Source organism: Phocoena phocoena, chromosome 1 (genome assembly GCF_963924675.1).
Source record: "Phocoena phocoena chromosome 1, mPhoPho1.1, whole genome shotgun sequence".
Classification (NCBI taxonomy): domain Eukaryota; kingdom Metazoa; phylum Chordata; class Mammalia; order Artiodactyla; family Phocoenidae; genus Phocoena; species Phocoena phocoena.
The window spans coordinates 99,756,202-99,828,290 of NC_089219.1; the positions used below are offsets into that span (position 1 = coordinate 99,756,202).

General features: G+C 40.6%; 1 protein-coding gene across 1 annotated transcript; it reads right to left on the reverse strand.

Moving 5' to 3' along the window:
• Positions 1–13,323: 13,323 nt before the first annotated feature.
• LOC136119230 (monocarboxylate transporter 1) lies at positions 13,324–48,386 on the reverse strand. Its single transcript, XM_065872658.1, has 5 exons — positions 48,229–48,386; positions 28,778–29,038; positions 23,886–24,029; positions 17,491–18,357; positions 13,324–15,214 (listed from the first exon to the last, which is right to left on the reverse strand). Exons 2-5 carry the CDS (start codon positions 28,992–28,994, stop codon positions 14,937–14,939), a joined length of 1,506 nt encoding a protein of 501 aa, XP_065728730.1. The 5' UTR covers positions 28,995–29,038; positions 48,229–48,386; the 3' UTR covers positions 13,324–14,936.
• Between the last annotated feature and the right edge of the window lie 23,703 nt (positions 48,387–72,089).

Sequence of the window (72,089 nt, forward strand, 5' to 3'; positions counted from 1 at the left end):
TAGCAGGACCTGGTGGGGAGCGGGGGTCCAAGGAGCAAGGCTTAATGACCATGTAGTCTTTAAGAAGAAGGCATCAGCACCAGTCCTGAGTTGGTTAAATTTCCAGTTCCGCCACCTGGTAGCCATGTGAACTTAAATGAGCAAATTACTTAACTGAACTTCAGTTTCATCATCTGCAAAATATGGGAACGATAATTACCTTGCAAAATTATGAAGATTTAGAAATTAGGAATGTAGAATGCTCAATCGTAAATGCTGTTACTATTGAAACCGACCTCACCTAAAACCTCTGCTGAGTTTATGATTAACCTCTCTATGCAACATTTTATTGCCTTTCTTGTTGTATATCTGTTCCCCACAGGATTGAGGATTATCAAAGAAAAAGGGGGATTGAAACCTAGCAGGACCCTGCAGAGATCTCCCAGGTACAAAAAGCCTTTCCATTTCCCCGTTTTTCGTTTGTAGGAAAAGGCTTTAGTCTCCTAGGCCTGAGTTCCAAAGAGCAGATTCAAGCAGTTACTAATTAGGGAAGTGAGGAAATGCAGAAATAAAGGGAAAGCAGCCAAGAAACAATAGTTCAGTGATAAAACAGAGTCCTAAGGATATACATAACAATCTGACAGGTATCTTTTTTTTTGACAGGTATCTTTGAATTGTTGTGCAGGAAGTAAGACCCTTATCCAGGTGGAGGGCAAGCTGAGCACAAGCAGGTACATCCCAGACTGGTTGGAACCAGAAGGTTGGTGATTAAGATTCCTGAAATATCACCCTGTTACCTCACCACCAACCAATCAGAAGAAAGTCATGCCCCCTGCAGCCCTCACCCCAAATGTTGCCTTTAAAAACCCTTCCCTGGGGGCTTCCCTGGTGGTGCAGTGGTTGAGAGTCCGCCTGCCGATGAAGGGGACATGGGTTCATGCCCCGGTCCGGGAGGATCCCACATGTCGCGGAGCGGCTGGGCCCGTGAGCCATGGCCGCTGAGCCTGCGCGTCCGGAGCCTGTGCTCCGCAACGGGAGAGGCCACAACAGGGAGAGGCCCGCGTACCGCAAAACCCCCCCCCCAAAAAAAACCCTAAAACCCTTCCCTGGGGACTTCCCTTGTGGCACAGTGGTTAAGAATCCACGTGCCAATGCAAGGGACACGGGTTCGAGCCTGGTCCCAGAAGATCCCACATGCCATAGAGCGACTAAAGCTGTTCACTGCAACTACTGAGCCTGTGCTCTAGAGCCCATGAGCCACAGCTACTGAGCCCATACACTGCAACTGCTGAAGCCCATGTGCTTAGAGCCCGTGCTCCAAAAAAGAGAAGCCACTGCAATGAGAAGCCTGCGCACCACAATGAATAGCCGCAGCTAGAGAAAGCCCGCGTGCAGCAACAAAGACCCAATGCGGCCAAAAATAAATACATTTATTAAAAAAACAAAAACCCTTCCTTGAAAGCCATCTGGGAGTTTGGGTCCTTTGAGCACAAGCCACCTGTACTCCTTGCTGGGCCCTGCAGCAGATGCTGTACGTGCCTTCACCACAACCTGGTGTCAGTAAGTTGGCTTTGCTGTGCCATGAGCAAGCAGACCCAAGTTTGGTTTGGTAACTCTATTGTTATTTTGCAGTGCCCAGACCCATGTAAGATGGCTCCAGGCCTCTCTTCCAGGCTCTGACAAAGCAATCGTATAATTTGCCTATACTACTGTACTGTGATAGTGAATCACTAAGAAGTTATGTTACCCAGACAGGAATGGGTTACTGTCTCTCTGTTGACGGGAGCCTCTGGGAAAATGCCTTGATTCCAAAGACTTTGTTGGTTGGTGGGCCTCTCCTTTCATCAGGGATCTCACAGCAGAAGTCATACAGAACTTTCAGAGCAGAAAGAGACCAGGGGTGGTGCCTGTCTCTATTGCCTACCCTGATAGAAGCTGGGGCCCAGGAGCTCAGTGTAAGGCTGTGCTGATGTCCCTTGTAACTTTCGTATCATGGGGGTGAGAGCTCAGGGGTCAAGTTCCTCCAGCATTGGGGGAAGAGAAAGGGCCTGAACTTAAACTATGTGTGTACAGCTTTTCCCTTCTCCTTGCTCTGGAGCCTCTCAGGCAACTAGTTAAAACTCCCTTAGGTGAGGCAGGGAGAAGCCTCCCTGGTTCATGGCACATAATAGCTGCTTAATAAATGTTGCTGGAATTGAATTACATGCAGACAAGAAGGTTTTTGGGAGCGAAGGGACTTTATGTGAATTCAGTCCAGAGGCAGGAGCCTGTAGGTGGGCACCACCCAGGATCAAGTGCCAGGAGTTGATAGGGGCCGCACCCTTTTGGGTGTGCCTGATGTTGAAACCTGGCAGCCACCCTAGGTTTCTCCCTGCTCCCACTCCCACCCTGCTCAGTTCACTCTGCCTCTTCCTAAACTCACTTGAATCTGCTCTGCTGTTTCCCTTGTCCTCCTCTCAGCAACCATATTTCCAGCCCAGACCACTGCCGTATCATACCTGGAATCCTCGCTTCCAACCTATTGTACAAACCGCATCAAAGTGATATTACTGAGACCAGAATGGTGATCCCTCTCCCTGTTTAAACACTGCTATGAGTCCCCATCGCCTACAGGATAAAGCTCAAATTCTTCAAAAAATGACATGTAAAGCCCCATGCGCCTGCTTTCCTCTCCAGTTTCCCTTCTTACCCACTATCCCCACTGCCACTCTGGGCACGGGTCAGACTGAACTGTCCACTCGTGGAGAATGCCAAGCACCCTTTATCTTCCAGGGTTTTGTGTATGTACATGCTTCCTCGAGGTGGAGATTAGCATTGTCTCACACACACACACCCCCCTCGTTTCCTCCCGCTTAGTCTGATTAATTTCTAGTTCTCCTTCAAGCCCCATATTAGACTCTGCTACGACTGGGAAGCTGTCACCCCCTTCCCTCCGCACCCTGTCAGTGCTGGCCTGGGTGCCCCTCTCTGCTCTCCCAGCTCCCGGTGCCCCCCACGCCTTTACTTTTGCATTTACCTTTGTGATCCCAGTTTTTGCTCCCCCTGAGGAGGAGTGAGTCTCCTGCCTTCTTCAGGGTGTGCCCCTGCCTGGTTCACTGCTTTATCTCCAGGGCCCGGCCCAGTGCTGACACTTGGCAGGCGTGTAGCCGTGGCCACTGTAACTTCGCCAGAGCCCACCTTCATTCAGCACACCGCTGCGTGCCAGGCCCCGGGAGGGTGCCTTCAGGCATAAATGTGGTTAATCCTCACATGGCTGAATAGCACACAGGGTGCATTCCCACCCGTTTCCTGTCCTTTAGAGGTGGAAAGCTAAAGCCTCATCATCTCCCAGACCTACTCCTTTGGGAGTGGTGGGTGCACATTGTGATCCAATGCTGAGATCCCTCATGTGGGATTTGGAAGGTGGAAGGGAACCGAAGGCCGCCTTCCTACTGCTTTGGCTGCTCCCTTCTGGCAAACAGGATCATACAGATGTGCGTCTTTTCCTGCAGTGGTGTCCAGTGTGTGGTCCCCACCCCCGGCAGCAGCAGTGGAGGCCCTGCCTGCTCCCTGGGTCACAGCCACGACAGTGTATCTTGAACTCAGGTTGCCAGTGATAAAGTCCAGATGCTCACCTTCTCCTCCTGCCGAGGACGAGGGAGCAGATCCTCTGGAGACTCAGCCTTACCTCCTCCCTTCCCCCGTCCAGCCATCCAACCATCCCACCATCCCATCAGCACCTAACCCCCCCGTATCAAGTCACTCTCTGCTCAAAATACCTTGAGTGGTTCCTGTTTCCTGTGCTAAACTCTGGCTGATACGACTGTTGTTATCCTTATTTTACAGATGGGGAAACCGAGGCGCAGAGAAGCAAAGTGATCTTCCCAGAGCCACACAGCCAGTGGGTGGTAGGGCCAGGCTCCAAACCCAGGTCTTTCTGATCCCCGAGCCCACTGCACTATCTTGCCTGGTGAATATGTGTTGGTGTTGCCAGATGTGGGAGGAGGCCCGGTGAGCTTTTAGGCGGTGGGCTGGGCTGACACCCATGGCAGGTCCTGAGCAGGTCCCCAAGGTGTCTGTTCCTTCCTGAGAAGCACAAGCAGCTCAGGTTCCTGGGAACTGACCGCAAGGCTGGGGCTGTGGGATGTGTGGGGCAGGGAGGCTGCTGAGAGCCACGCCGTCTGGGCACCACGTCAGTCAGTTCCCAGGGTTGGAGCCCATCAGCAGTGTCTGGAGAAACACTTAAGCGACCAGTGCAAAATCAGATTAGGGGGATGGCGAGGTGGAGGCGTCACCGGGCCCGGAGGCCGTCTTGGGCGGCACCACCTTGGTGAACTTGTAGTGGTTTGTTCTTGTCATTCCTCCAGGGTTGAATGGAGCCTGAGAGTCTGACAGACATTTGAGGCTCATGTATGTACCAGAATTCAGAGGGAGAACATGGTGGGCACTCAGACTGAATGTTCCTGCCAGCATGCTCTCTCCTATTAGACAGCTAAAAGTATAGGGGAGGCCAAAAGGTTGTCCAGTGAGGAGAAAAGTAAATCAAAGGAGCTGGTTGATGCTTCAGGTATTTAGAGGACACCAGTCTTTGGCTGACTACATCTGAAGGCAGGGAGCAAGGCAGCCAGTGGGCCAGACCCTCTCCCTGGACAGATCTTCCTCTGGTGTCTTCACTCATGTATACGTTCTTTCTTTCTTAAACAGACTCAGTGAGTGCTATCACGTAACAAGCATCAACAGATCCTCCTGGCCTCACAGAGACGTTCCAAGGGAAAACATGTCTTCTGAGTTTCCTTGTTGATTAGTGCCTTTCAACATCCTGCCTTTGCACAGGTGCAAACCATTTTCTTGTCAATGACTCTAAATGCGCTAGTTGCCTGTGAGACGTGCAGGGTTGCCCGGCCCTGTAATGAGGACTTAACATTCCTAGACATCTGAGGTACCCGGGACATTAATTCTCCACCACCACACGTCTGCGGGCAGAAGTTCAGCCAAAAGGTAGGAAGGGAGGGGAGGGAGTCTGACAAAGGGTATAGAACGCAGACACATTTTCATTCATTTCTCCGAGGCTGCCCATAGGTTCACAGGGATCTCCTGTGTTTGTTCCTTTATCAGACCTGGGCTTGGGAAACACTGCTGCTAATTCACTCGAGTTCCTGAAGTTCACCTTCTGGATTTTAGTGTCCTTATCACAGTGTATGGTAAGCACTGATTTTCTTATGTTGCCCCCACCGGACAGAGCTTCTTGCAAACAGAGACTGGCCCTCATTCACTTTGCTATCTTCCCAGCCTAAGCCAGGGCCTGGCACATGGTCTGTGTTTAACACATGCTTGCTGGTCAGCTCTACCATGCCTCCACACAGCTCTCTCCGGATGCTCTTCTCTGGGAGAAATGTAGCCTTCCCTTTCTCTACCCAGCTCAGATGTCACCTCCTGCAGAAGCTTCCCCAAGTCTCTCAAATCAAAAGGGCTCAACAACTTTGCATGTGGTTCCCTCTCCTCTCAAGAAGCTCAGTCTGATAGGGGTTTAGAAAAGCAAGCTAATGTGTACAGTGTACTGTGATGCTTGACAGACTTTAAATGGGCAAAGGATCACTGGGTGTTCATTCAGTGGAGTGCTCTGAGTTGTCTAGGATTCCCAGCTGTCTGATTCTCTAGGGAACTAACTGCACATTTGATTATCTTTCGCTGGGCTGTTTTATAACTTTGCTGTGATGGACGTTAACTTGCACAGGGCTGATGATGGCGCAGATGTTTCCTGCCATCATGATGTGTGATGCAAACTGTTCCTGTTCGTGGCAATGCAAATGAGTTTTGTCCAGTAGAGAATAAGTCTCCATAAGTCCAATTCTCATTTGAAAGTTGTAAAATCTTACTGGTTCTTTCCTTTTTTTTTTTCCAATTCAATTACTTATTTTAGTTAAGAGTAAGAAATAGAAAATTCTAAATATAGATATTTGTGTCTTTTTACATTTTATTTTATTTTATTTTAATTTTTATTGGAGTATAGTTGCTTTCCAATGTTGTCTTAGTTTCTACTGTACAGCAAAATGAATCAGCCACACACATACATCCATCCCCTCCTTTTTGGATTTCCCTCCCATTTAGGTCACCACAGTGCATTGAGTTCCCTGTGCTATACAGTATGTTCTCATTAGTTGTCTATACTGGTTCTTTCCTTAATTAATGAGTTATATAAACATGTTAATTTTATTTCTGTATGAGTCATGATTTTACCATTTTGCAAATTATGTTTCAGTGGTAAAAACTATGACAGAGGTAGTGATAATATGTACTGAGCATTTATTCTGTGTCAGGAAGTGTGCTAAAGATTTTACAGTTGTCATATTTAACCCTCACAGCAACCCTATAAGGTAAGTTCTATTTATTCGTCCCATTTTACAGATATAGGAACTGAGGCCTAGAGGTTAAGTAACTTGCTTAAGGACCCAGAGTTAATAAGTGGTCTGTCTGGACTTTGTACCCAGAGACCTGGGATTTGACACTAAGATTCATATTCTAACTGCACTGTCGCCATAAAGGCACTCAGAAATAAATTGGGGCAGCCACTGTGGAAAACAGTATGGAGATTTCTCAAAAAACTAAAAATACAACTACCATATGACCCAGCAATTCCACTCCTGGGTAAATATCCAAAAAACAAAACAAAACAAAACACAACACGAATTTGAAAAGATACATGCACCTCAGTGTTCATAGCAGCATTATTTACAATTGTCATGATATGGGGACTTCCCTGGCAGTCCAGTGGTTGAGACTCTGTGCTTCCACTGCAGGGGACTTGGGTTTGATCCCTGGTCAGGGAACTAAGATCCCCCATGCTGTGTGGTGTGGCCAATAAATACATAAAATATGGAAGCAACCGAAGTGTCCATCAACAGATGAATGAGTAAAGAAGTGGGTGTATATATATGCGATGGAATACTACCCAGCCATTAAAAAGAATGAAATTTTGCTATTTGCAGCAACATGGATGGAATTGGAGGGCATTATACTAAGTGAAATGTCAGACAAAGACATACTATATGTTATCACTTGTATGTGGAATGTAAAAATTACAACAAACTGGTGAATAAAACAAAAAGAAGCAGACTCACAATATAGAGAACCTAGTGGCTACCAGTGGGGAGAGGGGCAATATAGGTGTAGGAGGAAGAAAAAGGGTTGCTATGGGATTATATGAGATCATGTGTGTGAAACTTTTGAAAATTGTAAAGCACTATAGAATTTAAAGAATCATTCATTCAATTAAAAGAACAAAACAGATCAGTGGAAAAAAAAACAAATTGGGGAATCAGAGAAGTCCTCCTGGTAAAAGGAGACATGAAGCAAGTTTCAAACGGTGGATAGGAGTTGGTACAGAGGAGAAAGGAGGGAGGGGTTTCCCGGCAGAAGTCAGCATGTAGGAAGGCAGGGAAGTCTGAAATAAGGTCCTGCACTTAAGGAACTAAGAAATTCACCTGGGGCTTCCCTGGTGGTGCAGTGGTTGAGAATCCGCCCGCCAATTTGGGGGGCACGGGTTCGAGCCCTGGTCCGGGAGGATCCCACGTGCTGCGGAGCAACTAAGCCCGTGCGCCACAACTACTGAGCCTGCATGCTACAACTACTGAAGCCTGCGTACCTAGAGCCCGTGCTCCGCAACAAGAAGCCACTGCAATGAGAAGCCCGTGCACCACAACAAAGAGTAGCTCCTGCTTGCCGCAACCAGAGAAAGCCCACGCGCAGCAACAAAGACCGAACACAGCCAAAAATAAATAAATAAAATAAATTAATTAAGAAGAAAAAGAAACTCACCTGGGCTGGAGAGCGGGGTGTGGGCTGAGTATTGGCAGAAGAAGACTGCAGAGTTATGTGGGAGCTCATCAAGAAGGGCCCTATGGGTCAGGCTAAGGAGTTTGGACTTTATCCTCAAACTACAGGATTTAAAGCAGAGTGAGTGATTAGATGAGTTTTATTATTTTTATCTTTATTGCCTTTATTTGAAGTTATAAAAGCAGCTGAAAATCTGGCCTTTTTAGAAAAATCATTTTATTTATTTATTTTTTTGCGGTACGTGGGCCTCTCACTGTTGTGGCCTCTCCCGTTGCGGAGCACAGGCTCCGGACGCGCAGGCTCAGCGGCCATGGCTCACAGGCCCAGCCGCTCCGCGGCATGTGGGATCCTCCCGGACCGGGGCACGAACCCGTACTGCGCCACCAGGGAAGCCCCTAGGAAAATCATTTTAGAAGCAGTGTTGAGGCTGCATTGGAGGTGGTGAGAAGAGACAGGGAGGATGTTAAAAACCAAGTCTATGGCAGGGAAAAAGGAAAAGCATTTGCAAGGAGAAACAGTATGTACAGCAGTTCAATCTATACATTCGGGCAACCGATGAGGTACGTGGAGGTGGGAATGGGGAGAGGCTGGGACGCAGGTAGTTTAGAGCCCTCCAAAGCTCAGAACTCCATCTACTGCAGGCCTGTTTATGCTCATTCTTAGCATTTGAGAAACAAGATAGTACTTGGGATTTAAAAGGAAAAGGGTTCTTCGCATTCTGAAAAGCATATGGAAATAGGGCCTGACACAAAAGTACCCAGGCACTTTTCTTTTAGGCTCAAGGGGAAAAAAATGAGTTAGGAAAATAAAGATAAAACACAATGACAAGAATTATTATAAACCTTCTCTTAATAATTACAGACATACAGATTGTCAGCACACCAGGTGATTTTTAATCCCAGCCCAGTTCCCCTCCTGGCTTCTTAATGGCTGCTGGCCACTTCCTCTTGGGACCTGGCCAGAGTAAGCTCAGGAAATGCAAACTTTTAATTCTGGAATCAGTAAAGCATATTAGGAAAGGAAATCCCACAACTGAAGAAATCACATTATGAATTCCAAAGCCAAGGAAAAGGATTGTAAATCAGATTGTGAATTCATTGGAGACAGGACCATTTTACTTATTTTGGTGCAGGATCCAAGTGATTGGTTTGGTCTCTATTCACCCTTCAAGATTATCCAGGATTCAACCTCGTTCATTCTCGTGTTTCCAAACTTCCACCCAGTACAACATTTAGCTCTAGCAGCTGAGCTGTCTGCAGTCTTGCTTTGCACCCTTCTGACAGCAGGGGTGGGGGAGGGGTGGTGCCAGCTGAAGGGTCAGTGTTTTTCATTTATACCCTCGTCCCTAGGATTGTGCGTGAATGAGAACGTACTTGAAAGGCCTTTGTACACTCTGATGAGCTATACAAATATCACCGCATGTTCTTTATTGTTCTGGTTGATGACAACTGACACTATTTAATTTTTAAAACTACTATGAGCTCAGTCCTACTATGCACTCAGCTGTATGCAGTGTACATTCGCAATCCGCACAATAATTCCGTTATGTTTCACTTACCAAAGAGGCTCAGAGAAATTAACTTGCTCGAGTATATACTCTTTGTCCTTTTTAGGCCCTCCTGAGATTGGGTTAGAGACTTCTCCATGTGCTGTCCCATCACAGCACTTACTACGCAGTCTCCCCCACTAGACTAGGAGCTGGGGGTGCCAGGAACTGCATTCTGATCACTGTTATCCCTTCTATCTAGGAAATAGGCACATAGATGATGCTCAAAAAAATACTACTTAGGTGAATTAATGAAGGCTGATCTTATGTCCACTGCTCTTTTCTGAATATTGCTGTTTTCCTTATAACTTACTGTTCACTGTCTGCTTTCCCCTACTAGAAGGTAAGATGCATAGAAAGACATTTTGTTCATGACTGGATTCTCAAAGCCTAGAGCAATGCTTGGGGAACTAGTAAGGGTCCAGTAAATACCTGTTAGTAAAGAAACTAAAATAGCTGCTCGGGCAAGCAAATTCTACTTTTTGTGACATCATAGTATTGTTTTCTGATGCTGATCTCAGTAAGATAATGTTCGACAACCGTTAACACTGTAACGTGGGTTAAGTGCGGAATGCTCTGGCTTCCTGAGTTAAACATTCACTTGCAGCTGAATGATGACTGCAAGGGGAACTGCAGGAATGCTGTCCCCAAGAGCACTGTCTCAGGAAGGAGACACTGGTGGTGGTTGACACAGGCAGCCCATGGACTCTACACTCTACAGCTTTGGTCCAGCACCAGCGAAATCACGGCTAGAGACCACTGTGCTCTTGACTTCCATCTCATTCACCTTCCTTTCACCAGATGCAATTCTTGAAGCAGAAAAATAAAACCTGTTTGTAATAATTATCAGCTTCATTTTCTTAGGAGTCATGTGTCTCTTGCCAGAACTCTTCTAGATCAAAGGTACTGTTTTTTCCTCTCTGTAAACCAGTATTATGTGCTCCATTAAATATTTTCTTTTAGTATAAAAGGAACCATGACATCAAGAAACTTTAGAATGTGGAAAAAATATAGAAAAACGTTACCTCTAAATTTACCAGGCTCACAAAATTAGTATATTTGTGTATGTCCTTTATCCCCTGTGCATATGTGCATATGTATATATTATGCTCACACACACACTCACCATGGTAGTTTGTGTTCTGCTTTTTTCATTTAACATTGTGCTGTGAATATATCATAAGGACTTCATAACCATAGTTATGTATCAATAGATCAATAGTATCAATAGTTATTGATACAAGAAATTGATGATTTCAAAGGAACAATTTTCTTATATAAATTCCAAGTCTGGAATTCTTAGGGAAAAGATTCTTAGGGAAAATTCTTAGGGAAAAAAATTCACGGTATTTGACACATATTATGAAATTGCCTTGCCAATATTGTTGTACCAATTTACTGAGCCACCAACTGATGATAATTTATAATTTAAGTCATGTTATTGATAGAGAAAAATAAAAATCTCATCCATCTTTCAGTTTACCTTTAAGAACATTGCTAGGGACAAAGGACTCATGATTGGTTCCTAGTTACATTTCTGCTCTTTAAGAATCATCACAAATATTGAGGGGAAAAGATTATCAGTTACTAATCAGGTGTCTTCCTTGTGGAGGCAGTGTACAAAGAGCAAGGCCTTTGGGATTCAAATCCACCTTACTTAAAGAGCCGGGACATACATGCAACAACCTCATGAGGTGTTAGTTTCCATTCATTTCCAAACAAAGACCACTACATTTGTAAGACTAAACGGAGGATCTGATCCAACAGGACAGTTTTTGATCATTTAGCTAATAGTCTTATCTTTAAGAGTCACTCCCTTAGAGCTATCCTCTGCAGGTAAGGCTCCACCCACCTTGGAAATTAGAAGAGCTCAATTTTTTCCCAGGTACCACTTTTCTTTGATTTTTTTTTTAATAGTCAGGTGCCTACCCTTATTAAGCCCTTACTTAACACAAGCTGTCACATATCAACTAACCTTCATGACAACCCTAGTGGGGGATGGTACTAATTATTAATACCTTACAAAAGAAAACATCTGATGCTTAACCCTAGCAGTCTATATTGTTAAGCAACCGGTAGGCTGTGATTCCTTTGCTAGCTATTCCAGTCTCCTCTAGCAAGTCAAGGTAAAAGCCAGCAAAAAGTAAGTAAATCAGTGCTGTTCAGCTGAGGAGAAAGATACTCTGCCACTCACTCTCAATTGAATGATTGTCACTATGGCCCCGACTAAATGGGGGAAAGGATACAAAGCTAGAACACGTTTCAGGAACGATGTACTGGAAACCTCCTTAGATGCTTCGGATTAGAAGCATCTAAGGAGGTTTGGCTTAATTTCTCACATTTGGGCAAGCCAGGCAAGTTTAGGCCATCACTTCCTTATCAAGTTTTCACAGTGACAGAAGTCTATCACTAACCTCTTTCTTCAAGTGCCTGAGCTGATTAAAACAAGCCATGTTGTTGCAAAGGTGGAAATTTACTGTTAACCTTTCCTCATCTTTCCAACCATAAGGAGGGGGCAGGGGGCACACGCCTGATAATTAAGTTTATTACACTGTGAACCATTTGCTAGGGAAGGTGTAAAACCCAGACACTGAGGTTTTTCATATAAACCAATACCCAATTTATCAATCTGAAATTCAATATAATAAAACATTGCCTCATATATTAAATGGCTTTTAACAACTTTTTTCCTTTTTAAAATACAGGATTAATATTGACATATATAATCTATGGCACAAACTACTAAATTCACACAACCCAAGAATAAGAGGATTATTCATCAATGTGATTAAATCGGGGATAAAAATACCTCCCTGAATTTTCCATAATTTGTTTTAGCATCATCCTTTCCTGAATATTTTTGTAGAAATTATTTATTTTGAATAGTTTAAGATAATTTCAGTTCTCAATAGAGGACTATAATGTGATAATATGGCCTTGTTATCATGATCATCTACAACTGTCCAACCTATCAGTTTCTTAAATAATTTTCCAGATATGAATTGGGAGGCTATTTCAGAGTATACTCTTGAACAGTCCCAAGCCTCTTTGGGCACAACTACTTAGAGAGCTGTATGTTTTCCGTGACTTACAGAGTATGGAACAACGCAAAGACAGGCAGGTACTCTATTCTCCCAAAGCAGCCACTGAAGCTGTGTCAACTGAAATAAAATTAAGAAGTCTAGTCAGTCCTCATATGGAGCAAGGGACAACAGACTGTCCAGTCAGAGAGCCCAGATGCATCCAGTGTTGAACACAACACTGCAACACAGAGAGGATTAGTTGATTGTTAACAAGGAATAGATGGCAGAGTAGGCCTATATCGGGTTTTAGTGTTGGCTCTGTTACCAAACTTGATCTTGAATAAATCCCTTAAGCTTGTATCTTCGGTGGGAAAAAGTCAGAGTTGGACTGGGTAATAAAAGGTTTGTTTAGTCCAGCTTTGAGCCAGTTTTTAAACTTTGCTTCAGAATACAGCAACTTCAGAACACTTCCTTCTAATAAATGGTCAGTCTGCACCAAAACCCCTCACTTCACTAACAAGATTCAACTAATGGAAAAAGACTAAGTAGGGTCTTATGTGTGGATGTAGCTTAACAACTGGGATGGGGAAAAATCATCTCGTACACCAGGTTTACTCCCCCCACCTCACATTTTTTACTTGTATTACTTTACTCAAGGGTGATCCTCATTTTTATAGAAGGGGAAACAGGTACACAGAGGTTAAGTCCATGGAAAATGGCAGAGTCCAAACTGGAGCCAAGCCTGCCAACAATCACAGTAGGCTTCTCCACTAAAATTCCTCCTCCATCTGTCATGATACTTGGGCACAGAAGGGGAGCTTTCATTGTATCCTTAAGATTAACTGCTCTGGTTTCAAAATGCTTTCAGAGAGGTCGTTTCAAAAAATTCCCCTCCTGGTTGCCTTAAAGAAGAGGTAAGGAGAAAAATCAAAATAAGCCATATACACAAATCCCAACACACAGAAGCTGAATAATTTACATTAGGAAGGGCCAAATTGAATCTTGATAATAAAAATGAAGACACAAAATATTTTCCTCAAGAAAATAAGCACATGGAAGAAGAAACGTTTCTTAAAAAAAAAAAAAGTTTATTTTAAAAAGCCAGCCTCTGAAGGTTTTATATCTATACTTTCACACTGTCAATTACAATGATATTTTAAAATGCACTGAATATAATTTATTGACTGTCTATCATTATCCTCCTGCCACCATTTAAAAGATATTAGGTGAAAAAATATTTACAGTTTTCATTCTGGTCCATCCTCCTTCCTATCCTTACACTAAACCCATTTCTCTACTTTTCAGATAAGTGAAAAGGGTCACAAAATCTTTAGGTTTATGTAAAGAATAAGAATGTGTCTAATAATTCTAAGCAAAACATTAATTTTCTTTAAGGCCTTATAAGAAAAAGAAAACAAGTTACTTATTAAAGCAAACATAGCAACTTCTCTCCCAATCTTATCCTTATTGGTTTGTGTGGGCCAAATCTCTATGGGTCTCTTTAATTAGCAAATATTTTTTTAAAAAACCCAAAAAACTGAACACACAAAGACTATCTCACACACAGTGCTAAGCTAGATGTGGATATAAATGGAACCACTATGAATCAAAGGGGGAAAATTCCAGGAAAAACAACAACAAAAGATCCCAAGTCTCACAGTTTAACTGAAGTTTTGGAAAAACCTAAGCTGAATTCAGCTGCTGTTTGAAATGCCTGTCTATGTTTAATTTACTGAGGAGGCACAAATACACAGTTTTGTGTATTTTAATACTAATTTTTCCAGTGGGGGGGGAATACTATGTGATCTCAAAAGGGGCGGTGATCTATGACCACTCAAAATTTATCTTTGGAAAAGGGAGCAAAAATAGTAATTTAATGAAGTCAACTCTCAAGCACGTGGCTTCTAATAAGCAAACCAAGAAAAGATACTGGAGGAGGTGTACTGATGAGCACACTGCATCTAGAACAGCCAAGATGTTTGCAAAGTCTTATGCCTTAAATTTCCTAAATATATATCTAGCAGGCACATATGCCAAGCAACTATTGATGCTAGGAAAATATTTTAGTCAGGATTTTATAAAAACCCCAACTTTCAAATCTTCTAGTGACAATGTCTGACACTATTATTACAAATAACAATGAAGCAAGATTAATTTTAAATTTTAGATTTGCCTCAAACTAGTTATTTTTCCTTGTAACAGAACACTTAAAATGGATGAATTAAGCAGAATGGTTTTAAAAGTTAAGGCTCCCTAAAGACTAAAACTTAAGGCACATATTATTATCACATTATCACAGCACATTATCATGACACTGTTAAAAGCAAAGATTTAATCAAACAAAAACACAAACCGACTTCCTTCTCTCATTCTTTTCCAACCACTTCCTTCCCAAAGGCTATGACATTTTTAGCCCAGGCTACTGGTAAGGAGTGAAACAAAAATTCCATCAATGAACCCCTGGTATGATTCCCACAGAAATGTCCAGTATTTGCATTGAGCACCACTGGTAGATCACAGGCCAATAGAACATTTGGGGTCATGAGCTGCTCCATTTACCCATCAGCCCCACAGGTTCAAACTGGACTCTCCTCCTCCTTGGGGCCTCCTTCTATGCCTTTAGGCTCCAGAGATTCTGCTGCATCGGTAACTTCTTTTGGCTTCTCAGCAACATCTATACTGGTCTCCTCCTCTTTACTTTCCTTTTTCTGCTGCTGCTCAGCTTTCTGTTCTTTTGCAAGAAATCGGTAATTGATGCCCATGCCGATGAAAAGATAGATGCCTGCGACAATAAGGATTATACCACATGCCCAGTATGTGTATTTGTAGTCTCCATATATGTCATTGAGACGACCTAAAGATGTCAAAAAGAAAAAAAGAAAAAATTATGTGGGTAGACAGTTACGCCCTTTCCCAAATAAAGCTTAAGAATACATTCAATGAGCCCATAAATGACTAATTAGTCTAAAAAGAAACTGCTCATAATTATCTGATCTTTTACTTAAAATGTCACACTGATTTTGGATGGCCCTGCGCAGTCTGTTAACTTTAGGAACTTGAAAGTAATTACATCTTGGCAAATTTGAATTGGGAAAATCCTAGAGACCACCTAGAGTCAATCCTCTCAATATTCAATGGAAAAATCTGTTGCTCAAAAGAGGTTTAGTAGTCTTGCCCAAGGCCATAGAGCTAATTCCAGTCTCCCAGGCCAATGCACTTTCTCTGACATCAGCATTTCCCAAAGGGCGTTCCCGTGAACACTCATCCTCTGCTAACATTAACTAACGGCAACACCTTTCCACCATTCTAAGTGCTTAATCCTCACAACAGGAAGGTTCTATCATCATCCCCACTGTATAACAGAAAAACCGGGAAGTACAGAAGCCTTAAGTAGCTCATCCAAGGTCACAAAGCTTGTAAATGAAACAGGTTGGCTGATTCAACCCAGCAAGTCTGACTCTGAGGCCTGCACCATAACTTCTGTGCTACAGGGTTACTCCCTAGTGTTTGCAAAGTCAAGTAAATTTGGAAATGACACAGTCTTTTCTATTAAAGGCTTTATTAGACCCGATAGTAAAGAAACTTATTTACTTTGGCGTTTCCAAACTTTTCTCGGCCATGAATTCCTTGTTATAGTAAAATTTATCAGCATCTCAAAATAGTATTTATTAAACTATGGAAAACCCTACACATATAAAGGACATAATAACCAATTCAAATATAATTCCATACGGTTTTCCAACATAGGGCATCATGCACTCAGCAATACTTATTGATTCTCTAAATATACACACGGCCCTGGGTCTGCTAGGCCCTGAGTTAAGGGTGAGCAAAGGAGGTAACATCCACAGCTCAGTGGAGAAGAGAAGTGTTAATCCAATAACTACACAGACTGTGACAAGTGCTACAAGGAGGGTCTGAAGGCAGAAAATAGGGGTTTTAGACCAGCAATTAGGGTCAGGAAGCCTTTTCTTAAAGTGTAACCTTAGCCAAGACTTATAGGATAGGAGTTATCAAGGAGAAGGGAGATGGGAAAAGGCTCAGGGCAGAGAACAGCGAGTGCAAAGGCAGGTGATAGCAGGAAGCACAGGGTGTGAGAGGAGAAGCAGAGAGCAAACTGAGTGGTGGGAAATGAGGCTGGAGACACAGGTGGGCCAGGCCACGCAGGACCTAGTAGGCCACAGCAGGGAATCTGATCTTCACCCTAAGAACGTGGGAAGCAACTGGAGTGTTCTAAGAGACGAAGAACACCTAGAGTGGATATGGGTAAAGTCAGAAGGCTACTGATAGAAGATAGGAGATTTGGATAAGAGTGGTAGTTGTGATGGAGAGAAAACGGGCAGATTAGAAAGAGATTTAGGAAGCAAAAACCGACAGGATTTGGAATCTCCTTGGGTATATATAGGGAAGAGAAAGGGTGGACAGGTCAGTAGTGGATCTTCTGTTATGTATCCTTCCTTACTTTATAGTGCATAATCTCAAAAGCATGACTCACATCCAGAAGTCCAAATTATGGTTGCATTCTGTATTAATAATAATTTTAAAATGTAAACCATTAGCATTCTTAAGAGAATAATACATCAGGTTTTATTGTCACTTACTAGCTGTGTGATCTTGGACAAGTTATTTCACTTTTAGAAGCCTCTATTTCTTTATTTATAAAGCAGGAACAATAATAGTCTGACATCACACACTTGTAATATATGACAAAATACAGAAAAAGATTAGGAGAGTCCCTGGTATACTGTGAGCCCTCACCTGGTACCTATTGTTATTATTTTAAATATTACTGCTGAATAAATTCCACAATTAAAAAGAAATCACCAACAGTATTTTAAAGGTGGTTATACATACATTTTTCTACAATAAACAGGTTAGTTTTTTTATCAGGAAAAATTATTATACATACTTAAGTGTGTAATAGTTTTTTATCCCTCTTTCAGCTTGATGATTCACTTTAATTCAGTTCTATTATTTGAGCAATTACGCTGTACCAAGCATTGTGCCAGCACTGGGGGTACAGAAGCGAAGATCGACTGTCAAGCAGCTCACTGATTCCTGCTTTCTGTCACCTTCCTAATCGTCTGTTTTATGTTATTAGAACCATAGAAATAGGGAGACATACTATACCTAAAAGTGGTGGCCCCAGCAGGACAGGACAGCATTCCACAATGGTCACCAATCCCACAGCACTGGAGAACCTCTGGGGTCCAACAAGGTCCATCAGCGTTTCAAACAATACTGAGCTGAGCCACCCAAATGCAAATCCGAAGAATCCCGCATAGACACAGAATCCTATATAGCTAGAGGACAAAGGTGCTGCCAGATGACAAACTCCATTTGCAATAATAGAAGCAGCAAAAAAATACTGAACTCGAGGTCTTATCCACTTTGTGTTGGCTACAAGTCCCATAGAAGGTCTGGCTACCATGTCAACAAAAGCCAGAATGGAAAGAAGGAAGGCAGACTTCTCACTAGAGTAATGCTGACTCTTGCCATAATTACTAAGAAAGACCAAAGGTGTAAATAGTCCAAAAAACATGAGCACATTTCCAGACAGGTAGAGCAAAAAGCCTCTGTGCTTGAACAGGGATAAGTCCAGGAATTTATTAAGTGTTTGGAAGACTGATCTTTTCTCTTTTTTCGGATTTCCTCCAATGAGATCTGTATTTGCATCACTTGCCCCCTTTTTTGCGTCGGATTTTCCAGCTTCCTGAAGGGATTCTTTAGACTTATATCTCCCTACAGTGGTTGGCTTAGGCCCGATTGGTCTCATCAGAGCTCCAGCCACACAGCAGTTTAATAGCAAGCCCCCAAGAATTAGGAAGCTTCCTCTCCAGCCATAGATACCAAAGAAAGCCTGATTAAGGGGGGCCAGGGTAGAGAGGAACACAGGACTGCCTGCCATGGCCAGTCCATTTGCCAACGGTCGCCTCTTGTAGAAATACTTGCCAATCATGGTTAAAGCTGGATTCAAGTTGAAGGCAAGCCCAAGACCTGGGGAGAGGGGGTGAAAAAAGAATCACATACTCCAATAAATGTCAGAAACATATTTGGCATTACTTAACCAGACAAAGAAATTAAGAGGTATATAATTCAAAAAGATATAAATAAATGGAAAGATATTCTGTGCTCATGGATTTGAAGAATTAACATTGTCAAAATGTCCTTATTACCTAAAGCAACCTACATGTTCAGTGCAATCCCTATCAAAATCCCAAGGACATTTTTCACAGAAATAGAACAAAAAATTCTAAAATTTACATGGAACTACAAAAGACCCAATGTTCATGACAGCATTATTTACAGTTGCCAAGATATGGAAGCAACCTAAGTATCCACCAACAGAAGAATGAATAAAGAAGATGTGGAGATATATATTATATATATATATATAAAAAATTCCCCCCAATGGAATACTACTCAGCCATAAAAAAGGAATAAAATATGCCATTTGGAACAACATGGATGGACTTGGAGGGTATTATGCTAAGTGAAATAAGATAAGTTAGAGAGAGAGTAATGCAAATACTGTATGTTACCAATTATATGTGGAATCTAAAAAATAAAACAAACTAGCAAATATAATAGAAAACAGACTCAGAGAGAACAAATTGGTGGTTAACAGTGGAGAGGGGGAAGGGGGTGAGGGGTAAGATTGTGGTAGGGAATTAGGAGGTACAAAGTATTATATATAAAATAAGCTACAAGGATCTACTGTACCACACAGAGAATATAGCCAATATTTTATAATAACTATAAATGGAATATAACCTTTAAAAATTGTGAATCACTGTGCTACACACCTGAAACTTAATACTGTAAACCAACTATACCTCAATAAACAATAAAATGAAAAATAAACTTAAAAAAAAAGATATAAGTAATGGAAAGTACAACACAATATTGTATAGCGGTTTAAAGTGTGAGCTCTAAAGCCAGGCTATGTGGACTAGCCAGAGTAATTCGGCAAGAAAAAGAAAGAAAAGGCATCCAAATTGGAAAGGAAGTAAAACTGTCACTGTTTGTAGACTGTCATGATTTTATGTATAGAAAACCCTGAAGACTCCACCAAGAAATTATTAGAAATAATAAACAAATACAATAAAATTGCAGCATACAAAAGCAGTATAAGTCAAAATCTGTTGCATTTCTATATGCTAACAATGAGCTATCAGAAATTAACAATCCCATTTATCCTAAGAAAAAGAATAAGATATCTAGGAATAAATTTAACCACGGAGGTTAAAGACTTGCACCCTGAAAACCATAAAACACTGTTCAAAGAAATTGAAGACACAAATCAATGGAAAGATATCTTGTGCTCATAGATTGGAAGGATCAACATTGTCAAAATGTCCTTATTACCTAAAGCAATCTACAAGTTCAACATAATCCCTATCAAAATCCCAAGGACATTATTCACAGAAATAGAACAAAAAATTCTAAAATTTATATGGAACCACAAAAGACCCCGAATAGCCAAAGCAATCCTGAGAAAAACGAACAAAGCTGGAGGTAGCACACTCCCTGCTTTCAAACTATACTACAAAGCCATAATAATCAAAACAGCATTGTAGTGGCAGAGAAATAGATACATAGATCTATGGAACAGAATTGAGAGCCCAGAAATAAACCCATGCATACATGCACAATTAATTTACAGCAGAGGAACAAAGAACATATAGTAAGAAAGGATAGTCTCCTCAGTAAATGGTGTTGGGAAAACCAGAGAGCCAATGCCAAAAAAAAACAAAAAACAAAAAACCTAGACCACTATCTCACACCAAACACAAAAATTTATTCAAAATGGATTAAAGACTTGAATATAAGATCTGAAACCATAAAATTCCTAGAAGAAAATGCAGGCGGTATGGTCTTAGCAATATATTTCTAGATATGTCTCCTCCTCAGGCAAAGAAAACCAAAGCAAAAATAAACAAATGGGATTACATCAAATTGCTTCTGCATAGCAAAGGAAGTGGATCAATAAAATGAAAAGAGAACCTACTGAATGGGAGAAGTCATTTGCAAATGCTGTATCTGATAAGGAGTAATGTCCAAAATATATAAAGAACTCATACAGGGGCTTCCCTGGTGGCGCAGTGGTTGAGAGTCCGCCTGCCGATGCAGAGGACACGGGTTCGTGCCCCAGTCTGGGAAGACCCCACATGCCACGGAGCTGCTGGGCCCGTGAGCCATGGCTGCTGGGCCTGCACGTCCGGAGCCTGTGCTCCGTGACGGGAGAGGCCGCGGCAGTGAGAGGCCTGCGTACCGCAAAAAAAGAACTCATACAATTCAACAACAACAACAAAAAAACCAATTATAAAATGGGCAGAGTTGGGACTTCCCTGTCAGTCCAGTGGTTAAGACTCAAAGCTTCCACTGCAGGAGGCATGGGTTCGATCCCTGGTTAGGGATCTAAGATCCCGCATGCTGTGAGGAGTAGCCAAAACAACAAAAAAAAGGCAGAGCAGTTGAACAGACATTTTTCCAAAGAAGACATACATATGGCCAACAGGCACATGCAAAGATATTCAACATCACTAATTATTAGGGAAATGCAAATCAAAACCACAATGAGATCACCTCATACCTGTCAGAATGGCTATTACCAAAAAGAAGAAATGACAACTGTTGGCGAGGATGTGGAGAAAAGGGAACACTCATACGCTGTTGGTGGGAATAAACTGGTACAGCCACTGTGGAACACAGTATGGAGATTCCTAAAAAAATTAAGACTTGTACAACCGTATGATCCAGGTATCCCGCTTCTGTGTATTTACCCAAAGAATACAAAAGAACACTTAATTTGAAAAGATAACGGCACCCACCCATGTTCATCACAGCATTATCTACAATAGCCAAGATATGGAAACAACTTAAGTGCCCATCAACGATCGAATGGATAAAGATCATTGATGTGTATATATATATATATATATATATGTATATATATATATACACACACACATACCCCCCTCACACACACACACACATAATGAAATACTACTCAGTCATAAAAGATGAAATGTTGCTATTTCTGACAACGTGGATGGAGCTTGAGGGCATTATGCCAAGTAAAATAAGTCAGATGAAGAAAGACAAATACCATAATGATTTCATTCATATGTGGAATACAAAACCAACAAACAAAAACAAAATAAATGAACAAACCAAACCAAACAATTACGTAGATATAGAGAACAGAGAAGTGGTCACTAGAGAAAAAGGGGCAGAGGACAAAATGAGTAAGGGGATCAACTGTGTGGTGAAAAAATAAATAAATAAATAAAACCAGACTATGTAGGTTCAAATCTCATCGTCATCACTTATTGGCTGTGTAATGTCAGACACGTTGCCCTCCTGTGACTGTTTCATGGTATGTAAAACAGGCGCACAGCACTGCTGTGACTAAAGAACTTAGTGTCTGGCATGTAGTAAGCACTCAATAAATGTTAGTAGTTATTTTTATAATTGTTATTTATATTATTTGAAGGTGATTAACTGTCAAATCTGGCAAGTCACGTGAAGGATCATTATAAGCAAAGAATGTAATTAAGGAGACTGTTATCAAATAGAGTTTTAAAAACAGTTTTTAAAATAGAATATGCAAGACAAAATTATTCCTTTTACAACAGCACCAAAAACTTTAGTGTGCAATTTATAATGGCTAAATTGTATAACTTTCCTGAAGGGCCAGAGAATTAAAACCAACACACAAAGTTTTTGTATAATTAAACACAACATTGCCAAGATGTCAATACTCCCCAAATGTAAGTGCTAACTTGACGTGATTCCAATGACAATATCAGTGCATTTCATTTTGGAGATGAGGTAAAATGATTCTAAAACATACTAGAGAACACATGGGAGTCAACCAGAAAATTTTGGGTGATGCAGGATGGGACTAAACAGAACAGATATTTAAAATGGACTTTTAAAAAGCTACAATCAATAGAATAGTGTGACTCTGACTCAGGAATAGGTAAACACTGAACGAAGAAAGTGGACAGAAAGTCCAGCAATATACCTAAAATATATATAAACATTTAATGTACGATAAAAGTAATATTTTAAATTACTGCAACAAGAATTACTCAATAAATGGTGCTAGTATAAGTAAATATTCAAATAACTTGGAGATGCTCTTCCCTGGCCCCTGCTTGCTCCCTACCATTTATGTCTAAGCTATTCACAGAGACTTAAACCAGTAAACCAGACTAGGTCACTCCCCTATTGCAAACCTGCTGTTGGCTTTCTGTCCATAACCTTTACCCTGACCTTACCTCCCAGATCTCATACCAGACCATTCTCACCTGTGCTAACAAGCATGCTGCTGATTTAGGGCCTATGTTCCCCTAGATTTTCACAAAGCTAGTTCCCTGCTGTTACTCTATTAAGGTCATCTCTTCAGCAAGGTCTTTGTATAGAATTTATCACTCCCTGATTTTTCTTATTTATTTCTGAGTAGCAGTGTCTGCCTCTTCCCATGAAACAGCACGACTTTGCTGGACTTGTTGCCCTATGCCCACAGCATGTAGACAGTGCCCGACATACATATGGTTGTTGTTCATGATATGCTCTTAAGTGACAAAAACTGGTTACAAAATACTTTATGTAACCGTATCCCTTTTTGTTCTGAAAAAAGTTATGTTTGTGTATAGAAAAAAGTTGGGAAGGATATATATACATAAAAATGTTAGTAGTCAAAGTCTCTGGACTGTGAAGTCATACATAATCTTTATCATACTCATCAGCAGTTCATTATCTTAATTTGGCTATTAAAATAAGGGGGAAAGGACTTCCCTGGTGGCACAGGGGTTAAGAATCTGCCTGCCAACAGAGGGAACGTGGGTTCGAGCCCTTCCTGGTCTGGGAAGATCCCACATGCCACTGAGCAACTAAGCCCGTGCACCACAACTACTGAGCCTGCGCTCTTAGAGCCCGCGAGCCACAACTACTGAAGCCCGTGCACCTAGAGCCCGTGCTCTGCAACAAGAGAAGCCACCGCAACGAGAAACCCGCGCTCCGCAATGAAGAGTAGCCCGCGCTCTGCAACAAGAGAAGCCACCACAATGAGAAGCCCGCGCACCGCAACAAAGAATAGCTGCCGCTCGCCACAACTACAGAAAGGCTATGTGCAGCAATAAAGACCTAACACAGCCATAAACAAACAAATAAATAAATTTTTTTTTTTTTTTTTAAAAAGAGAGTGAGACAGAGATAGTAACCAATGACCGCCCTTGCAATGACTGCCAGACACATTTTATCTACAAATCACTGACTATTCTTAGGACAAGGGATACAATCATTTCTTTCAATTCATTTATTCAACAATGTACACCTACTGTATGACAGCAATTTCTTTTTAAAACTTGATTTTCTATTGCTCTTAAGTTAACAGGTTGTCAAAATGATAATTTCTATAAGGAGGGACTTTCACTCAAAAGATCTGAAAGACCAATGCAGGTGAATACCAAATAGCCAGCAATATATTAATGCTTGAAAATGAATCAACTCACCTCCAATGACTCCGACACACAAGTAAAGTTCCTGCACAGTGTTACAGAAGGAAGCTGCGATCAAGCCACAGCCTGACAAGCAGCCGCCAACAATCATGATTGGACGACTGCCATATTTATTCACCAGGATACTGCTGATAGGACCTAAGAGATAATCAAAAATTTAGTGGTACACAAGGCATTGATGGCACTAAACGACAAGTCCTTCCAAATAAGCAGATACAACAAAAGGCAATGGTAAGAATATTGTTATCTATAATTATTTCATAATCATAGGTATGTGTGCTGGAAAATAAAGATGCTAGAAGAATCATTAATTGTGTATCTTCTCTATCTTGAAATCTTGGATGGAATTTTACTAAAATATAAAAGACTCTAGTCTTTCCTTAATCTTTCTCTTATAAGGCATAATAGGCTGAAAGCCTTGGTAACAGACATTCATAGGCTTCTTGATTTATCTAGGATATGATCAACACATATTTAGTGAGTTTGCTCTATATTAATTTTTGGGATAGGCAGACTGATGAGAGATTTTAAGAGTATTCTTTACACATCATCATAAGTGTAGTTTGTGTCATATTTTTTAAAAAGAAGAAAAAACAAAGGCAAAATACATAATTTTTTCCCCAAGTTCAGTAGTTTTGCAATTAGGACATCTAAATTTAAAACAAAACAAAACAAAACTGTTCCCATTTACACCTAGATATCTCAGGTATTGAATTGAATGGAATGTCTTCTAGGGTTAACCAGGTTCTGTGCCTATACTACTGTTTTGTGACAGCAAAACTATAAAAAAATGTTTGTAGAAGATTGTCAGATAATGATCAAAACATTCTCAGGTTTAACAACATAAACCAGATTAAATCTCCTCAGCTAAAGAGATGCATACCAAAAAATCAGTTTTTCTTTAATGTGAGAGAAGAAACCAAACAAAAGTGTAGTGTTAAAAGGATCACAAATAAAAAGATTTTATGCATCAGTTTTCAAATACAAAAAAATCAAATGGCCTCTCCTTACTTGCTACAAATAGGTATAAACTGTAATTCCCCTTTTCCAAAATTTTAAGTCTTAATTATGAGTCTTATCTAAAGCAAACAATGTTTTAAGAGCTGTAACACAACTCTTAGACTAACAATATTTGCTGATTACAAACGAATGACATTTGACATTCTCTGAATTTCATTTATTTATAATACTTATGTCCCTACTTCATGGCTCTGGACTCTGGAGATGACAACTTTGTTTACATGACACCATAACATGTCTGCCTTGTTAAGGCAGATGACTGCAAATAAGAAAGGGTCACTGCAATGCATCAGTAGGGAAGGGGACACAAGAAGAACTAATATTTGAACTTGCAGCTAGTGAGAACCAAGTTTTGAATCCAGCCCATTTTCTCCCCATTACATATGTATTTTTGGAACTACAGTTCCAAAGTTATAAAGCAGAAGACACACAAATCAAGTTTCTCTTCTATTAGCACAGTAAATTCTGACTTTATTCTATTTATTCTATACTTAGCTCCCTAGAAGACAGTAAGTCTATTTTTAAAAACAGACACAGAATGCACATATTCAGAATATACTACTGATCATATGTTGACATATTTTATTTCTATAAACACTATGAAAAATTCTGCATTACTCATATTCTAGTGCTACTATATTCAGAGTTGCAGTATGGTACACTATGATCAAAAGGACAGGCTCTGGCCCCAAGGAACCCAATTTCAAATTATGGTACGTATATTCAAACTGTGGTATGTACACATACATATAATAAACATGCAAGAAGGAATGAAAGCTTTTGATATCCTAGTATTTTGGAGGACCAATTCTCTCTAAGGGGCTGGTCAAGAAATGGCTGCGGGGCTTCCCTGGTGGCGCAGTGGTTGGGAGTCCGCCTGCTGATGCAGGGGACGCGGGTTCGTGCCCCGGTCCGGGAAGATCTCACATGCCGCCGAGCGGCTGGGCCCGTGAGCCATGGCCGCTGCGCCTGTGCGTCCGGAGCCTGTGCTCCGCAATGGGAGAGGCCACAGCAGTGAGAGGCCCGTGTACCGCAAAAAAAAAAAAAAAAAAAAAAGAAATGGCTGCGGGAGAGACTTCAGGCTCAACCAAGGATGTGTATAAACAAGTTCTCATTGAACTTCTAAGTCACTTCATGAAAATATTAGGCCACAGCTGCTTTAGAAATAATTTGAATTTACAGCTTGTGTATGATGAAAGAATTAAATACTGAAAGAATATTCATGAAATATGTCCATATAAATTAGGCATTAAACAGATTTTTGTATAGTCAGAATTACAAAGATAAAAAAATACCGCCACACTGTTGACTCTGTGAAGTAGAAGTTAATGCTGTAAAGTCTACAGTATTTTAAGTTCTAAACTAGGAACGTTACAATGACATTACTGTGGAACTGAAAATATGTGACTTTATACTTTCATTTTTTAAAATTAATTTTTATTGGAGTATAGTTGCTTTACAGTACTGTACAGCAAAGTGAATCAGCTCTACGTATACATATATCCCCTCTTTTTTGGATTTCCTCCCCATTTAGGTCATCACAGAGCACCGAGTAGAGTGAGTTCCCTGTGCCATACAGTAGGTTCTCATTAGTTATCTATTTTATACATAGTTTCAATAGTGTATATATGTCAATCCCAATCTCCCAATTCCTCCGCCCCCCTCCTACTTTTCTTTGGTTGAGAGTCCACCTGCCGATGCAGGGGACAAGGGTTTGGTCCGGGAAAATCCCACATGCTGCGGAGCGGCTAAGGTCCGTGAGCCATGGCCGCTGAGCCTGTGCATCCAGAGACTGTGCTCCACAACAAGAGAGGCCACAACAGTGAGAGGCCCGCGTACCGCAAAAAAAAAAAAAAAAAAAAAAAAAAAAAAAAAAAAAACGAAAACCAAGAGTAAGTAACTAAGATCTTCTCCTTTAAAAATATACTTTAACAAGTATCAGTATGTATCTGTGAATCAAAGCACATGGAGGGAGGGAGGGAGGGAGGAAGGAAAACTTAACCCTAAACCACTCACAACTCAAAACATATTATTGGTGAGGGTGTGGCCGAAATGTACAAGTTAAAGAATTAAGGCAGTTTTAAATATAATTCTTATGGGGTCATACCACCTAAGAGCCAAACAAAACAAAATAACCCATTTAGTAAAAATTATGCCACAAGGCTCTTGATATGCAATTTATCTTTCAGAGTTATTTCAGGAAGAATGGCCCCAATTAGCTATCATTAAAAATAGAGAGGGGTACAGTTTGTAGGCCTATTATAACACAAATTCAGAGAAATGTGCTAGTTATCTCTGGGTGAGGACAAAGAAGGAACTGTTTTCCCAAAAGAAAGTGTCATGTGCAATTAGCACAACTGACATCACTTACTTCTGATGCAAAATGCAAGCGGCTCTCAAGCTCTTGCTCTGAATTGCAGCATGTGAACTTCTTGTTTGTAATCAGCTTAAAGGTACACTGAGCACCTGGAGTACCTCTGGATAATATTTACGCCAATTTCTTCAAGCCATCAGTCAAAACCTGATTAGAAATCCTGGCAGATCAAGTTCAGAGCCTCCAAAATTATTGGTTCTCAGAAGCTAGAAAATGTCCAAAATCCCTTTTGATTTCTCTGGGCTCATGAAAAAAAAGTAAGTACTATAATTTACCACTTACGTTCTTTTAAAAAGCACTTAATTTTACAATAGACAAAACAGGCATACGTTCAAAATTTTAAAGGCACAAAAAACTTACCCATTTTTCTGTGCAATGAGATTAAGCACTGAACTAATTTACAGACTTCAAATACTTATTCCTGTTTCATGAGATTACATTATTGTCTCAAGAGGATTACAAGCTTCCCAAGGGCAGGGATCAAGATCAGTGTTCTCTATCACTCACACCTAGCCTAGTGAGGACTATGTGCATACGGCTTAATAAACATTGGTTGAATCTGCCACCAGATTAGAAGCCTAAACTAAGGTTTTACAGTTGAATTGCAGAATCTTTATACTAGGCTTTTAAAGAGCTCATGTGAAAATAATCTGAGGCACTAAATTATGATTAAAAAAGTGAAAGCTTGGCTAAATAAGCAACATGAAACCCTGTCAATCCCAAACAATAAATACACTTAACTTTCGAATCTCTGCTAACTAAGCAACTACATATTTTATTATTATGGGAGGTTTTGACTTTTACATGTTAAATTGTGTTTTGATGTTCCAAGGCAAACAAACAAACAAACCCACAGTATTTTAAATGATATTAAGGTAAGCAACGTACTCTCCACATTTCCTTCACCACATGTCAAAGAAAACAGAAAGGGGAAAAATGATAAAACTTAAGTTTAAGATGAAGCTGAAATGCTTTAGGACTAATTACATCACAAGGAACAAAACAAGGAGGATTTTATCCAGTTCTTTAATTCTAACACTATGAAAAGATTTTACCTGAGACTTTGAACTGTGCTATTCAGGTTAGCCCGATTTACTTTAATTCTCCCAACATCAATTTTTTAAAATCTTTATTTACATTTATACCTCAAGAGTCTAGCAGAGAGCAATAAGAAAAATAAGCTGTGCACGTCATTTTTCTGAGAGTTTAAAAATTTTTTTTTCCCCCTCAGAGCTTTTTTAAGTTCAGTGATACGGAATTGGAACAAATCCTCACAATTTCTTATTTCTGTTTCGGAATACTATAGTGCAACAAACAAAGCAAGAGTTGTCATTGTTAACAAGAATAAAAAATGTGACTCTAAACATAAAGCTCTGAGAAATACCATTTCAAAACACCTCACCGAATAAAACATTTTTTTTTAAAGTTACCTAAAACAGAGCATCTGGTTGCTTAATGAAAATTAAAACAGCAGGCCTTAGTGGGTACTTACCTCCACCATACATGACAGCCAACATGATGGAAGATATCCATGACACTTCACTGGTGGTGGCATTGAATATACCTTCAATTTCTTTGAAGAACACAGTAATAGATTTGGGAAAAGCATAGGAGAAGCCGATGGAAATGAAAGCTCCAACTACCACTGCCCATCCCCAGCCTCCATCTGGGGGGGTGTATCCAACTGGACCTCCAACTGCCGGTGGCATTTTAAGTGTAGATAAATCCCAAAATGCAGTTCAAATCCAAATATCTAAATGATACAAAATTTAAATAAAATGTCAGCAATAAAACACTCCCACCTAGCATTCCCAACAACAAAGCACCCTTTACAACTAGCCCTCAAGTAACTGAACTATTTTTCAATGTTACTTGGCCAATATACATTATCTTCTAAGGACATTATCAGAAAAAGAGACTTCAGAGACATGATATTGTCCACATTTTTTAGTAGCTTAAAGGAAAACAGCTCCTCACCATTTAAGAAACCATAACTGAAACAAATCCGTTTCAATAAATGTAGCCTTTGTATTTCAAATAAGCCTTCTTGTCTTAGCAGTTAATATAATTCCTCAAATTACTAATAACTAAATAAGTAAATAAATGTCTTATTTGACTATCTGCTTGCAAAATTCACATAACACATACCCTACAAAAGTTTCAGGTTTTAATACAGGCTTTATAAGTTTTTCCCTTTTCCCATGTATTCTACAATACTGACTTATTAATATGCTGACTTAAAAGTAATAGGAAGGAGGTACCTGACTCACTAGATATGCAGCAATTTGCAAAATAAAAGATCATTCTGAACACATAAGAATTTCATTTAATGACCTGGAAAATTATTTCAGAAAAGTTTCCTTTTATCTAACTTCCTTGGTTAAACTCCTAAACAACGCAACTAAATCAATACAGTTGAACTCACAAGTTGAACTATAATGTCAAAAGATGGTAGTTTCAAATCAAAGATTATCTATCCCGTTTTCTTGAAGCCACCTAGTACTAATGAATAGCAAGGTTAGAAAATGAAACTTCCTGTTAGATTATGAACAGGGAGAAGACGGGAATGTTTGTTTGATAGTAGCCTTACCTATTTTCTCATGACAGTGTCCTTTAATTTATTCAAAGCCAACTTCCACCCTATACTATAACTCATCCTACAACAGTATGTTAGCATGTCCATTTCAAATTATCTCCACTCAGACTGTATTATACAATAAAATACAGGTCACAGATGACAAACTCACTCTTGGCTACAGCATTCTTCAGTCTAAAACACAAATCCTAATTTCATAGTGTAGGAGTCATCTCCTAAATACTGTTCCTTCCAATCCATCTGAACACTTCAAATATGATTTAAGACACTGGACATTGTAGGGGTGGGAAGAAGACAGTCCCAAAGGGAAGTTTCCCTAAAGGCAAGGATATAGGTTTCATCACTTCTACTCAACATTGTACTAAAGTTTCCAGTCAGTTTGTGCAGGCAAGAAAAAGAAATAAAAGGCATAAAGACTAGAAAGGAAGACGTAAAGCTGTCTTCATTCACAGAAGACATAATTGTCTATGTAGGTAATTCTAAAGAATATACAAAAAAAGGTACTAGAACTAAAAATGAACTAGATCTCAGGACACAAGACCAATAAATAGAAATCAACTCTATAAGCCAGCAAAGAACAATCAGAATTTGAAATTAAAAAAAAAACTGAACAAAACATTTACAACAGGCCCAAAAAACTGAACAGGGATAAATCTGATGTGTAAGATGTGTACACTGAAAACTACAAAATATTACTGAGAAATTAAACAACTAAATAGATAACCCACCCCTATGATTTGAAAAAATCAAAATTTAGGCAAAGATTTCTGAAGGCACATGGCACCATGTTAATTAAAAAGTTTCTAAATTGGGGTTTCCCTGGTGGCGCAATGGTTAAGAACCCACCTGCCAAGGTAGGAAACACGGGCTCGAGCCCTGGTCCTGGAAGATCCCGCATGCTGCAGAGCGACTAAGCCCGTGCACCACAACTACTGAGCCTGTGCTCTAGAGCGTGTGCGCCACAACTACTGAAGCCCACGTGCCTAGAGCCCTGCTCTGCAACAAGAGAAGCCACCGCAATGAGAAGCCCACGCACTGCAATGAAGAGTAGCCCCCGCTCGCCGCAACTAGAGAAAGCCTGCGTGCAACAACAAAGACCCAACACAGCCACACACACACACAAAAAGTTTATAAATTGAATTTCAAGCTACAGATTGGGAGAAAGTATATACAAATCATATATCCAAGAAAAGATATGTCCAGAATATGAAAAGAACTTTTATGGCTTAATAGCAAAAAGACAAACAACACAATTAAAAAATGTGCAAAAGATTTGAAAAGATACTTTACCTAAGAAGTACATGAAAAAATGCTAAAAATTGTTATTCGTTTGTGAAATATAAATTAAAATCCTAATAGAGATACTAATATATCTCTATTAGAATGACCAAATTTCAGACTGATAATAGCAACACTTGGTAAGGACATGAAGCAAATGGAGCTCCTGTATTGCTGGTGGTAAATCAAAATGATACAGCCAAGTTGGAAAACATTTTGGCAGCTCCTTATGAAGTTAAATATATATTTAACACGTGACCCGGTCATTTCTAGGTATTATCCAAGAGAAATGAAAATACAGATCTTCACAAAGACGTATATAAGAATTCTCTAGTAGCTTTATTCATAATGGCCCAAACTGAAAACCCAAATGTCCATAAACAAATGAATGGATAAACAAATCATGGTATAGCCATACAATGGAACATTACTCAGCAATAAAAAGGATCCAACTACCAACACATGCAAGAACATGGATAAATCACAAATGCATTATGTTAAGTGAAAAAAAGCTAGACATGAGCCTACATTAAGTTCTAGGAAAGGCAAAATTATAGTACTAGAAAACAGACTGGAGGTTGGGGAGAGGAGGTTGACTGCAAAGGGGTTTCAAGAGAACTTGATTTTGGTCATGGAAATGCTCTATTATTATGGTTGTGGCAGTAATTATTCATCGAATTGCACATCTTAAATTGGCACATTTTATTGTATGTGAATCATACCTCAATACAGCTGATCAAAACAAAAAATATAATCAAGGACAGTGTCAAGGAGGATAAACTCTGGTGGCACAGGGAGATAATACAGAAGGAAAAGAAGATGGCAGGCAAATTCCTCTGTCTTGCCTATCTGGATGGTTAAAAGAAAGAATAGGAAAAGGAAGAGGACAAAGAAGAGGAGAGAAGACTCTCTTCTGAGAATTCACAACTACAGGCCTGTGTGAGCTTATGCTTGGCACGGGAACATCTGTGGGAAACCTCCATTGTTCTTCCAGAGATATATATGTTTGATTTTGCAAGCAAAGATTTCCCACAGACAAAGCTCTGCCAAGTATAAGCTGACAATCTAAATTTTCAAAACACACCAAGAATCAATTAATCATGAGTGAAGTAAAACTAATCCAACGCAGCCAGAACTATAGACATTGGATATGGATACTTAAAATGATTAAAAGCATGAAACAAGGCATTAAATGAAAACACACACACACACAAAATACTATAAAAAGACTAGTTAATTTGAAACAGAACTTCTAGAAATGAAAAGTATATTCAACAAAATTAATAGGTTAACCAGCAGACGGAACATAGCTGGGAAGAAACACAATGAACTGGAGGATGGGTTTGAAGAAAATAAAATTCAGGGAGACCTTTATTCTGAAGCTAGGAGAAAGGTTTAGAAACATGGAGTTTAGAATGGGAGGATATGGCAAACATCTAATGGGACTTTGGAAGAAGAGAACAGAGAAAGTAGGGAAGAGAATTTTCAAGAGTTAATGGCTAAGTATATTTCAGACTTGATGAATAATATGAACTACAGTTTAAGGAAATCTAACAAGCCAGAGAAAAATCTTAAAAAAACACTATTGAGAAAACACAGATTATAAAACTAACAGATAATCACACCAACAAAACAGAATTCTCATCAATTTTGAAAAACTCTCAGCCACCATATATTCAAATATTGATACTTCACCATTCCCTCTTTCCACTCCTCTGAGACTCCAACTGAATGTGGGCTGTCCAGATGGAATAAGGTCCTGCCTTTTCCAATATTTCTGCTTAACTCCTGTCACGAGACTCTTTCTCTCTGGGACTATGTATTCTGGAATGTTCCCTCCTTTGGGGGCCTCAGAGATTTTTACAGCCTGTGGCAGTGAACCACAGTAAGAACTGGGATAAATGAGAGGTATACTTTCCTGTGTAGTGGATCTAAGGGCTTTTGGATAAAGCAAATTAGAAAAGGAGAAGCAGAAGACCTCAGGCCTCTATTCTCAGGAGAGATGATGTTTAGTTAAGGGTATCTGAATCTGAGAATCTGGAGAATAATTCCATTAAAAATATAACCCAGTTGAAAGAGTAAAGACCTCATCCTAGGGCATTTCACTTACCTATGATACAGGTGGGACAAAAATATTTACATGTTGAAGCTTCCTTAAATTTCTACTGGAATGAATATAAATAAAAGCTATTTAACAGCTCAGTTCTGCTGAAGGAAACAATCTGGATGCTAAAATTATGTTAAACAGAATGGCTCCGGGCATTAATTTTGAGTTTTTCCTTCATCTAATTATGAAAAAAGAGAAAAGCACTTGAAAATTTTCAACCAAAGAACCACTAAAAAGATTACTTTGCCTCAGAATGTTTGTACACGGAGAGAAACACCCACACACAGACGGTAGAGCTGCATAACACATCAAGCTCTGACTCCAACGGCTAATACGTGCTGGACGTGATTAAACTTTGAGCTTCGCTGCCAGCTATGATTTGTCCCAGTTAGTTACAGCAGTTACAAGTTTTAGTCTCTAAGACTTGCCTCATCAAGTTAATAATACCTTATTCCATAGTATAAAACTTAAGATTTAAAACTTCAAGAAGCTTTAAAAAGATTCATTAGGAAATAAAAAGTATAAGAAACAAGAGTATCCAAATTTCAAAAGAACACTTCAAAAAACCAGACGTGGATTCAACACAGTTCTGCCACCATCCAACAAATGGCTGTCCTTCCTAACTTAAAAATTCTGATGGTACCTAACAGAAAGTATGTAATATCATTATCTAAACACACTATTTTCTTTTAAACTGACCAAATCTCAGCTATAAACAAAAGGGTTCATTCAGAAAGTAAATTATGTGAGCAGGCCCCCTGGCAGAGTATTCAGAGCCCCACTGAGAAGAAGGAATACTCAAGTCCAGAGGCTAAAAGAGATTAAAGTTTAATATTTTAAACCTTACAATGTGCACAGTAGCCTTCCTATTAGCTTAGCTATTATTTTATGACTCTCTAGTATTTGCCTGAAAGCGACAGGAAGATTTTTTTTAAAAGTGATAGGGTATATACGTCAATGCTACTCTCTTAGTCCCAGCTTCCCCTTCCCACCCCGTGTCCTCAAATCCGTTCTCTCTCTGCGTCTTTATTCCTGTCCTCCCACTAGGTTCATCAGTACCGTTTTTTTAGATTCCATATATGTGCGTTAGCATATGGTATTTGTTTTTCTCTTTCTGACTTACTTCACTCTGTATAACAGACTCTAAGTCCATCCACCTTATTACAGATAAGTCAATTTCGTTCCTTTTTATGGCTGAGTAATATTCCATTGTATATATGTGCCACATCTTTATCCATTCATCTGTCAATGGACACTTAGGTTGCTTCCACGTCCTGTCTATTGTAAATAGTGCTGCAATGAACATTGTGGTACATGTATCTTTTTGAATTACGGTTTTCTCAGGGTATATGCCCAGTAGTGGGGTTGCTGGGTCATATGGTGATTCTACTTTTCGTTTTTTTTTTTTTTTTTAGTTAATTAATTTATTTTTTGCAGTACGTGGGCCTCTCACTGCTGTGGCCTCTCCCGCCGCGGAGCACAGGCTCCAGATGCGCAGGCCCAGCAGCCATTGCCCACGGGGCCCAGCCGCTCCGCGGCACACAGGATCCTCCCGGGCCGAGGCACGAACCCACGTTCCCTGCATCGGCAGGCAGACTCCCAACCACCGCGCCACCAGGGAAGCCCTAGTTTTTTAAGGAAGCTCCATACTGTTCTCCATAGTGGCTGTATCAATTTGCATTCCCACCAACAGTGCAGGAGGGTTCCCTTTTCTCCACACCCTCTCCAGCATTTATTGTTTCTAGATTTTTTGATGATGGCCATTCTGACCAGTGTGAGATGATACCTCATTGTAGTTTTAATTTGCATTTCTCTAATGATTAGTGATGTTGAGCATCTTTTCATGTGTTTGTTGGCAATCTGTATGTCTACTTTGAAGAAATGTCTGTTTAGGTCTTCCGCCAATTTTTGGATTGGGTTGTTTGGTTTTTTGATATTGGGCTGCATGAGCTGCTTGTATATTTTGGAGATTAATCCTTTGTCAGTTGCTTTGTTTGCAAATATTTTCTCCCATTCTGAGGGTTGTCTTTTGGTCTTGTTTATGGTTTCCTTTGCTGTGCAAAAGCTTTTAAGTTTCATTAGTTCCCATTTGTTTATTTTTTATTTCCATTACTCTAGGAGGTGGGTCAAAAAGGATCTTGTGGTGATTTATGTCATAGTGTTGTGCCTATGTTTTCCTCTAAGAGTTTGATAATGTCTGGCCTTACATGTAGGTCTTTAATCCATTTTGAGTTTATTTCTGTGTATGGTGTTAGGGAGTGTTCTAATTTCATTCTTTTACATGTAGCTGTCCAGTTTTCCCAGCACCACTTGTTGAAGAGGCTATCTTTTCTCCATTGTATATTCTTGCCTTCTTTGTCACTACCAAATGTAAAATAGATAGCTAGTGAGAAGCTGCTGCATAGCACAGGGAGATCAGCTTGGTGCTTTGTGACCTAGAGGGCTGGGACAGGGAGGGTGGGAGGGAGGCTCAAGAGGGAGGGGATATGGGGATATACTGTATACATATAGCTAATTCACTTTGTTGTACAGCAGAAACTAACACAACACTGTAAAGCAATTATACTCCAATAAAGGTATTTTTTTTTAAAGGTATTTTTTTAAAAAAGAATTAAAGGAGGTACAGTGCCTGTCAAAAAAAAAAAGTGATAAAGAACAATGGGAAACAATAAATAACCCTAACTTTTCTTAACAATGATGGTGGTGACAAGAACCACCTTCTAGATTTTCTGATTTCTCTCCTTTTCTCATAAGTATCGGAATTGTGCAAGTAAACATCTGGAAAACCAAAGTTGAGCTCCCTACCCCACATGCTCTGCCCCTACTCCAGAATAGTTGGAAATAGTATTCATCATGTTCTCTATACTTTTCTCCATCAACATTTAAAACAAAGCCACTGTCATTTCCTAAAATGACAATGGCCAGTATGTGAACTTAAAAGAAGCAGAAAGCATCTAAAATCAATTATCTGAAAAGAATTTGTTACTAAGTGTAGACCAGTTTTAGGTTTCAAATTCACATGGAGGAAATTCCCTGGTGGCGCAGTGGTTAGGAATCCACCTGCCAATGCAGGGGACACAGGTTCGAGCCTTGTTCCGGGAATATCCCACATGCCCCGGAGCAACTAAACCCGTGCGCCACAACTACTGAGCCTGCGCTCTAGAGCTCACGTGCCACAACTACTGAGCCCGTGAGCCAAAATTACTGAAGCCCACGCACCTAGAGCCCATGCTCTGTAACAGAGAAGCCACCTGCAATAAGCCTGCGCACCACAACGAAGAGTAGTCCCCGGTCGCCGCAACTAGAGAATGCCCGAGCACAGCAATGAAGACCCAATGCAGCCAAAAATAAATAAATAAATTTTAAAAAACCTCACATGGACACATTCAAATCCAGAAAGGCTGATTTACTGAAGCTATTGGTGCTGAAGCAGCTAATTTACTGCTCTTTATAACTGGCCTTAGTCCAGCTTCATGGCTTTCAGAACCACTTACCCCAAGGTAAATCACATGATTCAAGGTCTAGGAAAATTCCTTCTTTTGCCTTCTTTTCCATTTTGAAATTGAATAAAATGAAGAAAACAAAAAACAAATTAAAAAATCCACAAACAAGCAGAAGGTACTAATGAAAATGAGACAGGAGGGAAGGTGGCAGGGCACAACCTTTTTTTTTTTGCTGTAAGATCTAAGTTTCCTGACCAAGGATCAAACCTGGGTACTGGCAGTGAAAGCCCTGAGTCCTAACCACTAGACCACCAGGGAATTCCCAGGGCACAACTTTTAAAAGAATGTCATAGCCATTCAGGACAAAAACTGATTAGGCCCAAGATGGCAGAAGATTCAACTTCCAGTGGGCCTGGAGCATCATTATACCTCACTGTAACACATTAGCACATGCTACATGACACACCCACAGGCACCATGACAGTTCCAAGGCCGACCATAAAAGGCCAAAAAATGGGCAGTGGCTCAATTCCTGGGAATCCCTGCCCCTTCCCACCCAAATAATTGGAATAATCAATCCTCCCACTGGTTAGCCTATGACATTACCCAGTCCATAAAAACTAACAACCCCATAACCCAGGGCTGCTCTCACCTTCTGAGATGGCCCACGTTCTGTGGAATGTGTTGTAGAGTGCATATCTCCCAGGGCTGCTCTTGCCTTTTGAGATGGACCACATTCTGTCTATGGAATGTGTGTCTCCCAGGGCTTCTCACCTTCTGAGATGGCCCACACTCTGTCTACGGAGTGTGTATCTCCTTAAATAAATCTGCTTTCCTACTTAGTTCTGGAGCAGAGCCTCTTGCCTGCCTGCTTGTGTCCTTCCAAGCATTCTATATTTAATAAATCTACTTCTTGCCTATCGCTTTGCCTCTCGCTGAATTCCTTCTGCACTGAAACATAAAAAACCTCAGCTTCATTAAGTCCTGGGACCAGGTGCGTGGTTTCAGTTGAGAGACTGTGGATTTGAGTACCCTCCTGAGCCAGAGCTTGTGGGTTCAAGTTCCAGCTGAGAGGTACGATCGGGTTCGAGTCCCAATCTGAGGTGTGCAGTTTCCGAAGGAGAAATATAACTACTCTAACTGGTTAGGCAAACACTCGGCAGTTTTGAAATGCATGATTCTGATCAAATGGCATACGAAGAACTTAAAGAAATGTAAACTTGGAGTAAAAAAAAAAAACAAAAAAAATCACCTATTGTTGCACATATGGGTTATTATTATTATTATTTTGCGGTACGCGGGCCTCTCACTGTTGTGGCCTCTCCCGTTGCAGAGCACAGGCTCCAGACGCGCAGGCTCAGCAGCCATGGCTCACGGGCCCAGCCGCTCCGCAGCATGTGGGATCTTCCCGGACCGGGGCACGAACCCGTGTCACCTGCATCGGCAGGCGGACTCTCAAGCACTGCGCCACCAGGGAAGCCCTACTTTTTTTTTCTTCTATAAAAACTACCATGGTGGGGATTCCCTGGTGGCGCAGCGGTTGGGAGTCCGCCTGCCGATGCAGGGGTATGCGGGTTCGTGACCCGGTCTGGGAAGATCCCATATGCCGCGGAGCAGATGGGCCCGTGAGCCATGGCCGCTGGGCCGGCACGTTCGGAGCCTGTGCTCCGCAGGAGGCCCACATACTGCAAAAAAAAAAAAACTACCATGGTGGGACTTCCTGGGCAGTCCAGTGGTTAAGATATTGCCTACCAATGTGGGGGTGTGTGGGTTCAATCCCTGGTCAGCGAGCAAAAATCCCACATGCCTCATGGTCAGAAAACAAAACATAAAACGGAAGCAATATTGTAACAAATTCAATAAAGACTTTAAAAATGGTCCACATCAAAAAAAACAAAAAAAAGCTACTGCGGTGAACTAGAAATTTAGGACAGATTTTTAGATATGGAATTTCTGCAAAATTCAAAGGCTTTTGATTCATACTGTAAAAAATAAAAAGAGCCTATTTTTCCTCTTTCATTGTATTTTGTGGCAAAAACACTTTAAACTAAGAATCATACCGATATTCAGAACTCTGAGAACAGTGTATGTCAACAATGGTAAGGTTTATTTTAATACAGACAATAACATTACATTTTTTTCTACATTAAAAAGCAGCTAATAGGGCTTCCCTGGTGGCGCAGTGGTTGAGAGTCCGCCTGCTGATACAGGGGACACGGGTTTGTGCCCCGGTCCGGGAAGATCCCACATGCCGCAGAGCGGCTGGGCCCGTGAGCCACGGCCGCTGGGCCTGCGCGTCCGGAGCCTGTGCTCCGTAATGGGAGAGGCCACAACAGTGAGAGGCCAGCATACCGCAAAAAAAAAAAAAAAAAAAGCAGCTAATACTCCAATATAACAAGTCTGTGGATTATTTAGGTCTAAGCATTAATTAAAATCCTTGGGTAAAAGGTGGACACCTAGTCAAAGAAGTGGTAAATTCATTTTTACTTTTCACTGCAAATCCCTAACTTCCAGGGCACTATCCCACCTCAGTGTGTGTGGTTAGGCACTTAGGCTACCCTCAAAGTCACACAACAGAGAAGCTAAAGTACTGTACATCTGTAATAGATTTTAGGAAATAGTAGCATAATTAACTAAAACAAAAACCATGAGATCAGGTTAGTTTAAGTGCTCTTTAACACTGGGGCTTACATATGGGGATAAGGAGGCAAATGAAGATGTCCAAAGATTAGAAAATAACTTCTATGGGGGAATTCCCTGGTGGTCCAGTGGTTAGGACTAGGTGCTTTCACTGTTATGGCCCAGGTTCAATCCCCGGTCGGGGAACTAAGATCCCACAAGCCATGCTGTGCGGCCTAAACAGACAAACAAACAAAGTTGTTTGCTCATTAAAAAAAAGTAACTTCTATGGATATTTCAAAGCTTTTTTTAAAAATTGGAGTATAGTTGCTTTATCAAAGCTTTAAGAAGTTAGTAGAACCAATTCTTTATTACATCAGACACAACTAAAATGTATACTTACAAGAGGCACCAATGCTTTAGGATACCTTAGTGTTAAAGATCAATTCAGAAACTAACAAAAGCAAAACAGTATAATTTTCTTCCAAATCCACATACTGATGTGACACAAGCATTTAGTAATTTGCAAAAATGAAATTATTTTTTCATTAACTGACAATACCATAATTATAAATTTATCTAATGCTAAGATTCTGTTCCAGCCCCCAATATCACTATTGTTTTTCTGAATATACCTTGCCACATGGAATTAATCCCCTCCATGACATTTTAACTCAATGCTTCTTGGGTAGGATTCTGAAAACTCTAAGATAATAAGTTGCATATTTGTTTCTTCCTTTGTAAGTAACTATTCCCTAATTAGCTTAGGTGTGTGCTTTTAGATCATGAATTAAGGACAGAGGCTATTGTTTCAACAACAATAACAACAAGCTAGGGAATTCCCTGACAGTCCATTGGCTAGGACCCCATGCTTTCACTGCAGTGGGCCGGGGTTCAATCCCTGGTCAGGAACTATGATCCCACAAGCTGTGCGGGGAGGCCAAAAAAAAGTAACAACCAACTAACCCCTCCCCCATGACCAAATGTTAGGATTCAAAGAATCTGACTCTCCCAGTTTTTGAGAAGTGTGGAAAAATATGAAACCAGAAAAAAACCTCCAGTGATGTTAAGCTTTCTGGAACTCTAAGAAACACAGGCAGAAAGGTATTTTGTTTTGTTTTGCTTAAATAAAAGAAAAAAATTATGGAATACAACTTTCGGCACAGAACTTATCTGATCAGTATCACTTTCTGAGTTATTACTACACCAGCAGATTTTGCCTTCTTTAATGCTTTCATTTTTGCCTGAATCTAGCAGATTAAAAAACTAGCTATTGTCCATGTTGAGACCAAGTCCTGTTCCCTTTCACATGTTAATTTATTTCTTGCTTGGGAAAGAGTTTCCAAATGTAAAACCATTTCAAATTTATATAAAACATAAGAATGTGAGCAGTAGTGAAGAAAGGGAAGTTGGAGGCTATGTCCTCCAAAAGCAGGTTTTCCTTGGCAGAATTCCAGGCTGTATTTTGGAATACCTGTATATGTTGTTTTCTACAGCAATGCAAATATATATTCAACAAATCAAGAGCTAAGTGGGCCATTTCAATTTATTAATATATGACCTACCATTTCAATTCATTAATATATGACCTATCCTCTTCCAAAATCTAAAGAAGAAATATAATAGGCTGAATTAAAATTACAAATAGATGTGATATCAAAACTGTGTCACTTATGTTACTCTGAATATAAATCAATACTTGAATATAACTGGTGGTATTTCAGTTAGAATCTACTTCACTACCTATTCTGAAGCTTAATGGAGAGATTTACAATTCATTAAAAGGCAAACAACAAAGAAAGCTTTTCCTTTTCTTGCAAAAGGCTAAGTTGAACTCAGAAAAAATTAACACTATACTTAGTTTCACATGAAAAACTTTTAAGTTTTGAAGACTAGAGGCAACATAGTAATATGCTGACATTTCATTTCAAAGCTTAATTCTCCTCCTAAAAGTTTCAAACCATATTTTTAAATATATATTTTTTCATCCCTTTCTAGTAATTTCTTATACACATAATTGTTTAATAAATATCCTTTGAATGAGCCTGAACTTCATTATTATGCTACCTTTGACCCTCATTATCTCAAAGCACTAAGTTGTTTTGTTTTCTTGTTTGTTTTATTAGTAACAGACAAACCACAAAAGAGTAAGTATTAAAACTGAGTACTGTTTGTCTGGCATTAAAGCATTATCCACCATTCTCAAATGTTTACTTGCAAAGCTTTTTAAGAATAGAGACTAAAGATATACCAAAAAGAAGTCGGCATTATTACCTCAAAATATACTGTAATTAAACTTAAATAGCCTTTTTAATTGCTGACTATATAAATCTGTGTTCACGTTAAGATAATAATCAGTTCCTTTATTAGAAATACATAAGTTTCAGGGGCTTCCCTGGTGGCGCAGTGCTTGAGAATCCGCCTGCCAATGCAGGTGACACGGGTTCGAGCCCTGGTCCGGGAAGATCCCACATACCGTGGAGCAAATAAGCCCCTGCGCCACTACTGAGCCTGTGCGCTCTAGAGCCCATAAGCCACAACTACCAAGCTCACACTCCTAGAGCCCTTGCTCTGCAACAAGAGAAGCCACCGCAATGAGAAGCTCGCACTCGGCAACGAAGAGTAGCCCCCGCTCGCCCCAACTAGAGAAAAAGCCCGCGCGCAGCATCCAATAAATAAATAAATAAACAAATAAATTTATATATCTATATAAAAAATATGTAAGTTTCAAATGAATGTTTTACTTTCCTGGAAACAGGTAATTTGTTAAACCACTCCTCTTCCCTCTACTACATCAAGTAGTTCTCTAGCTAATACAGTAAATACAAATAACATCATTACACAATCACAATAGATAATAAGTGTAATAATAATAGTAAGTGTATTTCTAACCTACAGAGTAGGTATTTCAAACCTGAGATTCATCAACATCTTTAGGGGTTCCTCCAGTTGAGCAAAATAAAGGCCTGAATCTAATATAGTGAGCTGCTGAAGACAAGATTTGAAGCAATTTTAAGCACATTTGCTGAAGCACCCAAAAGAGGGCAAGAAAATCCAAGTCAATGACGACATGCTTTATCCTATTTAAGTTACGGCCCTTAAAATAGAACTCCTTTGGAAACAGTAATTTTAAACATATACTTCCTAAATACAAGGGAAAATTATTCTGCCTTAATTTGTGAAAATCATTTTACTCTCCCTTAGCATATACACAAGCATTTTGTTCCCTCTCATTTGTGAGGTCAGAATTTATGATTTAGTACATAAAAGTCAAGGGCCAAAAAATTTACATAACTGTGACATCATGAGTTGTGTGCTGTGTTGCATCACAGGTTCTAGCTAACTTTACTCTCACAGAGGAACAGAACTACAGGAGTTAGGAGCAGCAGTTCTTAGCTTTTTTGGTGCCACAGATTCCTTTAGCAGTGTGATAAAACCTATGAAGCCTTTATCAGAATGTTTTTAAATGTATACAAAGGTATTATTGTCAAAACATTTAAAATTGGATATAATGTGATTTTTAAAGTACGAAATTAGATAAGATCTAGCAGTGGGTCTAATAACCACAGTAATTTCAAAGTAGTGATGAATTTGAACAATTTCAAGATAGCTGCAGCCGCTGTATCATGACACGAAAATATGTGATTTCCATTGGTGACAAAGTCACAGGTACTGCCAATACTACTATGGTTTGTTGCCTGCATTCATAGTTGAAAAATTCTAAATTTTACTTAGAGGTTAATGAAAAGATGTAATTTTTTCCCCAACCAAGTTCACAGACTCCCTGAATTCCATCCAACATGGAGCATCAATCTGCAGATCCCAGGTTAAAATCTCTGATTGGGGAACAGAAGAGAAAGTTAATAAAGTAAAAACTTAGCTTTCATTCTCAAAAGCTCAATAAGGCAATTTACAAAAGCTCTGTTAAGCTCTATTATTATCCAAGATAGTTTAACACACCAGAACTGTACCATCAGGCCTTCACTCAATAGTCTTCCGAAGATTTATATAAGAGCAAAATCACAGGGAAGAAATATTTTTCAACAAATAATCAAATATGCAGCTTACAATGCCTGTATATTTTGAGGAATTTCTCCTTTATATGAAGGCTAAGTCATTGTAATCAAATCGGATTCAACATTATGAGTAGTTGTGATCAGCAATAGGGGAGTGTGGACAACCAAAGGAGCTGGATCCTACTGTTTCTGCATAAAAGGTCAGTAGCAGTCTTCAATGGCTTAGCCCATGCAGCCAGTCACACTGTCCTGGATGTGAACTCATGTAGCTATTGTGTATACTGGGGTCCCAGGAGAGAAATCACCATTTCTATAAGATCATTATTGCTCTTTTAATCACTTGTCTGCAAGACACTATGGCTCAAACAGGTCACCTACACTAGTCTTCCTGCCATAAATCCATTATAAAATGGATCCTACAACCAAAAACAGAGAGGGAGAAAGAGGTGGGGGGAAGGAGAAGGGGAAGGGAAAGGGGAAGAGGAGGAAGAGGAGGGAGAAGAGGGAGAGGTAAAAGAAAAAAATTAGAGGAAAAAAGCATGGAGAAAAATTTGTCAGGGCAAATTAAAGGATGAGTCACATACAACTTAAAAGGCCACTGTACCAATCTAATAATGACAGCAGCCTAAATTAGGTAGCAGTAATAAGAATGAAAAAGGGGAGTAAATGGGGTGGGAAGGAGTGGACACGAGACACCAAAGGGGAGAAGGGGCTGGCACTTAATTGCATTTGGTAGAGTGGGGGCCCACTGGAGAACTATTAAAATGACTCAGATTTTAAGTTTGGCTACCTGGAGTAGTCAATCCCTGTCCTCAAGGAATTTAAAATCTGTAATCTGGTTACAGCTAGAGATTTAGATTTGGTTAGGGAGTGATTCTACCAGAAATTCCCCCAAAGCTATGGGAACAGATAAGCTCTTCAAGAAAGAACAAAGACCAAAAGAATCCCTACCAATTTAAGAACAGAAATTCTAAATATCCCAAATACTAAAAGCTATTCGAAACATTAACATCAAGTGCTAAAAAACAACCTAACAAAATATGTACCGGCTTTTTAAAGAGGATGTACCTTGTTACATTGAAATACATTTCTCCACAAAGAAAGTGTTGTGATCATATATGATATTGTATTAAAGCACACAAACTTTTAACTTGTCCTTCCTATTCCAACTACCTCTCTTTTATAGAGGTATTCTAGCTCATCAATTACGAAGGAATGTTAGAATTAAAGGCACAATTAAATTATTGCCACTTGCAAACCACTAATGAAATAACGGAACTAGGCCATCAATATAGCAGACTGAGGGACAACCAAACATCATATGCCTCCTGATGGAAAAATACACACCACCACCTATGAATTATATTTGCCCTCTCCACCACACCATGCCTCCTCTCAGAAATCCAACCTCAATCTATCTACAAATTTACAGAAAATACGAGGGATAGGAGAACATGTTAAACCTATATACCAGAGGGACATTCAACAAAATCCAGAATGAGGGAAACTGCAGAAAAAATAACCCGGTTCCATCAACAAATAACTTATGAGGAAAATAAGAGAGAAAAGGGGAACCTGTAGTTTAAAAGACATACCAACCAAATGTAATTTGGATCCCAATCAAACAGACCACTTACTTTGAAACAATTTAGGAAAATTTGAATACTGCCTGGTTATTTGGTGATGTTAATGCTTAAAGGTGGGATAATGGTATTGTGGTTATGGTTTTTTAAGTCATATCTTCTAGAGATACACTGAAATATTTACAGATGAAATGCATATCTATGTTTTGCTTCACAATAATCCAGTAGGGGGCAGCAGGGAGTAAGTAGGAGTATAGATGAAACAGTAATGGCTGTTTGAAACTTCAATTGGGTTTGAAACTTTCCATAATCAATTATTTAGAAGGGAAAAAAATTACTATCAATAACAGCAAAAACACAGAAAGGACAAAGATGGATTTCAGTCTTGTTTCCAACCCTTACAAGTTGAACAGCCCTGGGCTAGTCACACAACCTCTTAATGTCCACATTGGTTAAATGGAGAAAAATAATAAACTCATTTGCTCAAGCTAGAAACCTGGGAGATATTTTTAACTTCTCTGGCTTCCCCTATCTCCCACATCTGGTCTATCACTGAATCCTATCTGTTCCCCTCTCTCTTCCATCTTCCCACTACTGTCCATCTTGTCCATCACTGTGGTCTCACAAAACTCCAACAGCCTCCCTCCAACCTGTTCTCCACTTTGAATCCAGAGTGATATTCCTAAAATTCAAAATCTGATCATGCTATTCCCAGCCCCATTTAAAACCATTAAACTGCTTCATTTAGCTTCAAGACCGAAGCACTTCCTTAAGTTTTTTTTTACCTAGTCCCTTCCCTATTTCCTTAAGATGACTAATAAGGCCTTTCATTATCTGATATTGTCTACTTCCATCTTTCTCCATTCTCTCTGCTCCCTCTTCATGCTTTAGCTTTGGTGAAATTCTATACGTTTTTCTAATGTACCCTGTACTGATTGTAGCTTTAGTACTCATGTCTGTAATGCTCTTTCCACTATCACTCCCTGGCCTAGCTAGCTCCTATTCATCCTTCAATTCTCGGGTTAAATAGCATTTCCTCAGAGAGGCCTACCTTTGCTTCTATACTAAATTGGGAGTTTTCTCACACCTACATAATACAGTATTTGTTCCCAAAGGAACCTGTACTTCCTCGATCATATACTCAATACTTGTTTGTAAAGAGTACTTGTTCTGGTAATTATACATTTGTTTTCCAGTTACACCATAAACTCTGGGAGTGACAGGGCTAGAACTTGTTCATTGCTGAATCCTAGCTCTCTCTGAATCCTAGTGCCTGGCACCCAATAATAAATCAAATCAAACCTTGTCCTCTAACAAAATGAGATTGGCCATGTAGGCATTTACAGGGACCTAAATCCTGCATAGGCATGCATATTATGAAGTGGATGTAAAATATAGTGGGAATGAAGGACGTAAGAAGTTAGGAAGTTATTATTTAAAATAACTGTTTTTTGGCATGAGATAATTCATATCTACATTTATAATTTTAGAGAACGCACAGGAGCGCCGAACTCACTAAATGGGAGTCAAAAGACACATCATCTCCACCCAACCATTAAAAAGTTTTCAGAACTAAGATGAGAAGTCACTTACCCTCTCCAACCTTAGCTTCCTAATCTATAAAATAAGGGAAACTGACTAGCTGGTCATTAACATCTTTTCCAGAGTTATATGCATTAATATTTAAAAGGCTAAAAATATGTAAACTATTGAAACACTGATCAGTTGGTTCATCCTATGGTGGCATGATCCTTTTTCCTTTTTAATCTGCTTAGGTATGCTATAGCCTATTATGTTAACCTTACAACTAAACCTTTGAACCTATTCAGCTATAAAGAACTCAGGTAATGCTCCCCAGACCATTAACTTGCATTTTTAACAAGGATCACTGCAATCCAATGAAAGAACAGCATCTATCTAATCCCTGAATTACTGAAGTGCAACTTTTGTTTAATACTTACCCAATACTTGTTTTAAGGGCTAGATTTCTTAAATTCTTTATTATATCTATGGCAATTTGAAGGCAAAATTATACCCTACGGTATAAAAGTCGGATTTATAGGTATACTTAGTGCCTAACTAAAAAACTACACTAAAATACATACTCTCTGCATCACCTCACTGGTCTGGTAGCTGACATCAAAACTGCTTATTAATGGCTAATTCCTACTTACACTCTTTCAAACTCTCACACAATTCAGAGTTCACCCTATCACTACATTCCTCTAGTAACTATACCCACATTTGTTTTATCAGGGCACTGAAGTGTACACATTTTATTTCGAAACCAGAATAATTTTTGAAAAAAAAATTCAAAACTAGTTCTGACAAATAAAGTAGCTTGTCAACATTTTACTGTTATCAGTAGATGCCTAGTTTATAAGCAAACTGGAAACTCGACTAAAGTAGTAACGTTTGTTTTGGGGGGAGTAATGTTTTTTTTTTGATTAAGATTAATTACAAACTAGTTTTGGCAACTAACTGCTTGTCGCACCAAATAAGTCATGACAAATAAATGAAATGTTAAAACGCACGTGGAAAAAGAGGATGTATTTGGAACAAAAAGCGTGGATCAGACCAAGCGTAACGCTATGCTTCAGATTCCTCCCGACAGGGCCGCCTTAAAGCCCCAGAGCGAGGGCGCTGCGGCGGACGTTCTGTAGCTACAGGTTGAATGACAAAGAGTTCCCGTCAGCACCACTCCGGGCGTCTGCCAGTTGCAACGTCCTCTCCTCAAAGTCCTCTCAGACACTGCAGTCACGCCTAGGCTGCGGGGACTGCAGCTCCCTCAGGCCACTACCGCCAAGTCGCCAGGTGGGACAAGGATTGGCTGGCCGAGGAGGTTGGGGCGGGCGTGCCACGAGTCCAAAATAACTCCCGCCCCGAGTACCGGGAGAAAGCCGCCAGCAGTCTGGAGGCACCACGTGAATCGGCCTCACGTCGATCCTTTCCCAGATCAAAAGCATCTCCGGAGCAACCTACTTAACACTAGAGGAGAAGCGACTTCCCCAAGGTCACCGTTACCTCGACCCCACTCCTCGACCAGGCCGGTGGCCCGCACCTGACAACTGGGCTGCAGCTCTGCTGGGAAAAGCGCTGTCCCCAGTGCCTCAGGGTCTCCTTCACCAACGCTGCGCTCCGAGGCCACGTGGCTGCTGCGGCCAAGATGCCCCCGCCCGGCCGCCCCCCCTCCCCCGGAGACCAAGCCCTCCACTCCCCCGAGGCTCCCTCCGACCCAGCCGAGGAAGCAAGGGCACCGCGGGGTCCCGGCCGAACGTGCGGCCGCCAGTTACCAACTAACCGTTATGCGCGGCTCGCGGCGCCGAGCGTGAACGTGACGCCGCGGCGCGGCTGGAGTCCCGCAGGGCCCAGGGTCCAGGTAGCGTCTTTCACCGGCTGCCTAGTCTGCTCGCCCGGGAACCCACGCGACCGAGTAGTCACGTCGCAGCTCGCCAGCACTTTGTCGGGCCGGGCCAGCGAGGCTGCTTTATAACTGGCCGGGGCCGGAGCATGCGCACAGGGGGCGGAGTCGGCCCTCCCGGCCACCGCCCCCTCCCCCCTACACTCACGCCCGAACCGCAACTCGGGCCTCCACAGCTCTCAGGCGCGCGCCTGCTCACTCTCGCGCGCGCGCTGGCGCCCCCTCCCCGCCACGTGACCGGCGGCCAGACAGGACCCGAAAGCTGCGCCCCGCTATGCAACGCCGACCGCGTTGCAGCACTGCTGTGGGGGACTCGCCTTTTCGGCCAGCCGTCGGAGGACCTCGGGGTGACCTACTCGCATCTGGGACACCAACGTCGATCTCGCCCTCAGTCTCTGCCAGAGAAAAGGGGAAAACCGATAAGGACGGATGGGGCGTGTCCCCCGGCTCCTGACTCAGGTGTGGGGGGGAGATGGGCGCGCGGAAGAGCGGGGAAGTGACTGGAAGTGGGAGACTGGGCGGGGTTTGAGTGGACGCGGGTGCACCTCGACCCGGGAAGAGGCCGAGGGCTAGAGGTTAAGAGCGTGGGCTGTGGGCTCGCAGCTTGAGTTCTGTGACCTCGGGGAAGTCACTCAAACCCTCAGGGCCTGTTTCCTGCTCCCTAAAATGGCAACAGTAGTAGAAGCGACCTCAGAAGGGCTTTTGGTGGTTTTGAGAGAATTTATGGAACCTTCTTCCTCCAGAGCCTGGTCTGTAGCATTTGGTGAATGGTGGGTATAAAGGCAGAAGTTGGGAGAGAAGAGCACGTCTGACGGTGGCGACACTGGTCCCAAGGGAGGATCTGTGTGTCGGAAATATGAAGAAATGAGACTGCAGAGAGGCCAACTTTTTATGGACGCTGAGGATTTGGGACAAAATATAATTATAGCTCACAATTCTGAAGGGCCGATTGTATTCTTAGCAGTTCACCTGAACTGTCCTCACAACCCTATGGTGGTGTTGAAGTGATCAAATTAAATAATCCTGGAGTGCTTCTGATGTCTCCGAGGAATTTCTTTTGAGAAATGCCAAGAATGTACGAATCAAGGCCCCTGCCTTACAAATTTTGGGGGAGGGTGAGTCAGGTAGAAATCCACCAACATTGACAAGTACTTGAAGCCTGCCCTAACCCTGCCCTCCTCTCCTCCCCTCCCCCTCTCCTTACTTAATTCCCTCCACAACCCTGTGAGGTTGGCCTTCAGCTTTTTGTTTTGCAAGTGAGGGACCTAGACTGTGATGGAGTGGGGACTGAAGGATAAAATTCTGAATGCTTCTGTGTGCTTTCTTCCTCTCTCCCACTCTGACTCTGTTTCACACAACAAAAAACTTTCAGTAACAGTTCAGCACATTAGAAGACACGTATGGAATCTATAGCCAAGTACTGCTTATAAGCAGTAATCGATTTTTACCTTTGATAAATGCAGAGAAAATAATAAATGCAGAGAAGGAAGGCTCTTCAGGTGTTTCGGGTGGTCGGGATTTAGAACAGCAGTGCTTCAGGACTGTTAGGGTAGTAGCAGCATTCAGGGTAGATGGTAGGAGAGTTGAATTAGGGAGACAAACTAGGACTGGTTCAGAGGTGAACTATCAGGACCTGAACAATGGAATGTAGTGGTAAGTAGTAGAATAAGATGATTCCCAGGAAACCTCAAAAGAAGGCTTATAGAGGAGCATAGTGTGGTAGATTAACGATATGGACCCAGGATCAGATCTGAATTCCAACTTTGATACTTGGCACTTAACTAGCTCCTTGTCCCTAGGCAAATCATTTTACCTCTCTGACCCTCCCTCATTTTCTGCTCTGTAAAACAAGGACACTACCTTCCCCGTAGAGTTGTTATGATAATAAAGTCAGTATTTACTTTAGTGTCTGGCATATAGTAAGCACTAAATAAATGTATAACCATGGAAAACCATGAAATTGAATCTTAAAGATTAACTCTAAAGTTCCCTCACTTGGTCCTAACAGTGTAGTCACAGGATCATACTTAGTGTTGTATTGTAGTTTTGTATTCCTTTTCCTGAAGCTATCCACCAAAATTATATATACCTCAAGCCCCATAAAATCTGGATCTGCTCCTAGTAGGATCTGTAGTGTTGTGAAGAGAACATAGGCTTTGGAATCAGACTTGTTCCCATAACTTATTATCCCTGTTACTTTAGGCAGTTAATTCACTGACCTATTCTGGCCTCAGTTTTCTTACCAGATAAGTTGAAGGTAATATCTACCAGCCTGAGCTGTTGTGAGTCAAATAAGATAGTATTCGCAAAAGCAGTGAAACTTGGAAAGTGCTCTACAAATGTTTATGAATTAATATTGGTATAATTTGTCCATAAAGTATATGAGGCAAAGATCAGAAGCATCCCCAAGGTGGGACTTCCCTGGCTGTCCAGTGGTTAAGACTCCGCACTTCCAATGCAGGGGACGCAGGTTCGATCCCTGGTTGGGGAGCAAAGGTCCCACATGCTGCGCGGCCAAAAAATAAATAAAGGAAACAAAGTAAAAGATTAAAAAAAAGCAACTCCAGGGTTCTTAGCTGAAAAAGTAGAAACGGCGTGGGTGAGCTGGCAAAAATAATGAAATGACACAGGTAAAATTTTTGCTTTTCTGCTAGGTTTTCTTCCTGATTAATCCATGAGACACTGAAGAGGTAAACTAGTAAGCATAAGATCAGAAATTTAGAGCTGAGAGGAGGTTGAAGATCATCTAGCATAACCCCCTACATTTTACAGAAAGCGAAATTAAGGTCTGGGGAAGCTAAAAGGCTTTTCTAAGGCCACCCATCTAATAAGTGGCATGATCGGAAGAACCAGATCTCTAGGCTCCAGGTTCTTAGAGTTCCAAGCAGTCTTTAAGATAAAAGTGTTTCATCATGGGGTCTTTCAAAATCAGAGAAGGTATGGTGCTCTCTAGTGGCTTTTGCCTTCATCACAACATTTTCTAGGTACACTTTTCTATTTTAAAGGTTGATAGGCTGTTTGCAAGCTTGTTAGTAAGTGAGCAAAACTTCTGAAGATTTCAAGGTAAGAGTTATAACTTCAGAAATTAGTAATGAGATGAGACATGCAAATGCAAAATTTGAAAGTTCATAACAACTAGTTACTATTCAAGTTGAGAAAGTTACTCAATTGCTTTATCTGGAAAAGGAGAATAATAAAATTACCGTGTATTTTCTCTGGAATTCAACTGTGTACTTCATTTACATTCCCCCAGTTATTCCATCATTTCTGTGACGTAGGCAATAACAGGAAAGGATTCTTTTAAAACACAATAATACTTAATAGATTAAGAACATTCCCCCCATTTAACATTTATAGCAATTTAATTGGGAATGTGGAAAATGAAAATTTCAGAACAGTCCATATGGGGAATAGGTAACAAGAATATTCCTTTTTGACCTATTTATCCTCTAATTCAGTTTGTTTTCAGCCAAACTGCATAAGGCTCTCCTTATGGCAGTCCAGTTCCCATACCCTTATTCCATTCAGTGGTTTGATATGGCTTTTGTCTCCTGCTTCTTGTCTCTGCCAGCACAGGCTAGTTTTGGCCTATGCTGTTTGTAACCTACATCACTGTTTAGGACCTTCGCTAGCAAGCATTCCTTTTAGGCATGGTCCTACATATTTGCCAGCCTGTCTACTTCCTTGACCCCGGCTAACCCTGAGCTTGCCCCTTCCTTCTTTTTTTCCTCTCTCTTCCTTTCTTCCTTCCTTCTTCCCTCCCTCCCTCCCTCCCTTGCTGTCTTTAGTATTCTAGGCAGGTGGGCTGAGGGTGGGGGAATAACAGTAACAATAAATTGATGATGGCTAAGATTTAGGGAATATTTAGTATATGCCAGGCATCGATCTAAGCTTTTTACACATATTAACTCATTGACTCCTCATAAAAATGCTATGGACTAGGTACTATTTTTTTAAATTATTTTTTAAAATATTTATTTGAAAAAATATATATATATTTATTTGACTGTGCCAGGTCTTAGTTGTGGCACGTGGGATATTTTAGTTGCGGCATGTGGGGTCTTTAGTTGCGGCATGGGGGATCTGGTTCCCTGACCAGGGATCAAACCCGGGCTGCCTGCATTGGGAGTGCAGAGTCTTAGCCACTGGGCCACCAGGGAAGTCTCTGGGCTAGGTACTAATATAATCCCTATTTTACAGACAGATACAATTACAGAGGTAACACACAGAGATCTTAAGTAACTGCCCCAAAGTCACATAATCAGCATTGTCTGGAATTAACAGGAAGTAGTCATTATTTAGTTTTCAGTATAAATATGAGTAGAAATTGTCATTTGTAACTGATAATACCATAGGAGACTAATCAATAGACTTTGAAGGCCATCCTAGGAAGACCATGTTCTAGGTTGCATCTACCCCTGGTAAAGCTAAACAGTCATTACAAAAACTGTTGGCCAGGGCTTTCCTGGTGATGCATTGGTTAAGAATCCATCTGCCAATGCAGGGGACGTGGGTTCGAGCCCTGGTTCGGGAAGATCCCACATGCCACGGAGCAACTAAGCCCATGTGCCACAACTACTGCGCCTGTGCTTTAGAGCCCACAAGCCACAACTACTGAGCCCGCGTGCCTAGAGCCCGTGCTCCGCAACAAGAGAAGCCACCACAATGAGAAGCCCACGCATCACAACAAAGAGCAGCCCCTGCTCGCCGCAGCTAGAGAAAGCCCGCGCGCAGCAACGAAGACCCAATGCAGCCAAAAATAAATAAATAAAACTGTTGGCCGCGGAAGCTGCCTTTGAAACTAGAGAGTTCAAAAGGAACTACCCCCTGCTTATCTGAATCAGGGTAGTTGTGAACCTCTGGGCAGGTAAGTTGGGGTGGAGATGTTGGGATATCTTTTTCAACAGCTAAATTTTAAGATCACCTATATTCCAGGAATTTCTGGGTGTCCTACCACCCACATTCCACGCTGTGAGATCTTTCAACGTGAGAAATTGGACCCTATGGCCCTCACCCAACAGCAGCAGCAGGCAGTTGGAGCTCCTCGAACAGCTGTACCTCAAACCTGGTGTGACACGGAAGAGGGGTGCATGCAGCGAAGGAAGCCTCTTAGATCATAATGACTAACTTTATGTATCCACTTGCTTGGGGAGTCAGGCCTGGGCGTTCTAACTGGACCTTGATACTGCCGCACTGGTGTACAAGATGAGGCTTGGATAAAGCACAGAAATCAATCTGTGGTGACCTCTGAGAACCCTGAATCTGCCACAGTGCCCTGCACCATACAGCACGTGTGACACCTGTGCCCAGGTGAGGTCCAGGGCTGTCAGCCTCACTTCTGAGCTGTGTATTAATAGAGTGAAGCCTCTCTCCACCCGCTTTCCTTTTGCACAAATCATGAGTTCAGATGTCATGCCTATTGTTTTTTACCCTGACAGCCTTATTTTTTGTGGTCATAGAATAAGGCCATACCCCTCTGGGCAGGGTGTAAAGAGTTCCCTAAATAAGGTAAATGTTCTCATCATCGATCATTCAAAGAAGAAGAGAATTCTCACACAGGAATACTTGCAGCATGGAACAGGCAAGATGGCACTTCTGGATTTACTTTCTTAGGGTTTGGACTTAGAGGAGGTAAGAAATGTTGAGGGCCCTCCTCACTGATTCTGGGGAAATGGGCTCTGCCACAGAGCTGCCTAGTAGGACCCAGGCAAAGAGGTTTTCCTGGAGACCCAAAAATGAAGGTAAATATTCATGTTTTGTTAGTCTGCTTATTGATGCATCACTCTACTTATCCTTGAACTTCAGTCAAGTTTAATCTATCCATCTAGGCATCCAAGTTCACGTGTTTCAAATGAAGCACTTTCCCGTGTAGCACTAACGGTACACGTTTGCTCGACATTTCTGCATAATACATTATTGGATAATTCAAAAGAAAATAGAATTCTTTAAATTACTAACACTTTATATTTAATCAATATAAAGGGGAAAACAACGACAGGAAATTGTGTGGGGGTTAGAAAGTGAGGAACGGGTAGGCAGATGGGGAGTAGGGCGAACAAATATTGCAGCAGGCTAGTCTGTTCCAGATTGGTCTCTGCTGAAGGATTTAAGAGCAGGCAAAAAGGGGAGTGCTCCTTCCTGGCCCCCAAGTCCTCCCCATGGTGTCAGTGGTGATTTATGAAAGATCTTCAAGGAAAAGCTTAGTCTCAAAACAAAGGTCTTAGTTACAAGATTTGGCAGTCCCCTCCCTATGAGGAGATTCTCCTTCCATTATGACCTTTGGCAGATCAGGATTCAAGTTTGAGACCCTGTGGATTGTCTTACAGTTTCACCCACAGTTTTCTCCCATTCCAGGCCCATGGTTCCATTTTGGTCACCATGGCCACAGTAACTGAAATGGCCTGCTTCATCATTTGCAATGGACAGCCTCCAGCCCCAGACTCCAGACCAATTGCCTAAAGACAAGTTATTTTCTCCCTAGTGTCTCAAACTCATGGTCTCAGACTGAGGGCTTTAATTTTATCCTGCTTTGGGAGAGCCCTCTTTAAGTCTTCTAGATCTACATAATGCCTCTTACTGTTTATCATTTCTAATCTAGTAGCAAAAAAGAAACTGAAATATCTTGTAGCAGAATATCCTTTATTCTATGATACCTACCTCCGGGATACCTGGTCTCTTCAGGTGCCCCCAAACCAGAAGCATAGTAACTCTTACCAAGCTCAGAATATACCGTTCTACTGCAGCTGTGTTTTTTAAATTTTTCACCACTCCCTCATTGATTTGTCTCATGTATGCTTGCCATAGCCACATCACCAGGAACCAGAATCTGGAGAAGTTACATGCCAGCAACAACAGGAAGCACAAAGCCATAAACTGCAAACAGGCAACAAACATCAGGGCAACCATCCACGTAGAAGATTAGGTATGCCTTTCATGTTGCATCAGGCCAAAACAATACTAATGAAATAATGGGTTTTTTGCTCCTGTTTCCAATGAAAAGATAAGTTAATCTTGGCGCCTTCCAACTTCACATGTATCCCCTCTGGTTTGCTAGTCATTGCATTTACCAACCCAGGTGAGACCACATCATGCATGAAACACAGCCCAAATATGCTTCAACCACATCATGCATGAAACACAGCCCAAATATGCTTCAACCATAACATGGGCATATATAATGCAGGCTATGTTGATTACCAAGCCCACTTACAGAATCCAATGGGATGAGTGAGGTATGGACTTACCAGAGGAGTTCCTTGTTGCTGCAACCATGCTTCTTAACAAAGACCTTCCACCAAGAATCTAGGAAAATCCCATCCCATTCCCCCAAACTTATAGGTATGTTATTAAGCTATTCTTATGCTTAGTCATAAAGTGGGTATTTTTTAGCTTATAATTACTAAAAGGCTGAGGTTTAAACCTAGGTCTCATAGCTTGTGCTCCTAAATGCTGGACGATTTTCATTTATCTAAAACTCTGAGGTCATAGGGAGGGATGGGGATGAGGAGGGTAAGAGGCAGGAAATAGATGGCTGTTTTATAGTCCCAACCCTGAGCCTTAGCTTTACATGCTGTTTCTTCAGAGAAAGCACTTCCTCCGTGTACCAGGTGAGCTGTATACAGAATAACATGGAGATGAAAGAGAAGCAGACAGACTAACAAGGGAGTAGTTTTAGTAATTCTATTATATAATTCAAACCTCTTTGTAATCCAGTTTAGCTGCCCCACTAATTAATGTGAATTAATAAGTTTCATAATTATCATATTTACTCACCAGCTTCTTTCTACATAATTACTGTTTACACTTTAATAAATTGCTTAGGAAGGCCACCTCCTAATCCAAATTAAATGTAGTGTGTTTCATTTCCTATTTCATTCCTGTGGGCACATGATTATTTTGGAAAAAGCTTTGGCTTGATAATTAAATTCCATATCTCGCTCTCTCTAAAACATTACATATTCATAAGCCTTGCCAATCCAAGGGAAGGGCTCTTCTAGGCTGTTAGTGGATCTTCTGAAGTTTTAAGGACTTCAAGCAAAAATGGATGCAGTCTTTGTACTTTAAAATTCAGGCATTCCAAAATTCTAATGTGTTGTCAGCTAACAAGAATGCAGAAGTCATAGAATTCAGAAAATATCTTAAGAGTATTAGATAGCCATATAAACATTTTATGATCTAATTTATACATTTTTCATATAGAAAACTTTTCCTCAGGTCAGCAAAGCAAATTAAGTTTCTCCTTTATTTTCACATGAGGGGAGAAAGCTGGGGAGAGAGAAGGAAAGGTAATGTTTTTAAGGTAGATTAAAAAGGCCTAACGCCCCAAGAATTTTCTATCTGTGTATTGGAGGGACATTTAAATTGTCTGTTAGCATTTGGTATGACTTTCTGTCAACTTGGAAAGTTAACCTTTCTAGGACAGTCTCTACTAGAAATTGGGACTTCCTCTTCAGAAAGATTTTTGCTTACTTCTTTTCAAAGAGATTGCAAGATAATTTTAGCTCACTGAAGAACATTTTCCACCTCTTGATTATCCAATACAGCTATAGTACAGTTCCTTTAATCCCTCCTCCCTTTGTCTTTTAGACTGGAAGGTATCAAAAGGTAAAAGGTGTTCAGAAATGGAGGCAAACATAGATGAAGCCTAAAGACATTCCTACGTATCCAGGTCTCTAGCAGCCTTCCTCCTGGCTTCTTCCTCTTTTTTTTTTTTTTTGTTTGTATTTTTTGCCGTACACGGGCCTCTCACTGTTGTGGCCTCTCCCGTTGCGGAGCACAGGCTCCGGACGCACAGGCTCAGCGGCCGTGGCTCACGGGCCCAGCCGCTCCGCGGCATGTAGGATCTTCCCGGACCAGGGCACGAACCCGTGTCCCCTGCATTGGCAGGTGGACTCTCAACCACTGCGCCACCAGGGAAGCCCCTGGCCTCTTCCTCTTGGCATTCTATCCTTACCAGGAAAAAAAAAAAATTACTCTGTAGGCCCCCACTCAAGGACCTGACTTCCCTGGGAATTTTTATTCTTATATTCAAAATACATATAGAACTTCATTCAGTTAAGTTTTATGACACGGGGACTTCCCTGGTGGCACAGAATCTGCCTGCCCATGCAGGGGACATGGGTTTGAGCCCTGGTTCAGGAAGATCCTACATGCCACCAAGCAACTAAGCCCATGTGCCACAACTACTGAGTCCGCACACCATAACTACTGAAGCCCGTGTGCCTGGAGCCCATGCTCCACGACAAGAGAAGCCACCACAATGAGAAGCCCATGCACCGCAATGAAGAGTAGCCCCCACTAGCCACAGCTAGAGAAAGCCTGTGCGGAGCAACAAAGACCCAATGCAGCCAAAAGTTTAAAAATTAATAAATAAATTTATATTTAAAAAAAGACCAGATAGATGCTAGTTTAAAAAAAAAAGTTTTACGACATGAAAATTGTTGAAAAGCAATAAGTTATTACTGTGTAATTTCTGTTTATATCAGTGATCTCTGTTTTAAAAAGAATAGGCTATGCAGGACATGGAAGCAACCTAAGTGTCCATCAACAGATGAATGGATAAAGAAGATGTGGCACATATTTACAATGGAATATTACCCAGCCATAAAAAGAAACGAAATTGAGTTATTTGTAGTGAGGTGGATGGACCTAGAGTCTGTCGTACAGAGTGAAGTAATTCAGAAAGAGAAAAACAAATACCGTATGCTAACACATATATATGGAATCTAAAAAAAGAAAAAAATGGTTTTGAAGAACCTAGGGGCAAGACGGGAATAAAGACGCAGACCTACTAGAGAATGGACTTGAGGACACGGGGAGGGGGAAGGGTAAGCTGGGACAAAGTGAAAGAGTGGTAGTGTATATATGGACATACACTACCAAACGTAAAATAGATAGCTGGTGGGAAGCAGTCGCATAGCACAGGGAGATCAGCTCGGTGCTTTGTGACCAGCTAGAAGGGTGGGATAGGGAGGGTGGGATAGGGAGGGTGGGAGGGAAAGAGACACAAGAGGGAAGAGATATGGGGATATATGTATATGTATAACTGATTCCCTTTGTTATAAAGCAGAAACTAACACACCATTGTAAAGCAATTATACTCCGATAAAAACGTTAAAAAAAAAAAGAATAGGCTATGAACTTCTCTCAACCTTTGATGCAGGACTCCAGCTGAACTAGCAAAGGACATTACCTCAAAGAAACTTAAATATTATTTTCTTTAACAATTTCACTTTCTGTCTTTTCTCCTTCCCAATGTATCGCTATAAACTTCTTACAAACAGGGACTGTTTCTGCTGGTATCATACAGATTGCTTTATATAAACTTACATATATGCTAGTACAACTTGGTTGATTATTTCAAAGTGGTGTCAGCATAATAATGATGGTAAATAACAACTAACATTTATATAGCACAGCCTCTGTGACAGGCACTGTTGTAAGCATTTTATGTAGAGTTGCTTAATGTAAAGCCACTTTTATCTGATTGTCTTTTATTTTTCTGGCAAAACGCTTTAAAAATCTGTGCTGCAGTAAATTCCACAATTCAGCCTTCACCTCCGCAACAAGAATAACTAGAATTCCAGTGTCGTCTCTTTATTATTTTGACTCCAATAAACTATCACTTTTTAGGTCCATGCTTGCCCTCGAGACTTGACCTGAGGACACAGCTGGTAGTTGGTTTGCTTATCTTAGCATAGGAAGCAGCAAACAAAGCCTCAAGTAACTTTGCTCTTGGTATAAATCCTTGATTAGCTTCACTGAAGTAAAAGATGCAGTAAAAATGTTGATTTGAAGTTTGCTTGCTCTATCTTTCATAATTTTTCATAAAAATATTGGCCAGGTCAGCAAATATATGCCATATATATATATATATATATATATATATATATATATATATATATGTGAAAGTTCCTTATCCCTTGTAATGTAATAAAGAGTAATGGATTGGTTCAATTTAGAATCTCACAAAATGACTAGTTTTTTCTTCCAATTCAGACTTTGTTTCTCTTCTTAAGACATTTAGTTTCATGCAATTATGAAATTTCACTGTTTAGCAGTGAGAAGAAGTTTGATAAAACTGCTATTAGACAAGCTTGGACCTTTTTAAAAAAAATTATTTATTTTGGCTGTGCTAAGTCTTAGTTGTGGCACGCGGGAACTTCGTTGCAGCATGCGGGATCTTTAGTTGCAGCATGTGAACTCTTAGTTGTGGCATGCATGCAGGATCTAGTTCCCTGACCAGGGATTGAACCCAGGCCCTTTGCATTGGGAGTGCTGAGTCTTACCCACCAGACCACCAGGGAAGTCCCGGGACCTGACACCTGACAAAAACAAGAGGTGTTTTTGCCAATTAGTAATTCTTCCATAGATTTAGGGGATGGAAGATAATCTGGCTTTGTTTACTTAGGAATTATTTATTTATTTTTGGCTGTGTTGGGTCTTTGTTGCTGCTCACGGACTTTCTCTGGCTGTGGTGAGCGGGAGCTACTCTTCGTTGTGGTGCGCGGGCCCCTCATTGCAGTGCCTTCTCTTGTTGTGGAGCACGGGCTCTAGCACATGTGGACTTCAGTAGCTGTGGCACGTGGACTCACCAGTTTTGGCTCGTGGGCTCTAGAGTGCAGGCTCAGTAGTTGTAGTACACGGGCTTAGTTGCTCCTTGGCTTGTGGGATCTTCCTGGACCAGGACTCGAACCCGTGTCCCTTTGCATTGGCAGGCGGATTCTTAACCACTGCACCACCAGGGAAGTCCCAACTTAGGAATTTTTAAAGCACTAGCCTAGGACCAATTATAAAAGTGTTGTTCTATTAACCAAAGCACTTTTCCTGGCTGCACCACACTTCAGCCATTTCTGAAGGTGTTTACAGAAAGTTTGCTACCATTTTGGCACATCCAATTTAGCAATACCACTGCTATACTTAAGGATTCCACAAGGCTTTAGTAATTCAAGTGCATGTTTAAGACATTCATTCATTGTACTTAATTCATCCATTTATTCATTCACTCCATGTTTATTGAATACTTACTATGTGTAATAAGATTTTTATAATTAAATTATTTGTAAAAATTTGTTAATTCCTGTACATGGGACAAAATTTTAATAATACAAAGGAATATACAGTGAAAAAGAAATCTTACATCCCAGTTCCTCAGCCATTCACCTCACCTCCCCACAGTCAACTAATATTATCAGTACCATTTTTATTAATATGTTACTTTTATATGCTTCTAGAGATATTCTATGTATATATAAGTATATACATAGATTTTTATATATATATATATATATATATATAAAATGGTAGCATACTGTATATACTATTCTGTACCTCTCCTTTTTTCACTTAACAGTTTCTAATGGATAAGATTTATTGCTCTTTGGGTACAGTAGATTAATTTCAATATCATGACCAGCACATTTCAATATTAAAGTTTTAGTAAAAAGATGCTCCAGAAAAGACCGTGAAATGATTTCCTTAAGTCAATAGGACAGTGTTTGTTACAGAATCAAAAAGTTATCACAAACTTCTACCTTTTCTAAAAAATAAATTGTAAATATAGTTATACACATGAAACAACCAAAAAAAAACAAAAATAAAAAAAGAGGAAAGAGAATAATAATAAATACATGCTCAGAAAAGAATCTGTATAGGCTCAGAAAAAGGTAAAGGGGCAATAAGCTATGTGAAGATGTGCTTTGTGATTCTGTACATGATGCTACAAGTTGTTCTTTTGAATGATCAACTATCAACAATAACCTGCTCAGCCAGTAAGTCAGAGTCCAGCAAGGGGGTTCTGTGGGTTTCCATTGTTTCTAGCTTAGTGTTTTTCCTAAGGGGTCTAAAGAGCATCGCATCTGTCAGGATCACTGAAAGCTTTTTGTTTTGTTTTGTTTTGTTTTTTAGAAAGTTCTAACGAAGGTAGCCACTTCCAAGGTTTTTGCCTTTTTATTTACCTAGCCAATCCACCCACATAATCTGATGAGTCAAATTTTCAAATATCTGAATGTAAATTTTTCTGCCATCATAATTTTGATACAGTCTAGGAAGTTGTACATTTAAAAATTGAATACCTGCAATGTGTGCTCCTCCAGTTTATCCAGTATTGGCTTACTGATGTTTAAGATTTATTAGTGTTCAATGCAAAAAATTAATGAAGGCTTAATATCTTTCTAAAAGTATTTCAGGGACTTCCCTGGTGGCGCAGTGGATAAGAATCTGCCTGCCAATCCAAGGGACACAGTTTCGATCCCTGGTCCAGGAAGATCCCACATGCCGTGGAGCCACTAAACCCATGCGCCACAACTACTGAGCCTGCGAGCCATGGCTACTGAAGCCCATGCGCCCAGAGTCCATGCTCCGCAACAGGAGAAGCCACCACAAGGAGAGCCTGCGCACCACAACAAAGAGTAGCCCCCGCTCGCCACAATTAGAGAAAGCCCATGAGCAGCAATGAAGACCCAACACAGCCAAAAACAAAAACATAAATAAAATTTAAAATATTTCATTATTGGGACTTCCCTTGTGGTCCAGTAGTTAAGAATCTGCCTTCCAATACAGGGGACATGGATTCAATCCCTGGTCGGGGAACTAAGATCCCACGTGCCACAGGGCAACTAAGCCTGTGCACCACAACTAGAGGGAAGCTTGCGCACCGCAATGAAAAATGCTGTATAGCTTAGTAAACTGTATTCAGTATCTTGTAATAACCTATAATGGAAAAGAATCTGAAAAACTGTACATACAGTAAGTCCCATACGTACGAACCTTCAAGTTGCGAACTTTCAAAGATGCGAACATACGTTCCCATGTCCAATCACATAAGTTGGTTCATGTGTCTGGCGTACATTGTCACATGTTCATCCTCTACAAGTAGTTGTGCTTTTGTGTACTTTACTGTACAGTACCATATAGAGTACAGGAGTACACTATCTTTATTTCAAGCCCAGGATGTTTGGAAGCAAGCTTAAAAGCAGCAGTGATGTAGCTGGTACTACTGTACTTTTCAAGATACTGTACTGTAAGATTAAAAACGTTTTCTTTATTTTTTGTGTTTGTTTTTTATGTATTATTTGTGCTAAAAGTAATGTAAACCTATTGCAGTACAGTACTATATAGCCGATTGTGTTAGTTGGGTACCTAGGTTAACTTTGTTGGACTTATGAACAAATTAGACTTATACGCGTGCTCTCAGAATGGAACTCATTCATATGTAGGGGACTTACTTGTGTATATAACTGAATCACTTTGCTGTATACCTGAAACTAACACAACATTGTAAATCAACTATACTTTAATAAAAAATGAATAAAATTTAAAAACCTGAATCTCCCTGAATCTGCAGGGCACCTTCTAAACTCTACCCCATCGAAAAAAGTGAGGCATTTGAGGATATCTCAAAAAGAAAAGTGGTGAGCAAGTGGGGAAATGGGCAAAAGAATGGGAATAGACATTTAACCAAAGAAAGAAATGCAAATGACCAAAGCAAAATACAGAAAAGTATTCAATAATAATCAGATATGGATCTCGACAGGGATTTCTCTGAATTATCAAGTCCAGACCAAGGGGGGAAGCTGGGGTGGGGCTGAGATGAACTGGGAGATTGGGATTGACATATATACACTAATATGTATAAAACAGATAACTGCTGTATTAAAAAGTTAATTATGTAAGAGTTTTTCACAAGACATATTGGCAAAGATGTGTTTAAATTATAAAACCAGTTTTATAACTCTCAAGAGTATCTGGAAACCAGCACTCTCATACATGGCTAGTAGGAGTAATTCTAGTTATGAGAATTTATCCTTAGGAAATAATCATATATTCTTGTACAGGTTTTTTCAGTGCAGTGTTATTTATAATAAAGACTATACATAACCTAGATGTTTAACGATAATAGGTGAGTTAAACTGTGGTTTTTCTCGGGACTTCTCTGGTGGTCCAGTGGTTAAGACTCCATGCTCCCAATGCAGGAGCCCTGGGTTCAATGCCTGGTCAAGGAACTAGATTTCGCACGCCACAACTAGGAGCCCGCGTGCCACAACTAAGACCTGGCACAGCCAAAATAAAGAAATATTTTTCTAAAAAACTGGTTTTTCTAAATGTTGGATTACAAATGTAGCCGTGAAAAACAATCATGCTTTAGAAAAATATGGGGAATATTTATGATGTATTATTAAAGAATGAAGGTTTCAAAACACTAAGTACAAATCCATCACGATTTTATTTTTTAAGTAAAGTATGAGCACAAAAGTAACAGCAGATTATAACTCAAAATGTTAAGAATGTTACTCAGTGGTGGGATTATAGGGTGGTATTTATTTTCTTTATATCTTTATTTGGATTTTTTTTATAATTTTTAAGTTGTGCCATGACTACCTGGAAAAAAAAAGGAATACACTTTATATAAGAGAGCTATTTTGTTTTAAGCACCTGTGGTAAGTGATTTTTTTTTTTTTATATACTGGAAAAGACTGAGCATTCCATATACCACAACAAGGATGACAAAGGGGGAGAGTTTGCCTGTCAGATGAAACCATAGACTATTCAAACTGGGGATTGAGTTAGAAATAGTTAATCCAACTCCCTTTATTTTATAGATGAAAAAATACAGTCTAAACTTACCCAAGGGCACGGAGATAGTGTTTAGAATCCAAACAATAATTGGATTTTCTAATTCCTAGAATCTTTATCTCATCTTTCTACTTATTGTATAATGTAATAGTTGGCAACTGTGTTCTTTGAAGTCTGAGAAAAGAGATGGAAAAATTTTAGGATTTTACTATATCTTAAATAACATAGTAACATAGCTTTTCTTCCTGTTTTTGAATTGGCACTTGCCTCCCCCACCCAAAAAAATACCCACACACTGTAGTTATCTTCAGAGTAGCCCATTTGAAACAGCACCTACAAATACAACTTCATCATGCTGATTTAAATATCTCTCACATCCTCCCTTTTCACCCAGCTACCTTCCTCAAGGCCAAAGACTGATTATTAAGAGGTAATAACGTGGACTAAGAAGCCCTGATATCACCTCACTACTCACTTTAACACCCTCCTTTCAAAGCAAATCCATCTTTCAAGTCACCTCAAATTGGGTCTAATATCTGGTTATGAAAAGATTTCTGACACAAAACTCATTTAAATGTGGCTTCCTAACGATAAAGCAAGCAGCCTTGGTGCTCAAAGACTGCTGTCATTTAGATCAGAACAGATTATTGTCATCATTATGTAATTTTCGTTCCTTATAAAGAAAACCCTTTTGGCGTTTACTTTACAATGGTTTTCATAGTCGCATGAGATAATTTGGGGAAGTAATCCGAGTGATTATCTGACCCAGCATTTTTGGAAGCAAGTAACAGTTTTCAACACCAATACTTAATGGAAATCTCTAAATTAATATATTTTTAAACTATCAGAATATCAGGAACTTTAAAATTTTTGGAGATTCTTAGGTGGTATGCAAACTTATCATTTCATTTGCTGACATCTCAGTCAAATCAGGATCTGTGCTCTTGAATCAAAGATGCAAAAGCCTGTAAGGGCTTTCCTCTGTCATCTCCCCTGTAAATAATAGATTTTTTTCTACTTTATTTACCTGGAGAGGTGTACACAATATGAAAAGGCAAAGACTTGCCCTCCATAGGTATGGTCTACCTAACAGATATAGTGGGGCTTACCTGGGACCTCCATGAGTTAGTCTCTACTGTGTCATCCAAAGGAAACAGAATACACTGTCCTTTGGTTGATACAAACAGAAGACAGCAGCTGTATGTGACCTTGTGTCTGACATGGTTCTGGCATCTGGACAGAATCTTTTTGGTAGCCTGTGCTTTGTCCCCTTCTAGCAAGTACAGCAACTAGGCACCTGGGCCTAAGACTTAACCACTCCACAAGATCCCAGACCTCCTTGAAGGTAGGAGAAAGGGGTTCCAGTATTCTCAGCATTTAGTTATCAGTCTCAGATGGGCTTAGTGTTCAGTTAATGAACAGGAACCATGCCAGGGAGAGACACATGAGCTTAGATCTCAAAGGGTATGTCCTCTGAAGCTGAAATCATAAACCAGAACATCTGATGTGTACCTCATACACAATGAAGGAGGGAGGACTGCTGACGGAAATGTCACAAGCAGCTGCTTTTAGCACTTGGCTCTCACCTATGAAGCTTCCCTCTCGGCCACTACACTCTACCCTCTTCCTGCATGAAAGCCATTTAGGGCTCTTTAGTTCTCATCCTGCACACTGTGAAACAGGCTATAAATTTATATCTATTAAATCAGTCTAGTTCATGGCTGGTTGATGTGCCTGGTGGGTTATAAGAATGAATGACTGGCTCGGGCTTCCCTGGTGGCGCAGAGGTTAAGAATCCGCCTGCCAATGCAGGGCACACGGGTTCGAGCCCTCATCAGGGAAGATCCCACATGCCGCGGAGCAACTAAGCCCGTGCGCCACAACTACTGAGCCTGCGCTCTAGAGCCTGCAAGCCACAACTACTGAAGCCCATGCGCCTAGAGCCCATGCTCCGCAACAAGAGAAGCCATCACAATGAAAAGCCTGCGCACTGCAACGAAGAGTAGCCCCCGCTTGCCGCAACTAGAGAAAAGCCCGTGTGCAGCAGCAAAGACCCAATGCAGCCAAAAAAGTAATTAATTAATTAATTAATTAAAAAAAAAAGTGACTGGCTCAGCTACTGTTTTGAGTCAGGAAAGAGACAATTGTGTGCTCTGCACTGAAAGGTAAGGAATATGGCCTATGGTCCTAATTAAGTTGTTAAACAATGTTCTCTGAACATTGTTTAAATCACTTTGTTCTTCTACCACTTCTCCAGCTATACGATAAAGCATGTAACCTGAGTGACTTCATAGCGGCGTTGTGTAGACAGGGTATTCCCTCCATCTGGAATTCTCCTTCCCTCACTTGTCCAATGCCAAATCCTCTTTATCCTTTGGGTTTAAGTTGAAATCTTAATTTCTTGAGGAGAGTTTTCCTAATCCTACTTTCTGACTTCTCAAAACCAAGAATTCCCCCAGTTCATCACTGCATAGCATCTGGTACTTCCCTTTTTGCAACCTGTGTCATGCTTATGATAATAGTTGTTCAGTGTCTATCTTCCCTATTAGATTTTAAGTTCCATTAGGGTAGGAATCATATCTGTCTTTTGCACCTGAATATCCACGAAGCATTGTGCTTTGCACACATTTGGTGCTTTAATAAACATTTGTTGAATGAATGATGAATTACATCTTATAATTACTTTGAGATTCCTTTGTGAAAATTGGTGTTGAACTCTGTGCATTCCTGATCATGCAGGTGATATTAATAACAGGTGTTGAATTAGAGCCAAAACGACTGCTACTTATTGCTCAATTCCCCATACCTGACTACTGTTTGCCTTTTTGTATCACAATCTGAATTCTTATCATCATGGCAAATTATTTCCAACTCCCTAAGCAATCATTTTTAGGAAGATTGCAGTCGTGTTCATTTTTAAGTAAAACTTAGAATCCAAACTGGCTTTAGAGTTGAGTACTGTGTTTCCTAATATTTTCGTAAATTTAAAGAATCATTAAGCTCCCATAGAAAAGATTTCATGTGATCTAATTACTTTGAGAAAGAGTTTGCCAACTTCAAATACATTCTTACCCAAATGCCTTCTCGTTGACTCTAGGTGTTTCTGAAATATTAACCTGAACTTGAGTATCTAATTCTATCTAGAAACTTTTCAGGGTAGATTCGTAGTTGAAACAAGGAAAACCAGCTTCATATGCCATTTATTAATTCACTGATTTATTAATTCAATAGTTATTAGTGAACACTATAAGCCAGACACTATTCTAGATATTTGGGAATATCGGTAAAACATTCTTGTCCTCAAGGAAATAATGATAGGACTATTGTAGTATAAACAGTAGTCACCAAACATTCCTTTGCTCCTCTGCTTTTCCCAGCCTTCCTTCAATTAGTTTGGGGTCAAGTGATTACTTCTGCCTAACGGCCTGAAGGAAATCTTGTATCACTTTCAGGCTGAGGGAGTTATAAGCTGATGTGCCTCCCCTAACCCTTTTTCCCCCTCAGGGTGACCTCAGAATTTACATGTTCCACGTGTACAGCTGCAAGATGGTAGATCCTGAGCCATCTTGGTTACTTGAGTGAAGATGTGGAGTAGAACAACACAACCTTCACTGCCTGCAAACCTTCACTGCCTGCCAACCTAGGACATGTGTGAGATACATATTTTTGTTGGTTAAGTCATTAAGAATTCAGGGTTTGACTGCTGGGACAGCCAGCATTAATTACCTTGAGTGATACAACTTCTATTATTTATTTAACACCTTTTATGTGCTAGTACACAGTACTAGGCTGTAACAGTGATTTATTGTTGTTACAGCCCTGTCAATCACTTTCCTTGCCAAAAGGGAGGCTTTTTTTTAAGTTCTTTTTTTAATGTATAAATATATTTACTTATTTATTTTATTTTTGGCTGCGTTGGGTCTTCATTGCTACGCACAGGGTTTCTCTAGTTGTGGCAAGCAGGGGCTACTCTTCGTTGTGGTGCGTGGGTTTCTCATTGTGGTGGCTTCTCTTGTTGCAGAGCACAGGCTCCAGGCACGCGGGCTTCAGTAGTTGCAGCACGCAGGCTCAGTAGTTGTGGCTCACGGGCTCTAGAGCACAGGCTCAGCAGTTGTGGCGCATGGGCTTAGTTGCTCCACAGCATGTGGGATCTTCCCAGACCAGGGCTCGAACCCGTGTCCCCTGCACTGGCAGGCGGATTCCTAACCACTGCACCACCAGGGGAGCCCCAGAGTCTGTCTTCTGAATCACTTTTCAACTCTGAGCCACTGATGTCTGTATTTTCAATACAGTATCACCCTCTGTGCCATCAAGAGCACTGGCGATGCAGCATCCCTTAAGCAGGGCTCCACTATTTTTTTCTGAGACTTTCTTCCAAGCTTCTGACATCCATTCTACATGTTTTGATGCTGGTGCTTTCTTTTTTCTTTTTTTTTAAATTTTATTTATTTATTTATTTATTTTTGCTGTGTTGGGTCTTCGTTTCTGTGCGAGGGCTTTCTCTAGTTGCGGCGAGTGGGGGCCACTCTTCATCGCGGTGCGCGGGACTCTCACTATCACGGCCTCTCTTGTTGCAGAGCACAGGCTCCAGACGCGCAGGCTCAGTAGTTGTGGCTCACAGGCGCAGCTGCTCCGCGGCATATAGGATCCTCCCAGACCAGGGCTCGAATCCGTGTCCCCTGCATTGGCAGGCGGACTCTCAACCACTGCGCCACCAGGGAAGCCCAATGCTGGTGCTTTCTTGATCTTACTGGAAGTTGTCAAGGGAAGGTTTTCAGGCAACAACTAGGATTTGTATTTCTTGTGTTAATGGTGTTTAAATGGTTTTTTGACTAAAACATCCATGGGTTTCAGTTATCCAGTCACACCATCAGGAATAACGACAAAGTTTGTGGATGAGCAGACAATAGCAACTACATTGAAACTGCTGAGCAGTGAAAACAACTGAAAAAGACCAATTGTCTCAATTTCAGAGATGTTAAAATGTGAAAATAGATGTATCTTGGAAGAGATAAAGTATTGTTTTTTTTTTTACAAATAAGGATATATAATAATAAGCCCCCAAAAAGCTCAGCTACTCAGGAGCTCACATCATTCTCTGAACTCCATCCCATTGTTAGCATTCCAGTCCAAGCCTTCACAAACCTAGGGCAATGCATTAAGAAGGGTCTGGGGTTAAGAGGAAAGAGAACTGGCTTTAGTGTCTGAAGACCTGAGTCTGACTCTCAGCCCTGTGGTTTTTCAGATGAGCTGCTCCAGGGGTCAAGTCACTATTCTTTGGGGAAATACCTAATTCCGAGGGTTTTAGGAGGGGGTTTAATGTATGCAAAAGCACTTTAACTGTAAAATTTATATGCAGAGGACAAAGAACTAATGTTTGTTGAGGGCCAGGAACTGTGCTGGGTACTTTGCTTGCATTATCTCGTTTGATCTGATGTAAATGCTGAGGCATGTAGTATCTTGATCATCTTGCTATCTAATCCACTTAATTCTGTATTAAGTTTTTTTTCCTAAAATACCTCTTTCCTTGTCTCATGCCTTAAAGCAGAAATCATCTGTGCTACTGTTTGGATCACAAACAGGTTGATGACTGTGAGCCTGTCACAGAACTGCAGCCTCTTACTTGCTTTTCTTGCCTTGTAGCCAGAAACAATTGAAATAAGAGACACTTGGGCTACCAGTGTACTGACTTCTCTGTGACTCTGATGCCAAAACTAGCCCCCGAGGACCATACAGAAAGTCTTTACTTATGGTAAAAGTCCAAAATGGATCCAAGATTCAGGGTGTTAATCTAAGTGAGCATTAGACAATGTGAACCGATTCAGATGTGCATAAAGTTGGCATCCAAAAAACCATAGAAAACAGAGCCCCCAGGGACAAGAATATAGTTTGGGGGGCTGTAACTCTATTCATGGGAGGAGAAGTTACCAACAAGAAATCTAGTTCTGGGGAATAGAAGTATAAGACAAGAATCCCCTTAAAGCTCGATTACCTTTGAGACTGAATCATTGAACTAGTGACCTAGTCTCCTCATGTTCTTCTAGCAGGAAGAATTTGAGTCCTTGAATTGAGTGAAGCTGAAATTACAAGTTAGGGTTATAGATTCAAGCTCAAAGGCTAGAGCATTACAAAGTTAAGAGCTAAGCACATTGTTACGCCAGGCACATGAAATGCTATCTTGAAATACAAATAAGCGGGAGTGAGGTGGAGTGGGGTGGGGTCTAAAGCAATAAACTTTATTGTATTTCAAATGTCCACAGGATAACTTTTAAAGCCTCAAAGGGGCAAAGATCCACAAAAATTGGGGGGTCTTGAAGACCCATATCAAGGCCACCATCTTAGGACACCTCCAACAGCAGTGCTGTAATGTTTAATTTATAACTCAGTGTAACACTCATATTGTTCTCTGATTAGTTTATATTTACATTGACTCTACATTAAGATTTTAAGCTTGAAGGTAGTAATAGCATCTTACTTTTTTAAATGTTCTGCAGGGCTTCCCTGGTGGCACAGTGGTTGAGAATCCACCTGCCAATGCAGGGGACATGGGTTCGAGCCCTGGTCGGGGAAGATCCCACATGCCGCGGAGCAGCTAAGCCCGTGCAACACAACTACAGAGCCTGCGCTCTAGAGCCTGTGAGCCACAACTACTGAAGCCTGTGCACCTAGAGCTCGTCCTCCGCAACAAGAAAAGCCCGTGCACCACAACAAAGAGTAGCCCCCGCTCGTTCTCGCAACTAGAGAAAGGCCACGCGCAGCAACAAAGACCCAACGCAATCAAAAATAAATAAAATAAAATAAAATGTTCTACAGTGCAGTACCTAGCATAATGCTATATAGAGCTAAAAAAACTTATTAATGTCACCCTTTCCTATTTGAATCTGGTGCAGTTTATATATGATCTCTATAAAGGTGAGAACCTAGATTACTTTTTGCCATTCAGCACATAATTTTCCAAGAAACCAGCCACTCCAGAAAATCTATCTTATTTGCAGAACTATTGCAAAATCTGACACTCCTCTTCACTTCACTGGAATGCCCTTGTAATTGCCAAATGTTGCCTTGCCTCATGGAAATTCTTGGCCAGACCTATGGATTGTTGGCCCTTGCAGCTGTTGACCCTTGAAGTCCAATTCTCCTATAAAATTAAATCAAACAACGTCTCTTAGTGATCTAATATGAACAGGCACTGAGCTAGTTACCATCAAAGGTACAAATGTATGATCACTGCCCTCAAGTAGTTTATAGTTTATATAAAAACAAACATCAATATTTAAATAGTGTAAAGACAACTGACAGATGATACAGAAAAAAATGAATTTACTGGAGGATAAGACATCATTTTTACCCCTTTATCTAGAAAGCCAGATCCCAGTGTCAGAGCTCCCCATGCCCTGTTTTCCTTCATGTTACTATTTTGAGGTGCACTTATGGAAGAGGTATGATGTCCTTGTCCTATATAAGTCTTCCATGTACCTTGGGCCATCTCCTGGATGTTTGGTTCTCATCTCTTGACCTAAGGTTACTCAATGGCACTCATTGAGATTCCTGCCTTGGGAAATGTCCGCCTCCTCTCTTTACTACTAATTCTGTATATTAGGGCCTATACTCTTGTTGATTTTGTTTTTCAGTTTTCTAGACCTGTGGACCTTGGGCTGGTACAAGGCCACAAAGATACATTTATTCATGTTGTCACAAGACTTACTTTCTTCCCCTAGGATGTTGGGCCAGAATATATATGATTTCTATTCATCCTCATTACTCTGCCTGGAATATAATTTTCCCTGGGACAGCCTTTTCTTCTGAGATGAAGAGATTGTCAAAAGCAGTGCAGCGACCACTGCCTCCTGTTCCTTCACCTCATTTTCCCTGTTCCCTCCTTACCCTCTCTTCCTTGGCGACTTCATCTGTTTCCCTATGAGAATGAATGTTATCCCATTCCAAGTCTTCAATCAATGTGTTCTAAAAGGAGAGAAAGCCTAAGAGTATGAGTCAACTTTATTCCTGGTACTGAACCCTTTTTGTTCTCTTGTTAGTTGCCCTGAGGAACAGGGAAGGGAAGCGCATCTTCTACTTCTCCTTTCTATTTTTCTAATTCTCTTTCCCTTTCATAAAAAGGAAGTGAATTGCAGTCAACCTATTTCATTAATTTAAAAGAGATCCATTTA

Bases quoted from the DNA above. Each gene is read 5' to 3' on its own strand.
- LOC136119230 (XM_065872658.1), bottom strand. From the start codon at position 28,994: ATGCCACCGGCAGTTGGAGGTCCAGTTGGATACACCCCCCCAGATGGA. The intron at 24,030-28,777 runs GTAAGTACCCAC...ATTATCTCTTAG, and splicing joins GGCTGTCATGTATGGTGGAG to GTCCTATCAGCAGTATCCTG. The intron at 18,358-23,885 runs GTGAGTTGATTC...CCCTCTCCCCAG, and splicing joins GTGTGTCGGAGTCATTGGAG to GTCTTGGGCTTGCCTTCAAC.